The sequence below is a fragment of the Mus caroli genome, unplaced genomic scaffold (assembly GCF_978045245.1).
Source record: "Mus caroli unplaced genomic scaffold, Mus_caroli_1 scaffold_7, whole genome shotgun sequence".
Lineage (NCBI taxonomy): Eukaryota > Metazoa > Chordata > Mammalia > Rodentia > Muridae > Mus > Mus caroli.
In genome coordinates, this window is record NW_028227262.1 from 120532088 (window position 1) to 120603745 (window position 71658).

A 71658-nucleotide genomic window follows, 5' to 3' on the forward strand; every position below is an offset into this window, starting at 1 on the left:
TCAAGGTTTTGAAGTTGTTTCTCTGGCGTTAGCTTGTGGCAGGGCATGTGCTTCAGCTGTTGTAGAAACAAGAACTATGGTTTCCTCTGTTAGACTCCTAGAGCATGTGTTTCTCTGGAAGACAGTCTCGTCTCTGAATGGGGCTCCTGAGACCTGCCTTGTCACTCCATCTTGTCACTTGCATGTACATCACAAAGCATGCTTAGACACACCAGGATGGCCACAATGATGCCCAGTAACACAGTCTTTGGCACCAATGCCTTGGATGGGTCCTTCCTCGACTGAAATGTTAAGTGACACCCAGCCATATTTCCAAGCATCCTTGGATGGCTTTTGTGTTTTGTTTGTTTGCTTTTCAAGTTAGGGTTTCTCTGTGTAGCCCTGGCTGTCCTGAAACTCATTCTGTAGACCAGGCCTCAAACTCAACAGAGATCTGCCTGCCTCTGCCTTCCAAGTGCTAGGATTAAAAGTATGTGCCACCACCGCCTGGCTATTTTTGTCTTGAAAAGTTTTTCTAGCTATAATTTAGAGCCGAGAACCTCAAGGCTCCAAAGAGCTTCTTACTCATTTGGCTTTCAGTTGTCTGAGGAGGCTGATAGTCAAATGTGCCACAGTGAATACAGACACTGTTACCTTAGGAAATGCAAACCTGCAGTCTCAGCTCTTGAGCTGCCCCAGTTAGCTAGCCTTCCACTTGTGCTGATTTCAGCTCACAGTGGCGTGAGTGGTAGGCACCTGTCAGTTCTGTCACACAAGGAGCAAGTCTGCCATACAACTTGGAATGCTCCTTCACTTCTTCATAGATTGCTCTTTCATGGTTAAGACCACATTGTCATGGGACTGCAAAATGCTGAGACAGGTTGATGTTTCAGTTCTTCTAAGCACCTCTAACCGGCTTGTTAGGAGCCAGGGTGGGATTCCTCTCAGGCCATATAGAGCTTTTCAAGTTTCTCATTGATGAGTGTACACAGATTACATTGCTTTGATTCTCTCTTTTGCTGGTTCCACTTTGTTTCTAGAATCATTTGCAGAGCTTGAGATAGAGCCCTTACTAGGTCAGGTGTTACTTGGCAGTCCAGGTGTTGGGTTACCACCCAACATAGTCTACAATGACTTTGGCTTCTAATTCTGAACTGGTGATTGACTGCAGATGAATGATGCTTCCAAGCTGAAGAAGGGATATACTGGGAAGGCTGTTAGACACTTCCTGGGAACCAGTTCTGAGAAGGAAACTGCTGAGTTGCCAAAAAGACCCAAATAGAGTATCTTGATAATCAAATCTGGTATCCTTAGGCATGTCTGTGGTGTCCAGAGCTCACTACCTTTTGTTTGTTTGTTTTTGTTTTTCGAGACATAGTTTCTCTGTATAGCCCTGGCTGTCCTGGAGCTCACTTTGTAGACCAGGCTCACCTTGAACTCAGAAATCTGCCTGCCTCTGCCTCCCTCCTGAGTGCTGGGATTAAAGGCATGCACCACCACGCCCAGTGCTCACTGCCTTTAATCGGTAGTAAGCCTTCACTGCTGAAGAGCCATTCTGAAAACTCACTGGACATCTGATAGGGGCATCATTTTGTCCTTGAAAGCAAGGGTTATATTTTATGTTTTCCTGCAGACACCAACGCCCATCGTAGCATAGTAGGACCTCTATAGTGGTGGATCATACCGAGGCATACCTGGGCTTGTGAAAGATGTCAGGGTCATTTTCTCAATCGATGCAACTAGAAGAGTCTCAAATCACAAGTGAACAATAATAGTAATTGATGCTCACAGTGTGAGTGAGCCACCGATGTCCTTTCTGCTACAATTTGTCTGTAGCAAGCTACCTCTTCTCGACTCAGATACCACTCATTGTTCTAGTTCAGGCTCAAGGCCTGACTCTTCAGGGACCTCAACTATCCCAGGGCATAAAGATGAGTGGCTCTAAGTCACAGGCATACTTACTGATTGGCCTGTCACTCAACAGCACATGCTACTGTGGCTTGCTTGTCTTCTCTCTAGGTTTTGTTGTCCCATGGAAACTCACCTGGCATACAGCTGTCCTTGGTGGTATCTTATTAAGGATAGTTACTGAGGTGTGACAGTGATCTTTATACAAACATATACACATATATATGTATGCATATAACATATATATATATACACACAACATATTATAACGTTGTATCACATATGAAGTGTGTGTGTGTTCTCCTTTTATTCAGCCTTATTGCCCTTGTATTAGGTACTTAGAAAACATCATTTCCTCTTTCTTTTTCTCCTGCACTGTTGTCTGGGCCCTAGCCTACCAACAGCTCCTTCAGATGTTGCTTTATTTGTCTGAAGAGCTCATCCATTTCTATCTTCCTGGACTCCGGAGGAATGCCAGCCCTCAAGTACAGGGCTGAACATAGGCAGCTCAGCGCCAAGTGACTGTCACGTGTCCCTGCAGTCTCCCCAGCTCTTCTTTCCTCTTTTCTTCTTCCCTGAGCCAATTACACCCATAAATACTTCAGGCAGGCATGAGAGACTCAAAAGCCATGCTTTGGATGCCACCGCAGAAAACACACTGTGTTCTGGTCCAAGTGGGCAAGTTGTCATAGCACGAGAGACCACAGATGGACCGAGGTCCGAACGGTGCCCTGAGCTTTACAAAGGATGAGCTTAAGGCGTTCCCCTCGTAATAAGATGCCTGTGAAAGCACTGACCAGGGGTTTGCCTACTCCACCAAACATTGCATCTTAGCATCAGGGTTCTGGGGAACAATGGAGGCGTGGGTTCTTTCAAAGGTGGGATTAACTACCAAGACAATGAACAACTCACCAAATCAGCCAGAGGAGAAACTGTAATGGCCTGTGCCCCTGGAAGCACGTCTGGCCTTTCTCGGGACAGCAGTTGAGAGATGATGTCCCCGTGCCAGCTGCACCCCCAGGATGGCACTTCTGATTCTGAACCTACCAGTGGGAAGGAAACTCCTAATTAACTCTGAGCCATTTCCCATGTCCTCTCCTGACCAGTAGCTCACATCCACTCAACAAATGGAGTGACTGCTAAACACAGTAGTAACCAAACATTTATTGTTATCTGACTGTGTTAAGTCATGGATGAACTGCACCTGCCTGCAGGCTCCCTGCTCAAGAGGGGCAAACTACAAAAGCATTCTGTAAACATTGAGCAATTATTCAGAACTCCAATGAAAAACATTGTATATTATTCCTTGTAAATTATATGCATCATACTTTCTAAAAACTAAAATTTTATGAAACTATGTTTAAAATTATAATAAGGGTATTGCATACATTTTAATCCCAGAGATTCACTTTTTAAACATGGAAACACCAGTGCCATGAAACCATTTTATTTAGGACCTTATTATGTAGGCGAGGCTGGCCGAGAACACATGATGCTCTCCTGCACCAGCCTTCCAAATGCTGGGATTATAGGCACATGCCACCACACCAGCCTTTTGATTTCTGCGCACACTGGATCTGGCTTTGGACAGCCTACTGCTTTGGGGTCTCACACTTCCATTTTTCAGTTACCCACAGTGTTCTGCCTAACCCTCCAGGACCAGCCTTCCCTCTGGGTTCCATTGGGGTGTGGCTCAGGGTAGCAGCGCTCTGGTTTTCGAGAAGCCCTGGGCTTCCATCTGCAGCTCCTCAAAGGGGAAAAGGTGCTTTGTTCTGCTGAATTATTTGCCAGCTGTGGATTTCAGGATCAGACCCTAGCTTTCTTAGGTTAGCTCTTAACATGTGCACGATCTTTAGAGGAGATGGTTGACCCTGCCTGGTAAAAACTATGGACACTGAACCCTTTTTCCTATAGGTTCCTCATAATACACTGAATGTTTCAGGAAGTTTATGGGAGGTGCCTTCATGTCAAAAGAAACTTACAGTCAGGAGGGTTTGGAACCCCCTCTCAGATCACACCCAGGGCAGAACCTTGTAGGTGGGGCTTAGTGTAGTCTGTCATGAAAGGAACTGCCCAAGGATAAGAACCCGTGACATATGCAGAGTTGGACTGTACTTGCATTATACAAAACCTGGCTGAATAGGGCTGCCTGGCTTAGAGCACCTTGTCTTCACACCTGGTGAAAGGCCTGGGGGGGGGGTGGAGGGGGAGCCGCCACTGCCTGTGCTAGAGCACAGAGAGAAGAGGGTGGAGCTGCACCTCCCAAATGGACTAGAGCAGGCCCACTATCTCTGGAAGCTTCTTAAGGAACCTGAAACACATTCTTACTAAGTACTAAAGGTTTGGGAGTTAAAGTGGTTTCTCTTTCAAACTAGGTAGTAAGAAAAGGAAAGGCACTTCCTGGGTTTTGGTTGGTTGGTTGGTTGGTTGGTTGGTTGGTTGGTTGGTTTTGAGACCAGATCTGTCACACCCTAGGTTGGCATTGAACTAGCTACAAGACTAAGAATTACCTTGAACTTCTGGCCCTCCCATATGGGATCATATGCATACTCCAACACACCTGGCTCATTTGATGCTGGAGATGGAGCCCAGGGCCTCCTGCATGCTAAGCAAACATTACCATCTGTGCTGCAACCCTTAGCCCCAGGAGGAACATTTTCAATGTCATGCGCTTTGGATGGCAAAGCCTTTGAAACCTTCCCTTATGTAATTAATTTACATTTTTTATTATATTTCTCAACTTGAAAATTAGGCCCTTTGCTTGGCCAGCTTCTTCCCTTCCCTTTATGTCAAAAGAAACCACTTACAGCTATTTGTTTTTAATCTTTTGCCTCTCTCTCTTTTGTGTGTGTGTGTGTGTGTGTGTGTGTGTGTGTGTGTGCATATGCATGAGCATATAAGAAGTGCTTGAGCCCAGAATACATTTGTGTAAAGATTTTCTTCATGGCGGCTGGGCTCTGTATCTTGGCACACCGCAGAGTTGCTCAGACACAGCCGGTGTGGATCAGTTCCACTTGCTTTTATAACTCTCTTTCCCAGAATCCAGACTCCAAAGACATCTCCATTCCCCTGGAGGTCCGATAATGGCGGTTGTCCATAGTCATGAAAATCTCCAGGGAGAGCCATGGCAATGCGACAAGAGCTATTAAAGGGACATTAGGCTTGAAGTACCAGCATGGGGAATCACATACCTTTGAACCCTAGGACAGCTGCCAACACTGACCAATTGGGAGTCTGGCTCTCTAGCCCTGCAGCTGTGTGTGGGTGCTGCTGGCTTCCAGCCACTGGAGTAAGTCCCATGGAAGGAGACTGTTTGCTTCTGCTTTCTCACTTCTCACCAGAGGACAGCCAGTGCAGACAGCAGTCACTACCAACAGTAGCAGCCTGCTTACTGTGACTGTGCTAGGACTACCTCACTGAGTAAAATGCCCACCAACATCCTCATGCCCAGATGCCAAGAGAAGAGTACAGAGAGCAATGTCTGGAAAGGGAAGCAGGCCTTCCCCTCCCTTCTGCAGACCTGGGCAGAAACTTGCTGCAGCCCTGCCCAGGTACCTCATACATCTTCCCACACTCTGGGGAATCAGCTAATTAGCAGAGGTTAAGGACTCTCTACAGAGCCCTTTGTGGTCTCTTCTGTTCTCCCTGCAAAGAGCTTTCTGTCTTTGTCCGACTTGGGAGTATACTTGGATACAGCAGACACTTAAAAGTAATGCAGTGTTAATAGGTCTCCATGGGAGGCCCCAGAACAGGGTTCTGGGCATCTAGACATTTCAAATGGAGCATACACAGGTTGGAGTGTTGCATCTCAGGTCAGGACAGGGCCCATGTGTGTTCCCAGGAACCTGCTACAGAACGACTTGAATTTTGAGCCTCTTGGTGAAACTGGGTGTTAACTAGGATCTGTGTCCTTTCGGGGGTTGGGGGTGGGGGCTTGAGCAGATGGAGCTGCCCAGGACAGTAACAACAAGGAGAAAGATGAAGATCAGTTTCTCAGAGTGATCCTGGCCTCTCCAGGACAAGGAAAGTGTGAATTATACAACGCTGACTGGTCCTGCACGTCCTGGGACTGATACCACCTCTGTCTACCACTGTAGCCCACCGCCCCCAGGAAGCAGTGGCGGAGATACAGGTAAAGGCCAAGAGTCAGGGTGCTGGACTCCCCTCTGGGCCCCCAGTCTTTTTGTATATGAACTGGGGAGCGAGAAAGCCCAGACTGTTGTTGTTAGCAAGCTCCTGATAAAATGGCTGGTGTAAAGTCTTGGAGGTCACTGGGGATTAGGGAATGTGAGAGGCTTGGAAGAATGGGTCTCTGTTGCTCTTGCTCCCAGTGCTCTGGGTGCATTCACAGGAAAGGGGAAAGACTAACCAGCCGGGGAGAGGTCTACCTTAAGGGCTATTGACCGATAGCTCTCGGGGAGGCTCCCCGGCCCCAGTCATGTCACTGCAGGGACAGTGGATCATGCTCTCTTCATGTGTGACCTGCATAAGGCACTGTCTGTGGTGTAATATGAGCAAGTTTGGTGAGGGGTCTCAGTAACACCATTATCATGCTCTCTGTATCCCACCCAGCAAGGACTTCCTTGTTCAACCATACCAGACCCTCACATGGCGTATGAGGTGGTGCTGCCTACCTGTCTCCTGCCTGCCTGCCTGCCTGCCAATGGAGCAGCCTTCTTTGCCAGAGCAGAAGACGTCATTAACCACTGTCTTATACCCGGCTCATGCTGAGTTTGTGGACGTGGTTTCAGGGCATCTTTCATCCTCACTACAAGGTCCAGAAATGGATGCTACAAGCAAGTACACTGATCAGAAAAGTCAGGCTCAAGGCGAATTCGCCTGCATCCACTTGAGGAATGTGAGGTGACTGCTCCTAGCAACTCACCTCCAGGGCTGTGGAGAAGCAGCTCCCTTGAACCCTCAGAGGAGGTGGGGCCAAACCTAGAGGTGGAGGCCACAGCTTCCGGTGGGGAGGGACTGTACCTCCAGCTCCAGCTTCTTGGGCGAAGAAAAGGTGGTCGTTAGCTTCCCGAACTCCTCCAGGTTCTCACTGGGAAAACCTGGCTTAGAGGGAAAGCAGAGAAAGAAATGGCCTCCACACCATTTTATTTTATTTTATTTTATTTTATTTTATTTTATTTTATTTTATTTTATTTTATTTTATTTTCAGTAGAAGGGGTTTGGTTGAGGCAGTCAGGGATTTAAAATAGAGGCACCCCAAAATAGAACTTGTTTTGGGAAAATTTAAAATAAATAATTATCAATTTAAACACTGAGTTTTAAAGGGCAAATTATATTGGATAATGAAGGAGTTATTTTATGAAGATAGTGAGAAACACGGATACTTTTAAATAAGACTTGGTTCGAACGGGCCGGAAAGATGGCTTAGTAGGCAGTGGTACTGGCTGGCAAGTCTGATAACCTGGGTTTGATCTCCTAACTCCATAGATTGGAAGGAGAGAACCAAGTCCCGCTCACTGCCTGGCCTCCATATGCAGACCGTGCTGTGAGCATGCCCCCGACACATGCACACTAAATAAATCAAAGTAAAACAAAACAAAACAAAACAAACAAAAACCTAGCCTAAGCTGTAACTTTATAAGATCCAAGGATAGCATTAATTTGGTCATTAATAGCATTAATAGGGTCCTAGGAACCAAACTCAGATCCTCTGCAGGAGCAATGCAAACTTTTAACCACCGAGCCATCTCTCCAGCCTCAGAGGGCAACTTTTGTGGAGCCAGTTCCCCTGATTTTTTTTAAAATATGTATTTATCTTATTTATGTCAGTACACTGTAACTGTCTTCAGACACACCAGAAGAGGGATTCTGATTCTACTACAGATGGTTGGTTGTAAGTCACCCTGTGGTTGCTGGGAACTGAAACTTAGGACCCCTGGAAGAGCAGTCAGTGTTCTTAACTGCTGAGCCATCTCTCCAGCCCCCAGTTCCCCTAGTTTTACGTGGGCCCAGGGCACTGAACTCATGTGGCCAGGCTATGCTGGAACTCTTCACTTGTGGGCCATTTTCAGGCCCAACAGTTCTTTTCTTTTTTTTTAAAGATGACCATTCTAGACTTGACCAAGATAAGGACCATGAGTAACCTGTTTTTCAAAAGATGTAGGGCAGTCCAAACAGTCCCAAATCATCCTAAACATGTTTATATTCACATATGTACATATTTAAATTATTCATGCCAACAATAATAATTGTACCACACATAGAGTTACAAATGTAAAAGCCTTGTCTCTGCGGACAGATTCAGTTAGTTCCCCCTTGTTGTTTTAGACTCAAAATGGCACATGTAATCAAGCCCATGGTAACAGTGAGCTGGAACCAGAGTGAATTCCTTAGCAAAAGTGAAGTAGAAAACTTCCTTTTATATCTGAGATGCAACACAAACTCTCAGGAAGGGGGGGGGAAGTCAGAAGTTAAGACTTATTCTGTACTTAGGGCAATGCTTTTCCTGTTTTTATTCATGGTTTTTTGCAACAGGGTCTCACTCTGTAGCCTTGACTGGCCTGTAACTTGCTATGTAGGCCAGAACTCACAGAGATCTGCCTGCCTCTGCCCCCTGAGGACTGGAATGAAAGTTGTGTGCTTTATATCCGGACTCTGCATGCTAGGCAGATGCTCTACTCCTGAGCTACACTCCTAGCCGAAGGCTTTCTCTGTTTAAAAGTTAAGCTACAGAGAGTGAGAAACCCTTACAAGCAGGGTTTTTCCTTCCTTCCTTCCTTCCTTCCTTCCTTCCTTCCTTCCTTCCTTCCTTCCTTCCTTCCTTCCCTCCCTGCTCCCACCGTATGTATGTATGTATGTATGTATGTATGTATGTATGTATGTATGTATCATCTATCTATCTATCATCCTCTCTCTCTCCCCCACCCCCTCATTTCTTTTTTGGTAATGTCTCATTATGTCACCCTAGCTGGCCTGGATCTCATTATGTAAAGAAGGCTGCTGGCCTTCAACTCATAGAGACCCAGCTGCCTCTGCTGTACAGATGCTGATGGACTGGAGGGCTCCCTCCACTTGCAGATGAACGTGTTACATAGTCAGGGATCTCTTCCCATCTAGGCTGTATCCTAAAGCTGTCTTTTCCTTTGAAACAGAATTTTGTTCTTGGAGACAAGGAGGAAGAGGCAAAGTCAGAGAAGAGAGATGAAAGGGGGAGGGAGGGCTCAGAGAGTTAATTTTTATATTTACCCGGCAGGGAAGATACCATGATCAAGAAGGATGTTTTCCTCACCCATTACACTCCGGTTATGCTGACTCCCACAATTTCCCCAAATGCCAAAAACTCAACAGCATAATTTGTGTTAGTGGGGTATATAGGATTTGAGCTTTTTCCATAAAAAATTAATGTTCTCTGAGTTTATAGTTTGAACACAACATCTATATTTTAAAATAATTTTATATTTATTTTTTAAATTGTGTGCATGCTGTGTGTGTGTTCTCTCTCGTGTGCGCACACCATGTGAAGGTCAAAGGACAACTAATTAGAGTTGGCTGTGCTGTGCTGCCCCACCATATGGGTCCTGGGGATTGACCTAAGATATCAAGCTTGGCAGCAGGCTTACCTGCTGAACAATTTATTTATTTTACTTTTAACGTGTCTTTTTTAACACACACACACCACATATATATAGTTTCTAAAAGTCTCATTTTTTAAGTAAATTACTCATTTCATAATTTTTAGATGCTTTTAAATTCCACTCAAAGAATGCCTATTCTTGATCCTTAAATTCTATTACCTGCTGGGGGTGGTAACAGATACCTTTAAGCCCAGCATTTGAGAGGCAGAAACATGAGGATCTCAGTGAAGTTGAGGCCAGTGTGGTCTACACAATGAGTTCCTGGACAGCCAGGGACCCTGTCTCAACAAACAAACAAACAAACAACAACAAAACAAAACAAAACAAAACCCATACATTCTATTACCTAAGAATTTAGTGCAAAACCCAATTCAGGATGTCATTTGTTCCCACTGAGGCAAGTATAAAGCAGGGCTGATCTTTAGGTACATTTTCCCATTTTTCCAAATACCTGAAAATAGAAATAACATACATGTCAAACATAAAACCAGTCAGGATAAGAAATGGTAGTTCTTCTCCAAACATTCTTTCCTTGAATCTCTCTATTTTATTTCCTCCTGAAAATCTAAGCTGCTCTGTGTTACAGAGGGATCTGGGTTATGTGCTGTGGTCAGCAGCAACTTCCCCAGCTTTTATCCTGAGGTCAGCTTCTCCCTGTGTCTCAGACTTGTCCTGCACGCTTACTGGAACATGAAGGGCACAAGACACCAGGTGACCAACCCTGTGTGTCTCTTCCCAACTGGGCCAATAATGTTCTTTCCAACACAGACATAATCTATTTTGTTGGGCTTCCCTGAGTCAATTATACATGGGGTGTTTTGACATTTCCTCCCTGTTGGGTGGGAGGGGATAAATGCATCTTCAGTCTCTTTATGGTCACATGATCATAGAATTACTAAAATAAAGACAACACAAAACTATAAGATAAAGGCATAAGAGGCTATGGAGGGGGGGGGTAGCAAATTTGTGGAGCTGAAGAGATGGCCTAGTGATTAAAAGTACTAACTGTTCTTCCAGAGGACCTGAGTTCAGTTCCCAGCAGACACCCTGGACAGCTCACACTGTCTGAACTTCAGCTCAGGCGATCTGACTCCCTCTCCTGGCCTCTTTTCTCACTTGTACACACTCATACATAGAAGCATGCACATCTACATAATTTAAAAACATTTTAATGCAGAATTATATTTTGAAGGATCGGCAGAAGAAAGTTAAATGCTAGCAAAATAAAACCAAATGCTCTAAAAACAAAACAATATATCAAAATAAGACCCAAATAACCATCCAGAATAATAGCAATGGGCTATGGACTTAACCAATGAGGGCCTTACCCCCAGAGAGAACTCACCAGCAACCACTCAAAGAAGCAACGCTGAATACTTGGCCACAGCAGTGCATGTGGGTACCTAATACTAATCTAGGTGACTGCTCTGATGAAAGTGGATCTGCTTGAAGTCCCATATTGGGCGCCAAACACTCATCTCAAAGATAAATAAATAAATAAGGCATCATTTATTCTGGAGCCAAATATGAGTGGCAATGAGTGGCACATAGAAGTCAGCTACCCCAAATACTGTCTTCCAATGTGGTGGCAATCTTATGATCTTTTTCAGAATTTAAAAAAAAAATAGCTGTAAATCAATGTACTTAAAACAACATTATTTCCCATGGTTACATAACACTTGATGGCTTTGATATGTCACAATTTACTTCAGCAGCTCCACAGATGACAAAAGTTTCCTTGGTTTCTGTATCAGTCTCTTTGCCTTTGCTGTGATAAAATACTCCAACCAAAGCCGCTGGAAGAGGAATGGTTTATTTGACCCACAGTTCCAGGTTACAGTCCATCACTGAAGGAAAATCAGTGTGCAGAAAGGCGGTAGGAACTCGAACAGCATGCCACACCATATCCACAGTGAAGAGCAGACAGCCATGGATACACCATAGTGATGCTTAGCTCCCATTGCATTTCCTCGACCCCACCCATGAAACAGTACTACCGTTTGGGATGAGTCTATATACCTCAGTGGACCCAATTAAGAAAATCCCTCACTGGCGTGTGCAGAGGTCCACCTCAGCTGAGTCTACACCTTGTCTAGTTGATAGCAGGCACCATCACAGGTTCTGGCCTCTGGTGTTAGAGATTCTGTGAAGAATGACCTTGCACGTGTATCTTTATAAGGACCACATGGTTTTGTCTGTCCACTGTGCTTTGGCATCTGGTGCGCTTCCCGATCCTGGAGAGACAACCTCCCACATGGCTAGCTGAGAACCTAGAGTAGTGGCTCTCAGCCTTCCTGATGCTGAGACCCTTCAATACATTTCCCTGTGTTGTGATGACAACCCACCAACATAAAATCATTTTTGTTGCTACTTCATAGCTGTAACCTTGCCATGGTTATAAATTATAATGTAAACAAATGATGTGAAAATATATCAACCCACAGGTTGAGAACTGCTGGCCTAGGGAGACTAAACCTTGCCTGTGCATTGCTTTCACATGCAGGCATGAGCTCTGTGGTCAGCTCCTCAGCCAGTTCCTTTACCTAACTCTATACCTTAAGCCAATATTCTCCCTGCCCTAAACTACACCAAGGTACTGGACCTAGATACTGTCTACCTAGATACAGCATACCTAGTTACTGGGCATCTAGGAGCTATCCTGCTAGTTGAGAGCCTGTTAAAACTATTCCCACTAGTTATCCTGAGGCGTGTGAACCCTACTTCATTCATGGAAATTACAATTAAGGCTTTGGATCATGCCTTCTCCTATTCCATAAGCTTCCTATGTCCTGACATGGCCCTGCCTGGCCCCTTTTCTCGGCAGCTGTAAATAATATATTCTTGTTTTAAACGGCATAGTTGTGGGCCTAGAGAGATGGCTCTGCAGTTGAGAGCACACACTGATTTTTGCAGAGGACCCAGTTTGGCTTTTAGCACCCACATTGGATGACACACATTCACTTCTGACTCCAGATCCAGAGGACCCATTCTTCTTCCGGCCTCCTCAGGTGCCATCACGTGCGCGTAACCACCTAAGTGAAAAGAAAAGAAGTCTTTTTTTTTTTTTCCCCCTCAAAAGGCCAGAGTTGTCATTGTCACCTTAGCTAAGCAAAACAAATCCTGGGTAGATTTAAAACAGACATTTTGCCAGTCATGGTGAAGTGAGGCCAGTATCATTCTTCATAAACAGCCTTCACAGTGATAGAACCCTGACTAAGACATATGTTAAGCAAGTTTGTTACCAACTGAGCTACATCTCTAGCCTAATGTTCCCTTTTCTTAAACTGACTCCCATAAAAGCTAGTCTGGGACGACCTCATCTTAGTTTAACTTACTACAGTGGTAACAACCCTGCTGCAAGCAGGGCTACACATCCTGAGGTGCTGAGCAGGCTCTTCTTGCACTCTGGCATCACCCACCAATGTGTCTGCCGAGTCTCATGTCATGCTATTTTTTTCTTTTTTATAATTTCTGCTTCAGTGTATATCTAATCTGATACAGTGAACTTCCATCGTGTCTTCCTTCAACCTTTTTCTTAATTGTTCCCATATACATTTGTTCTTAAGACAAGATCTCACTACTCAGCACTGGCTGACCTGGACTTACATTTAGACCAGGATGGCCTTTAACTCGTAAAGATCTACCTGCTTCTGCCTCCTGAATGCTGGGATTGAAGGCTGCGCCCTCACCATGCCAGACTACCTAACCCAACTCTCCTTTTCTTTAACGGGAACAGGTTTGCCCTTTAGGGTGTTCCTTCTCTTTCCCCGTGTTTGAACACCACATGCTTTTCCATCTAATTACGTCATAAGATTTCAAAGCTAATAAACTTGAAGATGTGGGTTTCCTGTATCCCATCTTATTAGGTGGTTTCCTGAATGCACCCTTGTTGGGACAGCAAATCCCAGTTGTTTTTGGTTTCCTGTACCCCACCCTGTTGGGACAATTTCCTGTACCCTGCCCTGTTGGGACGGTGATTCCCAGGTGCTTTTGTTACTGTTGTTATCTCTGTCCCCCTGCCTGCTTAACGCCCATTGTGTTTTCTAATTGGTTGTTGCTAGTTGATGAGGAAGCTATTGAATTTTGCATCCAGCTACTTTATTAAATTCTCCTGTTGGTTCTAATAGCTTTTCAATTTATTCTTGTGGGCTCTCTGGAGCCTTTTCCACAAACCAATTCAAATGAATAATTAACTCTCCAGATGAATCAATGACCTTACCTAAATCCGGTCTCTTGTAAATGGAAAGAACTTGGCTGATGGAGAATGCCGTGTAAAGGCGGTGCAAACCGGGGAACCTGGAGCTTTCCCGTAGCCTTAAGTATGGCCACATTCCTCAATTCATCATTTTCACATCTTCAATCCATCCTGAAATAAGCAATCAGAGCCGAGAGTTACAGAATTTAAGTCTTAAGTTGTGCATTGCAATGTCTTGTATTTATAACAATGACAATTGCAGACAGTGTCCTGATTATTCACATTAGCACGATGGATGGGTTAAGTGTTTGCCTGGATTGAACGTCAGCTGCCTCTCTCACTTTATTGCTCCAAGGCCCATGCTTCTCCATCAAGCCTTATCTTTGAATACTCTGTTGCCTGATGGAGGAGGCCCCATCCTATTTTGAGTGCTGTCTAACCCACTGTGTGCCCCATTGGCTCAGGGCCATGGCTGAGGTCAGGCACCTGGGACACACTTAGGGCAGAGACCCACATGTGGGAAGAGGCAGTGAAAGATGCCTGGGAGCACAGCCTCGGGGAAGTTGAAGAAGCAGAAGTTTGAACTGTAACACTCCTATCAACTGTAACTGATCTAGGGGACTCCAGAACTGGTGTGGCCCTTTAGAGTTATTATAAATGGCCAGGAGTTGACATAAAGGAGGTAAGCTCTTCTCTCTCAGGAAATGTCCTCCCTTAAGAGGGAAACTATTACTAAGCAAAGATCCAGCAGTAAGCACCAACCCTCCCTCAGAAGCGAAGCGAAGCGAATGCCTCCATCCTGAGATTACAGGGAGCATTCATTGCACCTATACCTTGGGTTAAATATGGCCAAAGACTCTTTTAGTCAAAGATGGAGCCTGTCTCTCTTTTTCTTCTCTCTCTTCCCTCTTTTCTTTCTTCTGTTTCCTTTTTTCTTTCTGTCTTTCTTTTACTTTTTCTTGGTAGACTGTATCTTTAGCTGTCTCAGAGCTCACTATGTAGACCAGACTGGTCTTGAACTCACAGAGATCCACTTGCCTCTGCCTCCCAGGTGCTAGGATTGAAGGCATGGACCACCACACCTGGCCTTCCTCTTGTTGACTATGAGATCATTCCATGACGTCTTTTAACTGACAGAATATGGCAGAAGTGACTTGGTATAATTCCCGAGGATGGATCTTAGCAGGTGGAGTCTTTGACTCTTTGGTGCATGTTCTTGGAGGCCAGTCTAACAAATCAGTTTGGCTATCTTAAAACCATGTTGTGGGAGCCTGAGATAGCCATGTGGAGCAGACCATATGGGAAAGTAACAAGGTAGTAGGTATGGGAAGCAAGCCTTTTAGCCTGGCCAGCGACTGGATGCAACTGAGCAAATGAGCCCTTGGTAAGGTTCTACAGACCAAAACCCTGCCTGTTTCTCTATCTACAGAATCATGAAAAATGATTCTCTTAAATGATAGGGAAAATGATTCTCTTAAATGATAGGAAAGCACTATATGATTAAGATATATCCCCAGCTTTTTTTTTTTTTTTGACACAGAGTCTCACTATGTAGTCTATGCTGTCTTTGAACTTGTGATCTTCCTGTCTCAAGTGTTTCCCAATGTGCCACCATCCCTACCTAGAAAGTCTTTTCTTGGTGCAGTTCCAGCATTATGGTTAGGGCATATGAACTAGCTGTGAAGCCCATGCATAGAATTCTATTGAGAGGAAGCCATAACCGCTATGTAAGGTCTCCCTCTCAAAAAAGTGAATTAAAGCCTTTTTTCTTCCTGCTTTCTTCCAGCCCTGGTGCCCACCAGGCTCCGGACTTTGTAGTTCAAACTCAGACAAGAGGTCCAAGATGAGAATTCAGGGGCCTAAAACTGTTATTCTATTCACAAACATTCTTGATTTTCCATAGGCCTGGCATACGAGAGTACTAACATTACTATTGATGTCTAAGGTGTGGTGTCATTGCTACACCGTTAGTGGCTGAATGATTAAGGGGCAGTAGTATTTAGAGCATATAGCATTCCATACTTGGAATATTTAGTTTCAGGGTTGTGTAGTGATTACAATATTTATTATCAGAAGTACTGAATTTCAGTGTACTTTATTGCCTGTAATACTCAGCATTTAATTTAGGTGTTAAACAGTGCCTCTAACATTTGCTCTCTTGGTATTTAGTAGACATAATATTTAGCTTCAAGGCATTTAATGGCCATAGTACTTGGTGGCTGTCCTATTTGGAATCCATCTTCTTCAGTGGCCACATTATTCAGAGCTGTAGGACTTGGTGGCCTCTTGCAAGTTGGTGATGGAGCATGTATTCTGAGTCTCCTTTGCCACCTCTGAACAAAGCACGTTCCCAGCAGTTCTCCCGTCTGCCCTGTCAGTTCGCTGCTCCCTCAGCCAATGCCCTCTGCTCATAAGCAATTTTTCAGTCCCCTGGCACAGCTTCATTTAAAAATGTGCTTTTCTGCAGTGCACAAGAAATTTTTTTCCTTCCGATTTTCAAAGTTCAGCTGTTTCTGAATCATCTCCTCCTGCCTCTCTCCCTCCTCCCCCTGCCCTTCCTTTGCTCCCCAAATGGAGTACTTTTCACAATGGGAACTATGGAATTTTCCATGCCCCACCTCTACCTACAAAACAAGACCGGCATTTGTCTAAAAGGACCAGTGAGCACAAATACAGAGCAAGGGAGAGGCAAAGAGTGGCTTCAGCTAGGGTATGTAGTAGACCACTGGAACGTGGGGTGTCTAGGCCTTCTTTTGGCCTGCAGTGTCACCCTAGGGCCTCTCTGAGCTCCCCATGTGCTGAGTTTTGCACTGGACACAACAGAGGTAATCTAGTGGGAGTATGTTTGAGTGGTCCTGATGCTCATGAGATAACTAGAGATAGCTATAGGCATGGTTGATGCTCTGACCTACCAGCCAGGATTAGGTGGCCATGCTGGGGTCACTAAGAAGAAAAGCAGAGAGCTGTCCCCGCCCATCTTCCACCAAGAGGATGCTCCTTTGTCCATCCGGAGTTTAGGCTCTACCTCATTCCCAATGGATTAGTTGAATCCCTCCATCCTTCTTATTTCAGCTCCATTTAACTCTATAAACATTTGCTAAGCATTCCGGTCCGTAAACATTTACTAAGCACTGTGTGACAGTATGCAATCCATATTTGAGGAGGGAGGACACAGCTTCTGCACCTTGAAGGGGATGCCAGGTTCTTTCACTTCTTAGGTGCAAGTAAGCTAAGTTCTTGAGTCCATGTTTGGGTCTCCATAGGGCTCAGACTCTTCTGAGGGTTGGTCCAGCCTCTTCTCTTCTAGTTCAAACCTCCTCTGTTTAGGAAGCTTCCTCCTCCCCACTCATCTGTCTAGGAGCAACTGGAAGTTAAATGTACATGGGACAGAAAAGGAACTGCCCTCTCCCTCCCCCCCCCCCCCCACTCCGGAGTCTGGAGAAGCTTTGGGCTTGCTGAAAATCAAGAATTTTGGCACAGTTTCCAAAGTATGCTGGAATATTGTCTACACAGAGACAGTATTCCCTTTACAGAGATATAATTTCAAAGAAGAACGTTAAAATAGCTGTGGGCCATGCTGAAGGTCTTAGTATGATGGCTTTACTTTTTTCCAGATATTTTTCTAGTACTCTCTACAATATGACAATTCACATTGTTCACAGTAAAAACACTTTCAGGTCCATGCAAGACCCTGTGATTCGGGGTCTTACTTTATCAGCTGTAATCCCCTTCGGTGCACACCAGGAAGCAATGGGTGGTTTCTTTCAAAAGAAAAAAAAAAAAAAAGAACCCTTTGAGACGTGACTTCAGAAGCCACCAAAATCATAGAGATGAATACTGTAGAGACACGCATGTGTGACCATCTTTAGGGAAGCCCACCACTGCTCAGCCTAGATTGCCTCTAATTGATTCCAACTCTGCCTCTGACTGGCTCACCCTGAGATTCTTTTCTACAGTTAAGTCAATAACACTGGCTTCACCTGAATGGAGGTCTCTAAAAAGAACTCAGGTGGCTCCTGCTGGCAGCCTGGAGCTATGTCTCCAGCCCTGCCCCCACTGCCCCAACTCAGCCACTGAGGACTGGGAGCTAGGAGGGATGTCAGCGTGGCTGGTCCCCAAGAACCAAGAAGGCTCTCCTGGCCACTCTTTCATCTTTGTAGGTAACCTTTGTCCTGTAACTTGGGACATGCTCTGAAAAGTTTGATAATTTCAGACTCTTATGACAATTTAAGAATTACAAAGGCTGCAATTTAGCCTGGCCTCTAGGGTGATTTAGACTCTCAGTAAAGACCTTTAGCCTTTTTGATTAAAATAGAGACATTTAATATCACCAGCAGCCTCCCAAACTCCCTTTAGCTTTCTACATTAATTTTCCTTCCTTGCCCGGGCTAAAAACGAGTGCTTTTTCTTTTTAGTCTTTTCCTTTTCACCGTTTATCTCCTTCTAGTGTCTCTTCTACCCCACATCCTGCCTCAACCAGAAGAGGCATCAGGCTCCCTGGAAATAAACCAAGTGGATTCTGACTCCTGAATAATGTCCCCAATCCAATGTCACCCTTAGGGCTCCTCTACAACTGATCCCCTCATCTCTGTTCCTGCACATCCCCAGGGCCATGCTGGGGACTCCTAGAGATATCTCCTGACCACCACTGCTCCCATCTTACTAGCTTAACAGCAGTGATGCTCAGACTCCTTGGGGCCTCCAGCCTGTGGACACCTCCACTCTACTCTCAGTCCTCATCCTTGCTCCTCTGTGTCTCTCTCAGCTCAGGCTCCACATTCTAGCACCAAGCACTAACTGTTAATATCCTAAATGCTCCTCTTCCACATTGACCTTCCCTCGCAGCCACCTGGAAGAATGCTAGCTTCAACAAGAGCAGCTAAAATCTTTCCCTGAGGCTGAGTAGGCCTTCTACAGCAGTGTTGTACATTTGTAATCCCAGCACTTGGGAAGCAGAAACAGGAGGATCTGGAGTTTAAGATCAACCTTGGCTAATCAGGGATCTTAAGGACAGCCTGGATTCTATGAGTTCAACCCCTGCAATATCTCAGATTGTGGGATTCAAGCAGAGACACTAAGGCAGATTGTCCTTTTGGGTAACAGATTCATTTATTGTCTATTTTTTAGTTTTATTTTGGGGAGTAAGACATTTATGAGAAGAATCATTAACTCCAACAGCAGACAGCAATATGACAAGAACTGGGAGGTGAATTCAGACACACAAGGTAATGTTGGTGTCTTCTTTTGGAGGTCTGGGAGGAGACCTCCCATGGTATAGAATCTATAACAATCTATACCATGTTACAGATGAGTAGCCCATGTTCTATGCTTACACTCAGGCTGATTCTCAGGCAAAAGGAGAAGGATCAGAGGTTTGGCCCTTTAGTAAATGTATGTCAAGCATACAGATGAGACATATGTAGCCCCAATAGATTCCCTGCATAGAGTCTCTGGTACCTTGGGGTTGGTAAACTTCCTTGTGGAAGAGAGGACTACAGGTTCACAGGCAGCCTCTCAGTAGGGTACCTGCCATTTCCCTGTACCAGTCAGTGGAAGTTACAGAGTCAGCTATGAAGGGAGAGAAAGAAAGAAGTTGCTTCAGGTGACCATGGCCTAAGAAGCCCTTAGTTCAACCTCAACTCCTCCCCCAAGACTCTCCCCAAAACTTTCATAATGATGAGCAGAGCAGGCTAAGTCACCATAAAGTCCTGATCTCCTCCCAACCAGACTATGGAGAGTGTCCGACTAATCTTACTACTCCAGCTGTCCTCAAAGAGAACTCTGTGACCCCAAGGTGCACTGGCAGATGTGTAACAGCGGGCTATGAAGAAAGTATTGATTTTTAGTGTTTGCCCATTGCAATGGTGTAAATACTCCCGTTTCGGTCTGCTGTAAGCTACCAACATGGCAGTAGCCAGATTCCACAGATGTTATGACACATATCAACTCAGACAGCCTGGATAGAGTGAAACAGGAAGTTGTACGCTTTTAGTGCGAATTTTTAAAAATGCATGGACTTGTAATTGTACTGTTTAAATGTTGCAATACTCATATATTCACATATAACTGTAAGAAATAAGACAGAAGGCTGGAAAGATGGCTTAGTGGGTAAGAGCACTGGCTGCTCCTCCAGACCCAACCTGAGTCCCACTCTGGACACTCAAACACAGCTCACACCAATCTAATAACTCCAGTTCTAGAGAATCTTATACCTTCTTCTGGCTTCTGAGGGCACTGTACATACAAGATGCACAGACACACATGCAGGCAAAGCATCCATACACATAAAATATAATTGAAATTAAAAATAAAAACACAGAGAGGTCTCATGTTCTTTGGCCAGTGATGGTGCCTTATAGAACCGTATCACATCCAGGGACCTAATATTGGTGTGCTTATCCACCTGGCTCAGATTCATATCCCATCTTCTGTCGTCTGCATATGTAGGGGTGTATCCTCCTCACATGTGACTGTTCCTGTGACGCCCACTGTCAGGAAACAGAACAGCTCACCACAAGGAACCCCGCAGTAACTAGCTAGTTACTGTCCTCCACTTGCCCCACACCTTGGCTAATCTGAATATATAATCTGTTTTGCCAATGAAGTATACTACATAAATGAAATTCCATGGTACAAATCCTCACTTTGTATCTTTAATTAAACTCTGAGATAACTGCAGAGTCACATGCAGTTGTAGGATAGAATACAAAGAGCAAGGAGCGATGGCTCACACCTACAGTCCCAGAAGGTGGGCAGCTGGGGGTAGGAGGATTGCTGTGAGTTTGAAGCCAGCCTGCATAACAGAGCATGAATTGCAGGCAATCCTGGACTACAGTGTGTGTATGATGGAATGTCATCGTACATTTCCCAATGGTTAGTGATGCTGAGTATTTTCCATGCACCGTGTGCCATTTGTGTACCATTTGTTTCTTTCCTAATTGGGTTGTTTATTCACTGTTGGATTCTATGGCTTCTTTATAAACTCTGGTAAGCTCGTCCTTTGTCAGATGTATAAACTCTGGTAAACTTGTCCTTTGTCAGATGTATAATAAATATCTTCTCATTCCTCACAAAGTCTTTCCAGAACAGTGTTCAATTTTACACCATTTGCAGAAAAGGCTATGCATTCATCCAGCTATTTTGAACCATTGAGATAGGAGGTGACAGGGTCCAAAAAGCTAATAGATTCAAGGCTCTTAACCAGTTACCTATAAAAAGTGTGCTTTAAATCACCTTGGTGTAAAATACCAGATTAAATGGTCACAAGGCCAGAATGTTTACAGACAAGGGCCCTTTGCAACTAGACTAAGCTAAGACCACTGGCATTTGAGATGGCCATCTAAGTGACAGAGACAAAGGGGGAGTGTTGCTGAGGGCAAACCTTATCCTACCAAAAGCCCTTGTAAGCCCCTGAAGTCAGCTCATCTATCAGGACAAAATCATAGCATTCACTTAGTTAACTTAAAAATCACTTAAATTTCAGGTCATAGCTGAGCAATGCACAATCGGCTTCCCACGAGCCTGCCGGAGATAAAACCTCAGCTGTGTGGGTTCGGATTACAGTCGCCTTGGTTACTTCCCAGCAACTTGAAGCCTGCTTTCTCTAAAGACACTGACTCTTTGCTTCAACTTGCAGACATCTGATGAGAGACTAATGTATTATACAAGGATTGACAATCCCTGCCTTCATATTGTGTCTGTCCCCTTTGTTGTCCTAACCCATGGGGTCAGGTTCCACTGAGCTCGGCAGGCAGACATGTTGAATATTTGAGAAACGGTTTATCCAAAACCATAACAATAAAGGGTTAACTTGGCCTGTGGTCTGCTGGAGCTGGAATGCTCTTCTGCTCCACCCTATCTTGTGATTAGGTCTCCAGCAGTGGCTCTCAACCTCTTGGGGGTGGGGTGGGGTCACATATCAGACATTTACATTATGATTCATAATAGTAGCAAAGAAGTAGCAGCAAAAATAATGTTATGGTTGGGGCTCACCACAACATGAGGAACTGTATTAAAGGATTACAGCATTAGGAAGGCTGAGAAGCAATGCTTTAGAGCAAACCACAGCCTGGCCAGGACTTTAATGCAAGACAGCAGTTCCCAGCAATAGAAGCAATTCAGCAGTTATGGGGTTAAGTCACTGTCCATTAGCCCGCAAACCTCAAGGTCAGAATGTTTACCCACAAGAAGGAAAAACATCTTTTGAAACGATGCCCATGACCAAAGGACAATTACCAAACTTTAGCCTAGCCCAGAAAATCAATACGAGCTGGCTGGTCTATTGTGAAGCACGCAGCAGTCTGACCCCTCTCCATTGCTTCTAAGTTCCTTCTGCTGGAGCTTCAGTTTGCTAGCTCACGCTGAAGCCCCAGGAAAGGAGTTTTGCTCAGTTTGTCACGTGTGACTTGCTCTCATGTCTACTGTGCCCACGACTTCAGATCTGCAGCCCTGGTGCTGCCGTGCTCACAAAGGCGTTGGAGATGTTTATGCGGAGCTATTCTAATTTGATGTTCAATAACTGTGTTTAACAACTTGTTCTTCACATTCTTGGAAACAGAACAGCCGGCTCCCTGAGCAGGTTTTGACATCTGCTTTGTCAAGTCCCTTTCCCTTTGCCTGCAGCCTCAGTGTTTAATCTTGTCTCCTGACTCACTGTCAAAACAAAAGCCACATGACAAGCCCCTTTCCTCAACTCTGGGTTTATTAGCACACACACACATACACACACACGCACCCCAACCCAACATATCTCAACCCTGTCCCTTCCTTTGTTCTCCATTTACAGAGGAAGGTATCCCCATCTCAGGCCTGGGTACTTGGTACTGTGGATTCTGACCGTCTTAGGGATTTACTGCTGTGAACAGACACCATGGCCAAGGCAAGTCTTTTTTTTTTTTTTTTTTTTTTTTTGAGACAGGGTTTCTCTGTATAGCCCTGGCTGTCCTGGAACTCACTTTGTAGACCAGAGTGGCCTCGAACTCAGAAATCCACCTGTCTCTGCCTCCTGAATGCTGGGATTAAAGGCGTGTGCCACCACGCCCGGCAGCAGTCTTATAAAAAACAACATTTAATTGGGGCTGGCTTACAGGTTCAGAGGTCCATTATCATCAAGGTGGGAGCATGGCAGCATCCAGGCAGGCACGGTGCAGGCAGAGCTGAGAGTTCTATGTCTTCATCCAAAGGCTGCTAGTGGAAGAATGACTTCCAGGCAAATAGGGTGAGGATCTTAAGCCCACACCCACAGTGACACACCTATTTCAACCAGGTCACACCTATTCCAACAAGGCCACACCTCCAAATGGTGCCACTCCCTGGCCCAAGAATATACAAACCATCACACTGACTATGCCCATTTCTTTAGAAACTTCAACTCAGTGGCTGCCCCCTCTCCAGGCCTTGAGAATTCAAACAGATTTGCTGCCCTCCTGCTTTAGCCCTGCCCGCTACATCACTTCCTTCCTTCACAGACTCATCCCAAGAGTCCGTTTCTTCCACCCCCACCTGATCTCTCCTCAATCTGTCCCACCTCCCTCCAGCCCTGCATCACAAATACTACGCCCCCTCAGAGTCTCCAGAACTTGGCCTCTCCCTAAATCCTTTCCTAGGTCCCACTGATCACCCAGCTCCCTCTACCTGGCTCTTAAGCTCTTCCCTCCTGGGATCCCGTGTGCCCTTCTTTTTCTCATGGTTGGCGCCTGGCTTCTGGCCTCTTGTGTGCTTGAGCTCTCCAGGTTGCTACCTGGTTCTCTCTCTTCCGTGTTCCACATCCACTTGGGGCAACTTGCCCATTCCCAAAGCCTTGGTGATCAGAGCCCAGTGGCTCCTCCTGGATTTTCATGCAGGTGTCTCAAACTCAGGGGGCCCCTTGTGGATATAACTCAGCTTCTTCCCCCTACCCCAAGCTCCTCACCCCGATAAATGGCTCCTAGTCTCATTTCCTTATGCGCCCTCACCCCAGTTCCGTTTACCTCAGTCATCCTAGGCTCTTCACTCTTGTCGCACGTCCCTGACGCCATCACAGTTCCTGAGCTCTGGTCTTTCCTGGAACCCTGCTTCTGTTCCATCACTGCTGTCTCTGGATCTCATCTGGAGGACAGCACCAGTCTTCCCACTGGTCCCCCCTGAAATGTGTCCTCCTCGGGACATCCATGCTAGGTTCCTAGAGGGCAAGTCTGACTAAGCCACTCTCCGTATTACTACACACTGGTTTCCATTGACTCTCGGGATCAACCTATCAGAGGGCAACTTGTCCTCCCATTCCAGGTGAATATAATTCAGTGGACCTCAGAGCCACCCTTTTTCAACACTGAACTATGACCTACAACCATTCATCACTTTGTGCATGTAGTATGTGTACATGTATGTGTAAGGTACCTGTACATGTGGCGGCCATAGATGGATGTTAGGTGTCTTTCTCTATTACTCTCTTCCATATTCCTTTGAGGTATGGTTTCCCTCTGCACCTGAAGTTTACCCTTACAGCTAGGCTGGCCAACCGCAAGCTCCTGGAAATCCTCCTGTTTCTACCTCCCTAATGCTGGTGTTACAGGCACGGGTGACCATGCCTAGATTTTTAGGTGAGTGTTGGGGATTCAAGCTCCCATCCTAGGCTTGTTAGTTTATGTCAAGTTGAAATAAAGTGGAGTCACCTGAAATAGAGACCCTCAATTGAGGGATTGCTTCTATCAGGTTGGCCTGTGGGCATATCTGTGGGGCATTTTCTTGATTAATGATTAATATGGGAGGGCCCAGCCCTCTGTGAGCAGTTGCCACCCCCTGGCAAATGGCCTTCAGCTGCCAAAGTAAGCAAGCTGAGCAAGTTATGGAGAGCAAGCTAGGAGGCAGGGTTTCTCTGTCGTTGCGTTTCTGTTCCTGCCTCCAGGTTCCTGCTCAAGTTCCTGCCACCACTTCGCTCAGTGATGAACTGTTACCTAGGAGTGTAAGCCTATACAAACCCTTTCCTCTCCAGCTTGGTTTTGATTAGAGTTTTATCACAGTGAGGGAGAGGAAAACCCAGATAGGACCTCATATTTGCACATCAAGTGTTCTTATCCAGGGAGCCAACTCCTTAGCCTCAATTCACCATGCTAAAGTCTCAAAGTCATTGTTTTTGTTTGTGTGTTAGTTTTTGTTTTTATCGTGTAGACCTGCAACCACCAGGGATCGCCTGGTTCTGCAACATTGATATTATTCCTCAGAGACACCTGTGCTCATGACTGCCATTGCTCGTTCTCCTGCTGGGTACAGGCAACCTTTTCTTCTCTTTCCATAGATTCTGGATTCTGGATACAGGGAATCATATATCTGGTTTCTTCTACTTAGCATGCATGTAAGGGCCTTGCTTTTCCTGTACAAATTGCAAACCTATCATTGCCTCTGTCCACCCTATCTGCTCAGAGATTCTCAACTCTCAGATTCTTGCCCGTTTTTAAAAGAGCGTTTTGGTTTGGTTTTTGTTGTTGTTGTTTGGTTGCTTGGTTTTTGTTGTTGTTCGGTTTTTGGGCTTTTGCTTTGTTTTGTTTGACCCGGCTCTCTGTCCCCCGTGCTGGGATGGGGCCCCTGTAGGTCACAGTAGCTCTGCTTCCCCCAGCAGAGCCTCATTACATGATATCACTGTTTCTCATCCAGCTTGCTTCCCAGCCAGGCAAAAGTTTGCCATCCTATTATCTCCTGCTTCCTAGAGCCTTATCCAGACCTGGTGTAGAAAGGCCCCTCAGCAAATATATGCTATGAGAAAATACATTGATATTTATTTGGTTCATAAGATATGGCAGCACATGGCTGTCATCCTGGCACCAAGAAGGCAGAGGCAGGAGGATCAAGAGTTGGGGGTATACCTTGGGTTACACAGAGACAATTTATCTCAACAGACTATCAAACAAACAAACAAACAAACAAAAAACCCAAGTACCCCAAAACAACAAAAATTACATTAGATTACTGGCTTGTAGTCAGAGTCCTCTGGTAATTTAACACTGGTACCTTGAAGTCTTACTGTGTGGCCACTTACTCTCTCTTGTCTGTGATATTGGGTTGGGCTTAGCAATAGATAGGGAAGGGACCTGAACACAATTTTGTGTCTCAGAGAATATGTACAGAAAGACCCAGAGGGTTCCTACGGAAGGGGTTCAGGAACCATGGGCTAAGCCCTGAGTTCCTGAAGGCCTGCCAGCCTGTGTGTTCTTATCACTCCACCCCTGGCCATGGTGGAGGAAGAAGTGTCCCACATGAGCCTGGTGAAGGACTCAGTACGGACAGGTCAGCCTCAGCATTGAATTTTCATCTGGGAGCATGGAGTTCTCACTCTGCTCTGTGCTGGCAGAGTTAGGGCCTGCAGGGGGAGTTGGGGTACAAGGAGCAAAAGTGGGGCGCTATAGGCTTGTTCAAGGGCTCCCTAAGGCCCCACTGCATCAGAGGATGGGGTATCCTGAGGTTGTAGTCAATCTTCACAACTCCTAAAAGGGGAGATGCCTGCTCTTGGTTAGCAATGGCTCAGAAAGCAAAGCTGATGGTCTTCTTTCTAGAAAGTTCCACGTGTGTGGGCCTCTTAAACATTGACTGCTGTCATACAGGGCTCTCAAATGATTCCTGGGGAAATGTCTCTCATGAAGTGAAATAATTGCCTTTGAAGTTCCTGAACTAGCCATGGGGAACGACAGGAGGAGAAATGTGGGAGAGCTGTATGTTTTACCCACAATGCATTCTTGGAACAGCTTTTAAAAAGGCTTTATTTTATTATTCATGCATGTATGCCCATGTGAGCATATGCGACACTGGTAGAGGTCGCTTGATCTCCTGGAGTTGGAGTTAATGCACGTTGTAAGCTGCCCCTATCATGGGTGCTGGGAATCAAACTGAAGTACTCGGGAAGAATCCTTCATCTCTCTTGAAAGAGACAAAGTCATCCTTTGTCAGAGCTGAGATTCTAAGGCACCAGAAGGCGCCTTCGGCAAAGGGATGTGTCCGCAAATAGTCGCCAAGTGCGCCACCCAGTGGGTACACACACCAGTTGCTCTATCCAGACTTCGGGATCACTTTTCTGTGCGCAGTAAAGTGGCTGAGCCAATTGGGGACACCTCGGGTATGAATTCACTTTCTTCCCCACATTTGCTTCTCTGGGCTCACATTGTTCACTAAATGGAAGAACGAAAAGAATCCCGGGGGAAACAAAGCAACAGACAAAAATAAACAACAATAAATGTGTTTGCTGAGCCATGGAATTATTTCGGACATTACGCGGCAGTGCAAATGTGACTTGGCGATAAAGTTTGACGTGTAGGGTAGAATCAGATAGGAAGGAGGCTCCCACTTATGAGATCATGATCCCTCCAGTTCCAGGTCAGAGGTGAGGTCCTTAGAACGGACCTGAAGGTAAGGAGTTGGGAACGCAAATGCGCGGCAGTTTGGATGGTTCTGGAAAGTGAGTCTTTACCACTCCTTTCTATAGAAGATTCCTAGTTCCTTGGGAGAGGCTGGCAGGCAAGTGGGATGGTTTGGGCACGCAAACAAAGATAACATGGAAGGAATTGGTTAGCCCCTGTACCAGCACATCTTGGGATTCGTTTCCCTGATTCGCACACCGGTAACAGACCCGACTGTGCTGCTGGAGAGACCAAAAGCTTAGACAATGCCAGCCAATCAGGAACTGCAGTTTAGAAGAGATGCTTTCTTGGGACCAATGGGACACTTGCGGCAGTATTCAACTGAGCTTGCCACAGTGTTTCTCGGCTGCTCTGGAGTAGCCCAGCGCACAGGCAGCAGCTAGCTATCCACTGCAATCTAGACCCTACAGGAGAATTTTCTGAACAATGCCATTTCTACTACCAACCCCAGCTGAGACAGGCAAAGAACACAGCCCGTAAGCTGCTGAGCTGATGCTGGGATTCCAAAAATTTCTTTCTCTGTGTTCAGCTTTGAGCCATTGACTGCCGGATCACCTGCTGGAATCCACATGGCTTCAGATTCTTCAACACAGAACTGGAAAGACAAGAAATGAGGTTGTCCAAAATCTCCGCTAGTGCACAGGCTTAGATGACTTGACTGATGGGTACCCACCTGGTTCATCATTTATTCATGGGATTCTAGAATAATAGACCTAGATTAGAATTTAGCTATGTAGTGCAGGATCCAGAACCTTCAGGAAAGAAAATTGAAGCCTAGAGAAATAAACATGTTTGCCCAGGGCAACACAGCATCAAGATTAGAATCCAAATGAATGAATGTCCTTTCTGGTGGAGAGAAACATGCTGACTTTCCCAATTATTTAACTCCATGCTAGACCCTAGCTGGGGAAAAATCTTGAAGTCTTGCTATAGGCAGAGAATTCTCAGCTCAGTCTGGCAGGAGTTGCTAGCATGGTAGACAAGGCTGGGTTTCTCTCCTCCTCCTCCTCCTCCTCCTCCTCCTCCTCCTCCTCCTCTTCCTCCTCCTCTTCCTCCTCCTCCCCCTCCTCCCCCTCCTCCTCCTCCTCTTCTTCTTTCTCTTCCTCCTTTTCCTCCCCCCCCCATTTTCTTTCTTAATTTGTTGTTGTTGTGGTGGTGGTGGTGGTGGTTTTTCAAGACAGGGTTTCTCTGTGTAGCCCTGGCTGTCTTGGAACTCACTCTGTAGTTCGAACAGAACTACAGAAACTCAGAAATCCATCTGCCTCTGCCTCCCAAGTGCTGGCATTAAAGGCATACACCACCACACCACCATGTCCGGCTTAAATGTTTTTTAATTGAAATAGAATTACATCCTTTTCCCTGCCCCTCCAGCCCCTTTCACTGATCCATTTTTCTGGCTGGTTGTTTCCATTTTCTGGCTTTTATGAGCAGTGTGACAAAGAGCACTGCAGAGCAAGTATCTATGGAATAGAATGTCAAGTCTTTTGGCATGTGCCAGGGAGGGGTATAGCTGGGTCATGTGGTAAATTTAATTTTAGGCTTTTTTTCTTTTTTTTTTTTTAAGATTCCCAATACTGATTTTCAGAGTGGCTGTGCCCATTTGCATTCCCACCAACTGTGGCTGAAGACTTCTCTTGTTCCATAACTTTGCCAGTGAATGTTGTCAGTTGTCTTGTTGATCTTAAGGGCTGGCATTCTTTGCTAAGCACTGCCTGGAAGTGGAAGGTCACAGAAGCCATGAGACTCCTATGCTCCTGGAGAGAAAGGTGGGCCCCAGTTTCTGGGGAAGCCACCAGGCACTGGGCACAAATGGAGGTGCACTAAGCTTTAAGGATTTGCTACCTCATGTCACAGCCTTTCCAGTGTGGGTTCTGGGGACACATAGTTTTTGTCTGGCTAACTTTAGATGGTTGTGAATCTGCCTTTGCAGCATCTTGACCCCTTGGGGGACATAATCAAGAAATGTGTGAGCTACAAAGACTCCCCCACTACAATCCACAATGCGTGAGCGTATCTTCTGTTTAGCCTTATAGAATATTCTCTTACTGCAACGAATGTGATCAGGAACCACATGGAACTCTGCAGAAGGTACTGTTTTAGGTATGTGAGGAGGATGAGGGTGTGGTCCTGATGAGTAGGAGATGCTGCAATGGCCAGCCCCACCCCTTCTCCTTTCCCTGACTCTCCTCAGCTCTTCTGTGCCCTATTGGCACCAAAGCACCAGGCTCTACGGAGAACTGAAGAGTTCAGCGACTTGCTGTGGTTCTTTATCTCTTTGTCTCAGTACAGCAGGTATTTTATTGGATGCCTCAAATGTTGCTATGGGAAGATATAAGGGTTTTGTGAATTTTCTCATGAAACAAGAAGAAATGACTCTTTTCCAACCTTTGTTATTATTACTATTTTGTAAATTTTTATGTAACATGTATGTCTGTGCATGGGGATGTGCACGTGAGTACAGCTACCCATGGATTCTAGAGGAGGCCTGCAGATTCCTCGGAACTGGAGTTTGCAGGTGGCTGTGAGATGCCTGACATGGGTACAGGGAACTTAACCCAGATCTTCTGAAAGAGCAGTGTAATAGCTATCCCTGGTTGTCAACTTGACTACATCAGGAATGAACAACAATCCAGAATTGGAGGGCTCACCTGTGATGCAGATCTTGAGGCTGGAAGACACACGTTTCTGGCCTGAATCTTGGCATGGAGATCTTGAGGCATAGTGGCCATGAAAAGCTTAGGCCAAGGAAAGATGGTATACACCTTTATTCCCAGGAGACCGAGGCAAGGAAATCTCTGAGTTCAAGGTCAGCCTGAGACAAAACAAGTCCCAGATCCAGGCATGGTGGCACACACCTTTAATCTGGGCCACACCTTCGACTGGAGACCTACATAAGGACATTGGAAGAAGGAGGATTCCCTTTTCTTTACCTGCTTGCATTTACTTGCCAGCACATCTGTTAGAATCTACTTCTACCAGCTGAAACAAGTAGCCTCACAGGACTGAGAAACTACTGAATTCTTGGACTTCTCATTGACAGCTACCCATTGTTGGGTTAGTTGGACTAACTGTAAGTCATCATAATAAATTCCCTCAATATAGAGAGATTCCATAAATTCTGTGATGCTAGAGAACACTGACTAATACAAGTAGTATGTACTCTTAACCACTGAACCATCTCTCTATTACCAACCAGAAGTAACTCTTTATTAACCATGAATACCGTGAAAGGATTAGAGCACCTGCAGAGATAAGGGGTGTTGGGGGTGGGACAGGTTCCAGAGGCACCTGAACCCTAAAGATCACTGTGGTGTTTCCTGACACTCGGGGCCCAACCTCTTCCGTCCATACCTCTCTACCCACCAGGCCATGCCTTTGATTGGATTTTAGAATCCTTGTTGGCTCCTGAGAATGTCAATCAAGAACCTACCCCAGCTCCTTATAGACTATGATTTACCCTGCCTAGCCTGCCTGTAAGACCTCCTGGGATGGCTGCAGGGTTTTTCCTCTCCTCTCCTCTCCTCTCCTCTCCTCTCCTCTCCTCTCCTCTCCTCTCCTCTCCTCTCCTCTCCTCTCCTCTCCTCTCCTCTCCTCTCCTCTCCTCTCCTCTCCTCTCCTCTCCTCTCCTCTCCTCTCCTCTCCTCTCCTCTCCTCTCCTCTCCTCTCCTCTCCTCTTCTCTCTTCTCTTCTCTCTGTATCTTTGTTTCTCTGTGTGTGCCTATCTGTCTGCTTCTCTCTCTCTCTCTCTCTCTCTCTCTCTCTCTCTCTCTCTCTCTCTCCCTCCCTCCCTCCCTCCCTCCCTCCCAGCCTGTTGGATATGCATAGTGGCAAGGAGGCCTCAGGATTCCTCTAGAGGTAGTTTATTTTATTTTATTTTATTTTATTTTTATAATCTGGGATCAAGCAAAGGATATGGAAATTCCTTAAACATCTCATATGGATCTGTGTGAAAATACTCAACTTACCAGCTCTCTACCATGTCTATGAAAGGCATCCACCAGTCTGTCCCCTGGCCAGCCTGCATGGAACAGTCCCTCTGAACATACCTCCAGAACCTTGACTGTAACCCTTTAGGCTGCCTGTTTTTTTTGTTTTGTTTTTTTGTTTTGTTTTTTTTTTTTTGTTGTTGTTGTTGTTGTTGTTTTGCCAGGGCCTTATTCTTCTTTCAAGACCTTGAGCAGCCACAGCTGGCCCCTGAGACAGCAGCTGCTTGTCTCCCTTCTGTGTTGGGGACACATCTGCGTGTAGCAGTGCCCAGATAATTCCTGATTGCCTTCCCTGCTGACTCTACAGGAACTGAGCAATTTCCCCAGTCAGCCTCTGGGGAAAACAATTGAATGTTCCTGGAGCCAGAGTCCTAACTGGCCAAGCAGATCATGGCCGGGTCTGGTTCTAGGAAGAGTGAGGCCAGAATGTATTCTGAGGAGAGCAGGAAGCACTGAGGGATCTCGGAGCTCCCTAAGCAGGGCAAGTGGGGCGAGGCTGCGAGACAGGGTGATGCAATAGGAACAGAGATAGAAGAAAGTCAGAGAGAGGAGAGGAGGTTTCTAGAGGAGGAGGAACCTTCCTGGAGAGATTTTTGTTCATTCCTGATTCTCTTTGAAGTTAAACTTCAAGTGGTATCCAGAGGGAAAAGGCAGGAAAGAAAAAAAACATCAGAGGCATCAGGCAGTCGATGTGTGCCTCATTCCTGCAAGGCTTACTCCATGCTCAGCTTTCTGCCAGAGACTGGGTGCCAGGATCACTACACCCTGGGGGACGCAAACTCATGACTGTCAGGGCAGGGCTTTCTGGCCAACATCTTACTAAGAGACAATATTCTGCTGGTCAGGGACAGGCTCTATGGACCATTTCTGTCTGCTTTGTTTGTGTGTGGTAGGGGTATGGGGTGTGCTTCAGCACGCTTGTAGAGGTCAGGGGACATCTTGAAGCAGTTGGTTTTCTCTCCTTCTATCCTCAGGGTTATAGCGATTGAATTCAGGTTGGCTGTGAGTACTTTTGCTAGCTGAGAAATCTCTCCAGCCCTCTGTTTTGATGTTGGTTTTTTCCAGTTGATGAGATTTCACTGTATTGCTTAGGCTGCCCTCAGTTCTTGTACTCAAGCAAATCCTCCTGCCCTGGCCTCTCAAATATCTGAGACCATTTCTGTGTCTGTGGTGTCTGGTTTAGGGCCTGGTGTACACTACTTGCTCAATAAAGAATAGCTATGGACTAGTTAGTGTGTTATTCTGAGTCCTCATGCTTTCACAAGCTAGAAAATGGATTTTATTATTTCCATGCTGCAAAGGATGTTACGGTACTACTCAACATCAGAGTCTGAAGTGGCAGGGCTAGGATTCGAACCCAGGAAGGCTGATTTAAATGACTTATTCCTGTTCAGGGCTCCCTCTCTCTCACTCCCTCTCCCTCTTCCTCTCCCTCTCCCCCTCCCCCTCCCTCTCTGAGACAGGGTTTCTCTGTATAGCACTGGCTGTACTGGAACTCACTCAGTAGACCAGGCTGGCCTCAAACTCAGAAATCCGCCTGCCTCTGCCTCCTAAGTGCTGGGATTAAAAGCATGTGCCACCATTGCCTGGCAGCTCTATAAACTCTTGAAAGGAAGCAAAAAGCAACAACAACAAAACAACAAAGACAACCAAACTTGTAAGTTGCAAAATTGAAATGGCTAATGAATATCGCTCAAATCTATTCCCAGTTTTTACTAAGGTCTAGGGAGAAGACCCTTGTCACCAGCTCCGTGGCAGCCACAGGTCTGGGACTCAAGCCTCCTGAAATCCAGTCTCAGGTTCTCAGGTGCTCATCCCTCTAGTAAGCTGGGTTCAGCGGGTCTTGCTCAGAAGCACACCCCCATCCCCCCACCCCCCACCCCCATCCCCCACTACCCCCTCTCACACACACACACACACACACACACACACACACACACACACACACGCGATAACATGATAAGGCTGGCACACTTGAGTTCCTTCCCGCCGGCCGATCCCACCAGGAAGGTGTCAAGGCTGGCCTTCGCCCAGGAAGCAGGTAAACAGCATCCCTACAGGAGGCTGCTGAGGCCATCCCTCAGAAACCAGGGCTCTGCTGAGGCACCCAGGCCTCCAGGGCCCGGTAAGGAACACGCAGTGTCTTCTGTGGACTTTCTGTGCTTGGGTCATTGCCGAAATTCCCAGTTCTTTAGTAACCTGAATACTTGACATTTTCAGGGTAATTTTTTTTTCCCAAGGCATTTGTTCTGGATCACTAATGTCTGGTACATGAGATACCATTTTTTTGATTCAACATATTTAAACCTCGTTTTTCCCCTAGACAAGACAAATTGAATTTGTAGCTTCCCATATGGGGTTTTAGGAAAAGATTGGTGCGGAGAATGCCCTAACTCCCAGGCTGATGTCGTCTGATTGGCTACGACAGTCTGCTCCCACTTCAGGATGTGAGGGAGTAAATTGCAGTTATTCCAACTGGGAGAAGGTATGATTGGGCTTATCTCCTGAGGGAGGGAACACATCTTAACAGATGGATGGGTTTCTGGCATTGGTGTTTGTGTCTCCACTGCCTGGAGGGTCCTTCTGGAATAGAAGCCTCACAGCAATAGACTCTCCATTGAGCTCTTCTTGTGGGTTAGGGAGGGCAGGGCTGTGCTTTGTGCCTGGGGGGGTGGGGGGGGGGAGGGGTACTGGGAAGGTACTGCAGCTGTCCGGGTTGGATACAGAAGGTAGGCGGAGGTTCTCAAAAACCTCCTAACTGTCACCTGGGCTTTCCACTCCCAACCAGGGCTCATCCCTTCCTCCAGGGTTTACCTGGCTTGTCCCTTTCTTCTGTTGACAAAACCCTAGCCCTAGCTATGACTCCTGTCTATTCTACCCCCAGAAGAGAGGAGAGAGCAGGAGAGTTCCACAGCAGGGTAAACCACAGTGGGTGTTCTTAGTGTTTGCAGAGAGGCCTGAGCTATAGCCCAGGGGTCTGACTTTGAAGCTCATGTACCTGCTACAGCTCTGGTTGGCTCAGGGTTTGGAGTTCTATTCTTCTGAGCTATAAGAGTCAGCATACTGCAGTAAGAACTCTAGTTAGGGAGTGACCCTGACCAGGTTTGTGGCACTAAAATATAATCTTGTTAAATAAACAAAGCCATGAATAAACTTACTCCTTGTCAATATTCTCCTGCTGCCCAAGGCTACAGAGCTCTGTGACCTCTCATCAGTGGCTTAACCTCTCTGAATCTGTGCTCATAGCTATAGAAAATGAATATAATACAAGTTGCATTCCTCCACCCAGATTATTGTAGGGGATCAAAACTAATGATGTTCATTAAAGTCCTTCATAGATGACAAGGTGCTGTTCTGCTGTAAGGGAATCATTATAATCATCCTGTCTATTGTAGGGGACAAGAATTGCTATTTCTTCCTAAGACTGTGGCACTACAGGTTCTATTATGATGGATGAAGAAAAGAGCCCATTTTCCCAGTGGAAGAACGACCCCAGACAAAACAGAAAGATCAATAAATAACCCCAAACGAGAACAACATGAATGATTTAATATTAAGGCTCCCTTAGGCATAGACCATAACAAAAGCGCTCTTCAGACAGCAATATGGCTCAGTGGGTAAAGAAAGGCGCTTGCCACAAAGCCTGAAAACCCGAGTTCTATCCCCTGGACCCACATAGTAGGAAAAAAAAAAAAAAAAAACCACAACCCGACTCTCAAGTTGTCCTCTAATCTACACAAGTGCATCCACTCGCATACACAGACACATAAACAAACAAGCGTGACAAAAGTTTTAAACTGCTCCTCATTCTTACTAGAAATAATCAGTCAAGACCATTGTTCTACCCTTTCCTAATTCTGGGATCCAATATTACTTTATTTTTTGAGACAGGGTCTCCGGTAGCCCAGGTTCCTGATCTTCCTGTCCCCAACTCTCAGTAGCCGAGACTGCGTGTGTGTGTGTGTGTGTGTGTGTGTGTGTGTGTGTGTGTGTGTGTGTGTGTTGTGTGTGCTCAGCTTCAAAGATCATCTATTTGATACTGTTCATCTGGAGAGTGGGCTTTGGTGTTGGGATGAAAGTAAAGGGTCAAAGTGGGTCTCCTCTCCACCTGCTCAGGCAGGGACCACTCCCCCTCAGGCTTTAGCACAAGGCTCTTCGCTTTCCTTCTCATTCCAATTGGGATTCACCCTGGTTTGACCAACCAGAGTGCTACATTCTCCTGGGCGGGGCGATTGGTTCAACAATCGGAAGTTCAAACAAACCAATGAGAGTCAGCCGGAAAGAGCTGGCTGGCAGAGTTTAAAAAGGACAAGTCCTTCCGCTCCCTGCTCCCTGTCCCCTCTGGGAAGTTTTCTAGGTGGGCAGCGATTGCTTAGAGATGTTGGTACTCTCTTCCTAAGAGTTCAAGGCTGAGAGGTGAAGTGATTCCCATTGGTCTCAGAACTAAAGGGGACAAGTTAGGCAAGCCAGGCATCTTAGTCACTTTTCTGTTGCTGTGATAAAATATCAGAAGCAACTGAGGGAAGCAATGGTTTGTTTTGGCCCACGGTTTTTGAGGGTATAGTCTGTCATGGCAGGAGGAGCATCATGTACCTTGTCACATTGCATCCGAAGTCAGGAAGCAGGGCGTCACAAACGCTGATGCTCAGCTCACAGTCTCTATTTTATTCAGTCAGGACCCCGGCTCATGGGACAATATCACCCATGGGTAAGATGGGTCATCCTACCTCAATTAATGTAATCTAGATAATTCCTCCCTTTGGCTAACCTAAACTAGATGAGCCCTCACAAAAATGCCCAGATTGGCAATATTAATATCATATAGAATCATTAGGCTTGGGATTACAAGCTTGAGTTATTTCAGTGGACCATCCTGTACAAGAGTTATCTAGCTGGTTGTCTGATACCTGGCCCTGAGATTATAGCAGGGGACTTGCCCTGAGTATAAGAATCCCATAGAGAAGCAGACACTGGTGGCTCAGGCCTAAAATCCCACCTCCCAGAAGCAGCCTAGGTAAGGAGATTTCAAGTTCAAGAACTTCCCCAGGGTATACCTTGAGTTTAACATTAACCTTGGCAATTTAGTGAGATCCTGTCTTAAAATTAAAAAGGAGAGGGAGAGCCAGAGATGTGGCTCAGTGTTACAGAATTTGACTAGCATGTGTGAAGTCCCAGGTTCAAACCCCAGGACCAGAGCCGGATAGAGGATGTGGTTGGAGGAGTGGGTTCTGGATTGGTTGGTTTATGTGTGAGCTGTTTGCTCTCTAAGAGAGGCAAATGTTCAAGGTATCAAAGCTTCAGAAAATAAAAATCGTGATTAATGCAGCCAGGATGGCTGCTCATCCTCTTGGAGGCCAGTCTGGGCTTGTTCACCAGGATGGCGGCAGAGCTTCTCCTCAGCAAGCGGGAACAAGCCTCTGGGTACAAACATTTTGCTGGCCTCTGCTGTGTATTGTTCACCGCTGTCCTGCAGGGCAAAGCGTGCCGTGTGCCCAGACACACAGTCAGGGTAGGAGGGGGCTACACAGAGGGGATTGGAGCAGAACCAGGAAAGGTGCTCTGCCTGGAACCCATCACTGCAGCAGCCTTCCCATCAAGCCACTGGGAGGAGCAGTCCCCTGGTGCTGGCTGCAGCCTGCGGACATCCCCCACCCCAGCGAGGGACTTCCACTCCGTGACCTTCACTACGCTGCGGCAGGGAAGAATTTCAGGATGAATCAGTGTGAAGCAGAGCTGTGTTTATTAAATAATGATGAGTTTAAAAGAGAACAAAAAAAAATTAGACTTAAGAGGAGTCAGAGAGGGTGAGAGAGTGAGTGCTGGTAGTAGTGAGTCAGACAGTGTGACTCATGTCTGTGATCCCAGCACTTGTGAAACTGAGGCAGGAAAGTTGTAAATTCAAGGCCAGCCTAGGCTACATAGCAAGACCCTGTCTCTAAATAACTAATCAAACAAACAAATTTTAAGAAGGAGAGGATAATACTATACACCCAAGGAAAGGCAGAGACAAGTTCAGCTTTCTCAGGAGTGCTGATGAATGACTAACCCATGTCTCTGTGTATGACTGGAGAGGCTTGGAAGATATAAGGAAGGACAAGACTTTCAACTGGGTTTAAAGATAAGAAAAGTTTAAAAAAATAAGAGAAGGAGAAGAAGGAGAAGAGGAGAAAGAAGAGGAGGAGGAAGAGGTGCAGGAAGAGGAGGAAGAGGAAGAAGAAGACCGGAGATGTAGGTCAGTTAGTGATGTGCTTGCTTAATGTGCACGAAGCCCAGGATTTTATCCCCAGTGCCACACAAGCCAGGTGTGACATCACACAGCCCTGACCCCAGCCCTCAAAAGGCAGAGGCAGGAGGAGCTGAAAACTCAAGATCATTGTCGTTTTTTACAACAACTTTGAGGCTAGCCTGGGATATGTGAAACCCTGTCTCAAAATGTGAATCATTTCTCTCCTCTTTGAAAGCTGTCCTGTGTGTTATGAAGGGCTTGGTTCAGATTTAAGGTGAGAGAAGACTGCTGATACAGTCAAAATCAGTGCCTGCACTCACTCTGGCCTTAAGCAAGTATGGCTTTTTTATAAGAATTCTTGTTTGACATCTTTCTCAGAGGAAGGTTTTGTCTCTGTGGGCCGTCCTCTGTGATTTGTCAGCTGGGTTGACGTTCTTGATGCTCAGCCAGAGAGAAGTGTGACTGAGAGTCTGGGACAAGGGGTTCTTCTCTCTTCCCGTACCCCTTAATTTTCTCTGTCTTTTTGCCCTGCCTCATAGCCACAGCTTTCCATTGCAGGGCTGCTGCAAGCGTGAGAGGAAGCAAAGTTTGCGTCCTGCTGAATTCTCCTGTTGATAGAATTCCCATGGTCTTGTCCATGTGACAAGGCTTTGGAAGCCACATCTGCCTTGGGATCGCCTACGTGGACAGACTCCCGAATCCTGCCTCGTCCAGTGCCTTTTTCTTTGCTCCTAAACTTAATAGCCTGAATACAGAGAGGTGTATAGGAGTTTAGTTCTTGAAACCAGAGACCCATTCAACCCGCAGACACTTGTTTTGTACCTATTGTGTGCCAAGACCTGTCCTGGATACTGGGGTTACAGAGATAAAACAGCCCAAAAGGTCAACCCTGCTTGCTGGGAGTCTACATGTTCATATAGGATGATCAATTAACAAAACATGAATGTGGGGGCTACTGAAAAGGTAAGGAGGGGAACATGAGGTTTAAAGAGCTCTTCAGAGTGGCAAGATGGCTCAGCAGGGAAGGCACATCTGCTGCAATCCTGGCAACCCAGGTGGAAGGAGAGACTCCAAAGTTGTTCTTTGACTTCCACATCCATGCTGGGTTATGTGCACGCCCACCCAAACTCGCCATGGACACACAATAGTAGTAAATACAAATTGCGAAAAGTATTATTAAAGAGTTCTTCACCAGAGAGATATGAGAGAGAGTCTGAGGCCAGCCAGGCAATGAAAGGTAGCAGACCTAGGGGTGAACCTGGAGACCACAGTGCAGGCCTTCTGACCTTCTGTGGGTGTGTGTCCCAGACCTCAGTGTTAGGATGGGGATGGGGCTAGTGCATGCTCTTCCGACCAGCTGAGGCTCTGATGAGAGCAGAGGACGTGCTGAAAACCAGTGGGAATCTGGATGCGTGTTTGGGGCAGGAATGAGCTGGGTTCAGGTCAGGTATACATGGATCCATCTTGGCCTGGATATAGGACAGAGATTCAAATCCTCAGATGTGAGTTATGGGGCAAGCATTATTATCCAATAACTGGGATGAATACTAAGACACCCTGCCACGCTCTGCCAAGGGTGGCAGGGATCACAAACCCTGCCTTCCTAAAGCATGGAGGGGAGGACCCAGGCTGTCCCCATGCTCTCTAGGTCAGTCACCAGTGTGCAGACCTATTCCAAAGATTTAAAGGCATGGTCTAACTCCATAAGAGGGAGGGAGCTAGGGGGCTTGACTGTCACAAGCCCCTGTGTGGAAAGGCTAGGCTTCCTATGCACATGGCTTGTTCTCCTCAGAGAAATGTATATATATTAGACATAGAAAGGACAGACTCTGAGGGCAGAAATTCCTGTGTTGTGTGTGTGTGTGTCTGTGTGTGTGTGTGTGTGTATGTTGCATGTGTGTGTATGTGTAGCATGGTGTGTATGTGGTATGTGTATGGTGTGATGTGGTATGTGTGTGGTATATGTATATGCGTGGTATGATGTGTGTGTGGTTGTGTGTGATGTATGTATATATGTGGTATGATGTGTGTGCGTGGTGTGATATATATATATGTGTATGTGATGTGTGTAGGTGTGCTGTGATGTATGTGTGTGTTGCATATGTGTGTATGTGTGGTGTGGTGTGTGATGTGGTGTGTGTGTGTATATGTGGTATGTGTGTATGTGGTGTGATGTGTGTGTATATGGAATGTGCATGGTGTGATGTGGTACATGTGTGTGATGTGGTGTGTGTCTGTGTGTAGGCATGGTGTGATGTGTGTGTTGGCATGTATGTGAATATGTGGTGTGGTATGATGTAGTGTATATATATATGTGGTATGTGTATGTGTGGTTTGATGTGTATCTGTGTGATGTGATGTAATGTGTGTGGTATATGTGGTATATGTTTATCTGTGGTATGATGTATATGTGTGTGGTATATATGTATATGTGGTATATGCTTATCTGGGGTATGGTGTGTGTTCGTCTGTGTGTGTATGTGTGTGTGTGTGTGTGGTGAGGCACTGTGAAGAAGGGAGGTTTTCTGATTGGCAGTATTTTCTGGGGTCTTGTAACTGAGACAGTACACTAGCTTTTGTAAGGTGTATAGGAGTTTAGTTCTTGAAACCAGAGACCCATTCAACCCGCAGACACTTGTTTTGTACCTATTGTGTGCCAAGACCTGTCCTGGATACTGGGGTTACAGAGATAAAACAGCCCAAAAGGTCAACCCTGCTTGCTGGGAGTCTACATGTTCAGTACCAAGGGGAAACACAAAGATGGATACCTCATGCACCCTTTTCAAGTCCTTGCCCCACTCCACAGGCTCCTCCTGAGTTCCAGAGAATTCCATCAGGGCGCGGATGAAGGGTGGCTGAAAAGGGCTAAAGCTCACAAGATGGGGGATGAGGAGGAGCCTATTCCAGGCTTCAGCCACATCACAGTGGGTAAGGTCTAAAAAGAGCAAAGTGATCGAAGTGAGACAGGAGACAGGAATCCTTTCCCTCCACAAATGGTCTGTGGGTTTCTCTTCCTGTTTTAATACCATAGGATGGCCACCAAGTAGTCACTTCACACAGGGGGGAGTTGGCTTCCATTGGCACCCAGCACACAGTAGGCTTGAGGCAGGCCTTGAGGCCCAGCTAGCTGCTGCTCTTTTTCCCTGGGAGCTTCAGGCCTCCCCTCTGCAGCATCTCACAGCTGGCTCTCCCTGCTCTCTCCTTGTTTGATTTGCTAAATCTCTGTTTTGGTTCACTGTTTCACACCCACTCTGACAGCCTGCTGTCCCCCCTCAAGGCCCTGGGACATCTGCCAGGCAGTGAAATCAAATGTGAAGTTAAATACAGCTCAGATCCTCATCATATCCTCATTGTCTTCACCCTCCCCCGTTCGCACTATCCTTCTCTGGGATGCAGGATGCTCAGGCAGCTAGAAACCTCAGAAAATGTTTATCTGAGAGTTTTACCCGAAAGCACAGCCTTTTATACTCCATGTATCTATAACTGAGCCTTAACAGATGCCAGCACTGTGCTGATCTTGTTCATCTCAGCTCGAGTCTGTGGTTCTTTTCTGAAGTAGATAACAAAGGTAAGCCCTTGTCTTAGTCACAGTTTTATCGCTGTGACAAAGCACAATTTATGAAAAAAAGGCATTTAGTTGTGGGGCTTGCTTACAATTTCAGAGGGAGAGTCCATGGTCGTCATGGAACATAGTGGCAGACAGGCAGGCATGGCACTGGAGCAGTAGCTGAGCAGTTATATCTGATCCACAAGGTGGCGGGGGGGGGGGGTGATGGGGAGGGGAAGGGAGGGAGAGGCAGAGTGGAGAGACTGCCCACCCTGGGATTTAAAACCTCAAAGCCAAGCTTCTCAGGATCATCTAAGAGGGTGATTTCTCAGGAGGGTGACACACCTCCTTCAACAAAGCCACACCTTCTAATCCTTCCTGAACAGTCCATCACCTGGGAACCAAACATTGTTAGCCTATGGGAGCCGTTCTCACGCAAACCACTACAGCTCTAGACTTCATGCCAGTTCAGCCTAACCTGCTTCTGTCTGGATTGCTAACGTGTAAGGCAGCACTTGAAGATCTCACACCACATTCTGTCATCACCCCTAACGGATCTGGGGGGAGGGGATGTGGGGAGGGACTGGGATGAGTCGGGGGAGGACAAACTGTGGTCAGAATCTATCATATGAGAAAACAAGCTAATTTTAATTTTTAAAAAATGGAGTCCATATTCACATTTCTCATCTTGAAGTTGCCTTCTGAGGCTGACTTGGATGAGTAGCTGGGAATTCAGAGAGCTTTGTTACAGAAAGGAAGAGTAAGTAGAATCTGCAAACAGTCTTCTCAAAGGATCTCAATTCTTCAGGCTACCTATGAGGACGGGAGCTCTGGCTGCAATGGACCCGGTATCCAATCAACGGTCATGGCTTTCTAAGATGTTTGAGTGTCTACAGACATCTCCACTCTTTTCTTTCTTCCCTCATCCCCCTTCCCTTTTAAACACGGCCTTCTCCCTTCTCTGTAGACACTCTGTCTTCTCATTGATCTTTTGCTGTGTCTCAGACAGTTGCTTCTCTGATGAGGACTCCCTCCTTCTTTGGGACCCTTTTTTTCTTAAGCCCTTCCCTTAGGAGGTGGAGGTGCCTTTCCTTCAGTGCTGGGGTGAGCTCCTTATACCACTCTGCACACTCTGCTTCCCAGCTCTGTCTGCACCCATGTCTCTTGCGGTTCTCTTACTTTGGGTTAGTTCAATAACAGAGCATAAGACTGGGGGGGGGGAGAGGGAGAGGGAGAGGGAGACGGAGACGGAGTCGGAGACGGAGACGGAGACGGAGACGGAGACGGAGAGACAGAGAATGTGTGTGTGATTGTGTGTATGACAAAGAGTGGTGTGTGTGAATGTGTGAGTGAGTGCATGTGTGTAAATGAATGTATATATGTGAGAATGGGTATATATGTGTGAGTGTGTGTGTGAGTGTATGTGTGTGTGAGTGAATGTATGTTGTATGAATGTATGCATGTGTATATAAGTGAGTATATGTGTGTGAGTATATATGTGAGTGAATGTATGAGTATATGTGTATGAGTGTGTGTATGCGTGTATGTGAGTGTATATTATATGAGTATATGCATATGTATATGAGTGAGTATATGTGTGTGTATGAGTGTATGTGAGTGAGTGTTTGCATGTGTGTGTGAGTGAGTGTTTGTGTGAGTGTGTGTAGACTCCAGTATAGGAAGTGAATGGACAAGTGTCTTTGGGAGGCAGGAGTGAGAACAGGGAGAGTGAGGCCAGGAAGAGAGTGCATTATTAATGTGGGTGCTACAGTGCATGCCTCAGTTCTATGCAGGCAGTGACCCACGATACTCCAGGGACAGAAGCAAGCCAAGTGTATACCCACAGACCCCCATTTCCCACTCATGGAGACACACTCTGGATTGCAGGCTGTGTGGAGGCTGAGAGGGCTCCTCAGGGCAGAGCAGTGTCGCTGTGCTTCGGAGAACACTGAATAGAGGAGCTGCTGGCCCAGCTGCAGCGCACGGCACATCAGGGCTCTGCAGCATCTGCTGCAGCAATTTCCCTCTTCTTGCTGCTCTGACTTGCTAACGATAACAATGACTATGTAATACATTGGTTGCTTCCTATAGCCAGCCATGGACCTCATGGCTTTGCAGCACCTCACCACCTAAAGACCTGTCTCCTTGTGCAGATGACAACTGGCCTAAACACTGAGCACTTGCTGGTGACACGTGGAGGACGGAGATGAGGCAAAGGTTGCACCGGAAGCCCTGTTACTTTTCTTTGTATTTTTACTTGGTTCTACCCTCCCTCATCTAAGAGGGTGATTTCTCAGGTAAAGGAGCCTGTGGGGCTGAGAATGGTAATGTACCAGGAACCCTGGTGGATTTGTATGGGTGAGCATCAGTAGTAGACTTGGATGCAGATGTTAACAATCTAGAGTCAAGCTGAGTATAGTGCTGCATGCTTTCAATCTCAGCAGTTGATGCAGATCTCTGTGAGTTCTAAGCCAGCCTGGTTTACATAGAACTTCTAGGACAACCGGGGCTACATAGAGAAGCTCTGTCTCATGAAACCAAAGATGGATGGATGGATGGATGGATGGATGGATGGATGGATAGATAGATAGAAGCCTGAAGTGAACTGCCCTAAACTTTTTTTCAGAAGATTGTTGCTTCTATGCAGAAAACCTTTGGGATCAGATCTTCTGCTCAGTCAGTCTGGCCCCTTTTCACCAAACATGGCAAGGGCAAAGGCCTAACTCTGAAGGTTCTTTGTGGCCAGCATTCTTTGGAGTCCTTGCCACATGTTTGGCAGCTGTGAGCTATTGCCGTAGGGAAGACACATAGAATGCCCGTATTAGTTACTTTGCTATTGCTATGATAGGACCCTGCAAACGAAGGCAATTTAAGGAATATTTTGGCTGAGGGTTCCAGAGATAAGAATCCATGATGGAAGAATGGAGGCGTGACAGCAAGCAACAGACATACCAGCAAAAGTGGGAAGCTGAGGGCTTACATCTGGAACTGCCCCAACCGGAATTAGGAAGGGTTTAGGCTTTCAAATCCTATCTCCATTGACAGACATATTTTCTCCAACAAGGCTGTACTACCTAAATAGCCCCAAGCAGTGCTTCAACTGGGATTGAAAATTTCAAATGCCCAAGAGTCTGCAGGACATTTCTCATTTAAACCACAATGCTCAAGAGTGGAAAAGAATCAGAAAAGGGGACTTGAAGGATAATTTCTTCTCCCTGGGCCTGGACAGCACAAGCACAGAAGGAGGAACGATGCCTTCAGGCCTGTGCTCTGGGGACCCCTTTATTATCGACAGCTTCTCCAAGCCTTCTTGCTCAGGCCTTTTAGGCTCATGGCTGCTCAGAAACAAGATGGCCTTAATCTGTCCCAGCCATCAAGGACCCGGAACATCATCTCCAGATCCCTGTGCCGACAGGGGTCAGCAGTTCTTTTCTATGCCTCTGGGGCAAGAACTTAGCTTTGCCCCCTCAGGACATGCTACCTAAATATCATTCTGCCATTCCAGTCTCCTCCTTCTCCTGAGATGTTACCTCCAGTAATCCACAGGATGGAGAACTAGAGTCTCCAATGACCTATTATTCCAAGAAAGTTTGTGTGGTGATGGTTCTACGTCTAACTGCTGAATCTTGTCTACCAGGAATGGGTCCCGGGCTACAAAATTATAGCTGGCTGTAATAGGAACTTCCTGGCTGGGATTAAGGACTTCTTCCCCTGTCGAGGTATGCACATAATGGGATGAAACAGAGTTTGAAATGCTAAGGCAGGTATATATTTTCTGGTTTTCCGTGTGTGTGTATGTGTGTGTGTGTGTGTGTGTGTGTGTGTGTGTGTGTGTGCAAGATTGCACACATGAGTGCATGTGTGTAGTAAACCAAATTGTCTCACTTATCCACTCATCTGTTTTTCTGTGAAATAAGAAGTAGGACCTTTGCTTGCTCATTCTCAGATATGTGCACATGGAAATTCTCCTGTCCTTAGTAACAAGGGAAGAATGTGGCTCAGGCCTGGCTAAAGAGCCCTCCTTACAGTGTTCACTGGTACCACCGAATGGGAAAGGTGCCCATCTCCTGCTACGATGGACACCAAGGACCCCACAAGCCTGGAGATGTTGAAGATCATCTTTGCAAACCCTGTGTGAAAATGAGGACCCCAGAGGAAGACAGAAATGCAGGGGAAGGTGTTAAAGACAGACATGGGCTTGGGTTTCTTATCTTTGTAGGCTGAGATGCAGTGTCTCTTCCAGCAGGGCGGTTTGCCTTGGTTTTGTGACACTAGCAGATAGAGGATTTCAAATTGGCAGCCATGTCCCCGAACTCTCAAGGGACCCGAGGAGGCTGCTGAAGCTACATCTGCACCACCCCTCTGTGGCCCACCTTCACTGGGGAGCCTGGGATCCAGCCCCTCCCTTAAGTTGTAGCCAAGAACACGGACTGAGTGGCACATCTCCCCAAGTTCATACGGTGTGATCCTCATCCCCGAACTGATGCTGTTAGAAGATGAGGTCTGGGAGAAGGGGTGAGTTCACAAGATCTCTGGGAGTGGGACTAGCATTGTTACCAAAGGGACCTCCTTAGAGGGCCTTCCTTTGTGTGTATAGTGTGAGGGAACCACATTAAGATGGCAGCTGCAGTCTGTAAGATGGTCCTCCCCAGACCTGGCCATGTTGGGTCTTGGTCTTGGACATCCGGGCCCCAGAATTATGGATAGATGTCTGTTGTTCATACCTCGCAGCCATGGTCCTCTGTTGTAGCAGCTGGTGGGAAAGCTGGCACCCCTGTGCTCCCCAGCAGATGACTAACAACCAAGCCTGTTGCTAATTGTGATGTGGAGGGAGGAAGGCTTGCCTAACTTCAGATTTCGTGGGGTCCTGCTTAGCGTCTCATCTCTAGAGACACCCGTGACATTTCTGGATGAGGACATGGTCTTTTAAGTTGCCATGGAAATGACAGTCTTTGATAGTCCCACAGTCTCTCTGGACAGGAGTTGAGCATGCCAGGTCCTGCATGGGCTGAAGGGATGACTGTTCTGAGACTGCCATGAGCCAGATTTTTTTTTTTTTTTGGCTCAGCATGCCTGGCTGGTCTGCCATTAGACTGTGAGGTTTGGTTATTTGCTTGGGGTTTTGATACTCTGGCTTTAAATATAACCGGGTGCTTCTCGAGGCTGGTTTGCAGAACCGCACAGCCGCTGGTGTAGAATGTGCTTCTTGCCTGGCCCTGGGCCTTAGGGTAATCCTTTTGCCTGAATAACTGGTAGCTGGCTGTGGCCAAGCCCGGGTGAGGCTGACCCTGGTGATGGCTGGACGCCAGCCAGGCCTTGCCCTGTCACACACAAACAGCTCTCCGAAAGCCCCTCCACAACAGGAGGCAGAAGACAAAGCGCGGAGGCGTCATTAATTTATTTGAATTGACACAAAATAAAACAAAAATTTGTTGTTGCTGTTGTTACATATATATATGTATTAAAAAAAAAACCCCAAAACCAAACCAAGCATTTTTGCATATGGGAAGTTTCACAATCTGGGAACAAGGTTCTCTGAGCGAAAGGCTCAGGACATTCCAGCTTGATGAGGTGACCAAGGTGACATAGCACAGCCCCAGAGCAATCTGACACCAGCCACCATGAGCCTTCGCTCCAGACTGTGGCACGTGGGATCTTTCAGAAGCCACTTTTGTGGCCCATAAAGTCCTTTCAGCACTTCCTGTCATTCTTTCCCGGTCTCTTCAGTCTTCCCTGTCACTTCCTGTTTGGACTTTTATCCCTTCAACATACCAAGTGTCCAATAAAACATCACATCACCCCTCAGCTCCTCCAACTCCTCTCTTAGCACCACAAAACCTGACCCCGTTCACCTCCACAGGGTATGACCTGGCTGGAAGGGCACACTTCAGGGCTGAGGATCCAGTCTGGTCCTGCAGCCTGTTTGCCATTATAGTTTTAGGTATAAGCTAACCGTCTCTTATCAGAAAACCCAAGATCCAAACTGCTCCAAAACCCCAAGGTTTTTGAGTGCTGGCATGAGTAGACAGGTTCACGCTGTAAAAACGTCTTTCATGCATACAACATTATTTAAAACACTGTATAAAACTACACTTCAAGCAGTGTCTATACGGTATTATGAAATATAAATGAACTTCATGTTTATACTTGGGCCCCATCCCCAAGATATCTCATTTTATATATACTCAAATATACCTATGCCTGAAAAGACTCTAAAATCCAAAACGCTTCTAGTCCCAAGCATTTTGGATAAGGGATAGTCAACCTGTATTTTCTTATTTTCAAGACCCCAGGTATCCTGTGTCAACAGTGTGCTACCATAGCAGTGGATGCTAATGTGCCCTGAAATGCGGTATGTAAATGCAATAGACTGCAAGCAGGGTTCCCCTGGGCACTGTCACCCTCAGCTCAGGTTCTTTCACACCTGTTGAAGACAGCACTGTACTTCCAGCTGTGCGGGGCTGCTGTTGTGGAGTACACCACAGCGAGTAGGGTCTAACCACAGGGACATGAGCCTCTGATTTTTATATGTATTTGGTGAGCTTCTCTAGCCCACAGCACCAGATAGGGCTGAGCACGGAACTGTGCTCAGTCTTAAAGTGTATTGCTTTCCATCAAGTGTCCTCTCACTGATCTGCCCCCCAGTTTGATGGTGACATAGGGTGCAGGGGTGATGGAAAAACCCAAGCCCCTTTGTTCATCCTCCAGCCCGAAGGGCAATTCTGGCAGCCTGGCCTGGGGCCCTGGCACTTCCTCAGCAGTGCTGGCCCAGGGCTCAGGACCATCTGCTAAGTGATTTCTCATTCCCACTGGAACAAAACTCCCCACAGAATGGGTGGAAGACAGGGTTCTACTTTGGATGAACCAATCAGATGAGAACCACATATTGGCATGCAAACGTCTACCTGCTTAAGAAACGCATTGTGAGATCAACCCTGGACAACTTTGGAGACCTACACCAGGGACCCTTTTCTTGGGGCTCACTGTCTCAAACGTGGGGCCCTCACTCCCTGAGCTCAGCAATATGCCAACAAAAGGCCTGTAGCTTTAGCCCCCTCCAAGGGTACCTGGTACACTCCAAATGTCCCGGAAAGAGTCAACTCCTTTGTCCTTTTCACAAAGCCACACTATGTGGCCACAGAGGTAAGAAAATGCCTCACCCTTTCAGAAAAGCCTACCACACACATGTAATTCAGAGAACACTTCCGGATCCTTCACCCTCCCTCTAACACATCCTCTACCCTCAGGTGCACATAGATACATATTACACTTGACAAAATTCATCTGCTTTGGATAATAACCTAGCCTATGCTCTAGGCAATGCCGCTGCAAACGTGTTTGCATAGAGCCAGTCACAATAGAAACAAAACCAGTCACCAGAGGACAAGCCTGAGAGCTACCTGCAGAGACTCTTGTTTGGAAGATCCCAACCTTCCTTCCAGTCACTCAAAAATTAGGTTTGCCTCGGGCAGACCCATCAATAGGATTGAAAGCAGCACCCCAGGAGCCTTCCTCATCCTGGCTGACCCCCAAAGCCTGAAAAAGCTGATGCCTTGCTTCAGATCCATTCGAAATAGAATGCAGAATAAATAAATAAGTGCTTCCATCGTGTGCTGCTTGGGAGTTTCCAGCTGTGTGTGGATGCAGCCTTCACGGTGCTCCCAAAGACTCTGAGACAGTCCAAAGGCTCTACCCATCCCTACCTCACATCCCCTGGGCCGCAGCAAAGCATGTACCCACGGAGGAACATGTACCCAGAGCAGGTGGGACATGGAGGGGATGGGATGGTTCTTATCTCTACTTGCTGAAGAACTAGGTGAGAATCCCCTCTGCAGGCTGGCCCCTCTTGTGCTCATGAAGTTGTGTGGATAACTTGAGTCAAGCGTTGTGGAGTCATGCCTTTGGATGGGTGGTCTACAGGAGGGAGAGAAATGAATGATGGATGTGTGCACACGGCTCTCTTCTCCTGAAGACCCCTGGAAGCCAAGGTTTCTTCCCGCTACATGATCCTTGGGAGCCTGGTGGCCTTTGAAACCTCAGCATTCAGGGCTAACATCCAACTGTTGAAGAATGTCCTGCAGAGAGCCCTGCAGCCTGCTCAAAGCCACCACCTCTGTGGAGTAAAGTGAGGCTTCCAGGACGCCATCCAGGCTCTCTGGCTTCTGCAGGCCACTGGTCTGAGGCAGTGAACAGCTCTTGGAGAAGGCCAGCAGATGGAGGAGGTCTCGGAGATTCTCCAGGTCATTGGCTATCTGCAGCACATTTTGGGAAGGCAGGCTGGTGAGGACCTGTTGATAGACTGCCAGAGTCTGGTCCATCTTGGACAAACTCAGAATGGGGTGAAGCCCAGGAATGAAGTCCAAGCCAGTGACCCTCTGCTTGGCGGATACCGACTGCTATGCAGGAGGAAGAGGAACAAGAGTTGCTTTAGCAAGTGGCAGGGAGATCGGTCTCCAGAGCCCTTCATTACATCTGTGAACCTGGGCTACCTCCTTCCTTCTCACCTTCCTGGTCCAGGCCCCTACTTCCTGTCATCAGCTGACTGGGAGCCACGGAGCTGGTCTCCCAGACTTTCTGTTCATTCCAAGCCACTCCACCCTTCACTTCTGATTAATCTTGAGTAATCCCTTTCTCCAAATGATATCCATGAAGAACCAGCCATAGCTCTTTATTCCTTATATTCTCTCTAGCCTCCTGCCCTTATCAGATCTCTCCCTCCTAGTCATATTCTTCTGTGGTTCTCCCTCATTAGGGTCAAAGCCGTGCCCCCCCCCCCCCCCCCACTCTGAGGAGTCTGGTTACCAGGAAGGGCTTTCCCCACTGACTTCCTCTCATTTCCACCCACATTTGGGTAGTTGGGTCTCTCCGTGTGCAGCCCTGATGACTCTTTTTGAAAGATGAAGTGTATAAGTCTCTTATATATTAAGCTGTCCTTGATTCTGAATATCTGACTTCTCCTAGCTGCCAAGGCCACACTGTGAGACACGCACACTGGCCAGGAGACATGGTAGTCTCCAGATGGCTCCACAAGAAAGTCTTTCACTATATCCCATTTAAGCCTTAGAACAACTTGGTGATGTGATATGATGTCACCTTTATCAAGATGGTAAAACCACCGAAGAACTGGCCTAAGATCTTGCAGATGGGAAGCAGATGTGGTGATATGCACATAGCTTAGATACCTCTGAGGAAATGGCTGAAGATGTAGGCTGCTGGGCCTCGGAGGAAGACCGTGGTGGGCACTGACCACTATCAGCAGCTACACAAGGACTGGTTGTAAAGGAGGGAAAGGTTGTTTTCTGTGTGACTTTGAAAAGAGGGTGAGCAGTGGGCAGAAGCTGTAGCTAAAAACCATTAGAAAGCTACTGCTCCTCCTGCCCAGTAGAGACACTGCTGGGAAGCTGGTCACGTGTCAGTGGGGCACCGTGACCTTTAGGGATTCTTATGCCCTGGGTACTAAATTCAAGGGAGTAGTTTCATGGATGAAAGAGAATGTGCGAGGCAGAAACAGGGGGCTAAGGAAGGGGAGAGGGTGGTCTGTGGAAGCAGGGAGGAACCCAGGTTCTCCCAGGCCTGATGGATGTGTGCCTTACATGCTCAGCTAGCCACCGAGGGCTGGGTTTCCTGGGCAGAGGGAAAATGAGCATGACCTTATGATATCAAAGAACCTTATGGTTTCTTTTTTGGTTTTTCGAGACAGGGTTTCTCTGTGTAGCCCTGGCTGTCCTGGAACTCATTTTGTAGACCAGGCTGGCCTTGAACTCAGAAATCCGCCTGCCTCTGCCTCCCGAGTGCTGGGATTAAAGGCATGCACCACCACGCCCTGCACCTTATGGTTTCTTAATGGGAGTATAAGAGAAAGTTAAATTCCCTAAGGTGGTTTAGGATTAGAATCATGTGATACAGGCAGTACAACTGAGCAGTCTAGGTGCTGGGTTTAGAATTGGTACCACTCAGCCCTGTATTCCAGCAGGCAGCAGTGACAAGAGCCATGACCAGAAAGAATGGACACTCTAGGCTTATAAACTCTCAGCTTCTAGGAGGTGCAGGACTTGTTTCTCAGACTCTGGTTCTAGTCCTACATCTTTGTCCCCCCACGAGACTCCTACCGTGTGTGAAATGTCATTGATCCTGGTGACAATGGTCTTGATGAGGGTTTTGGTGTCATCCTGGACTTTCTGGATAGGCACTGCTTGAACATAGGACAGATAGGACCAAAGCCACAGGAACCAACACAGGGGTCTCCAGCACATTTTCCTCCCTGGGATCGTCTTCTTCTTGGACCTACAGACAGAATGAATGACACTTTTCAAGAGCCCAATATGAATCCATCCAATGGTCCTGCTATAGGATGTGGGTGGATAAAATTTGCTTTCTTCCCTAACTTGCTACTATCTTGCCAAAGTCAAAGACAATTCATTATGGAGCCTAGATTAGTGAAATGTGTACCCTTGGGAAGAGTATTGACAGTCCAATAAAACCACAGTGATGAGTCCTATAGATCATGGAGCCAGACTTGTCAGATGGATTTGATGGTGACTTTGATGGGGCTTTGTTGCGTACTTCAAGGGAAAGAGAACCAACTCCTATGGTCCAGGTTGAATGTAGACATTTACTCGCTGCCTAACTGCAGGTATGCCACATAACCACTCAAAACTCTACCTTCCTCCCTGTAGTCTACCCATCCCCAAACTTTTATGAAGATCAAATTAGCTAATGCATGTGGAAGATCATTAGGGACCCAGGGTTGCCTCGCCCTTCCCATTAGTCTCATAGCAGCAGCCTCTTGCTATGTCTGTTGAGGTCTTCATTACTGATTTATAACTTCCTTCCTCTCCCCATGGGAATCTGAATCCAAACAGCATTTATCCACCTGTCAGATTCAGTACACCAAGGAGGAGGGAAGATACTTCCTGACCTCCAGAGGCCCAGGGTAACAGGAGAGACAGACAAGCAAGTAGGCTTTGTCAATGCAGGAAGATGGCGCTTCACAAGGGGACAAGTGTAAGATATCACAGAAGTCCAGAAGGGGTTTGCCTTGGCTGTTGTTGAAGACTGAGACCAGGTTGGGAATGTAGAGTTACCAGGAGTGACCAAGAGCCCAGAAGTGCAAAGGTGTGGAGGTAGGAGACAGCACAGCACATTTACTCAGAGCGCTGGGATTTCCAGTCATGGAGCCCCAAGTTTTTAAATTAACATTGTGCAGATTCTTGATTAAGAAACACAGGTCTAATGAGATGCATGAGGCAGAAAGATAATAAAGTTAAATGTATGCAAGCCTGGAGCCTGTGATCCATGCTCAGGGTGTGCTATGAGCTTGAATAATAAAGACATTCATAAATATTAGGATGAAGAGGATGGAGATGGCAGAAAAGCTAACTTCTCTTTTTTCTGTTCTTCCTCATCTGGGCCTTGGTGGGAACAGGTAATACAGCTGTCCTCCATCGGTGGTAATATTAGTATAACTCACCCGCTGACAGTACGGAAAAAAAAGAGCAGTCTATTTATATATTATTTATAGTGCTTGCTTAAAGGTACACTCTTTTTAATCTGAATTTTACAGAAGAGAAAACAAATGAGGCTCAGAAAGATGAGCCAACTTTTCCAAAGTCACAAAAGGTAAGTGTCAGGCTGAGATGTGCGCAGGACAGATTGAAGTACAGCCACCCCCACACCCCATCGTCAGCTTCACTCTCCAAGGCTTTAGTTACCCACGGTCATCTGTGATCCAAAAAATACCAAATGGAAAATTCCAGAAATGGATAATTCACAAGCTCTCAACTGTGCCACGCTAAGTGTGATTATGAAGTCTCATCCTGCCCCTTCTGGGGTGTGACTCATCCCTCATCCAGGGTGGTCTATACTATGCATCACTCGCCTGTGAGCCACACAGGACAACTGTCTTGGAATCACAGTGTTGGTTTTCTGTTAACCTTTATTTCAGTTACTAACGGTCCTAAAAGCAAGAAGTGTACCATCAAAGGAGGCATAAACATCCAAGGAGAGATGAGGTGGAGTGCTATGGGTCCACGCATGGGTCCCTCTAAGGAATACATGAATGTATATGGCTTAGTATTCTCACAAGTTTTCAGGGATCCACCAGAAATCATGGAACATATTCTCCACAGATCAGTGGGGCTGCTAACTGATATCCCCCATTGAGTTCCCTGAAACCCCAACCAAGGAAGCAAGTATAACAGTTAGGCCCCGGGCTTTAGCCGCAGGCTCTGTATTTTGCTGTTGTTTGTTTTCTATGTGTCTCTGGGAAGGAGAGCTAACTTCATCTGGTCCCATCAGAGAAATGGAGCTAACACAAGCAGTGGCATCACAGGGTAAACGAGAGGAATTTTTTATATCTCTGCCTATCTTGGCTTGTGTCTGGCTCAGGGTTGAGTGAGTAAATGCCAGCTACTTAAAAATTATTGGAATTACTGGGCAGAGCTTGAAATGCTCAGGGCAATAGCACCTGCAGCTGACTCTGAGTCAAGCCCTTGGCCCACTGCCTCCCAGGGGCATCCCAAATGGGTACCTGGTGCTTGTGGGTTTCCCCCTGCAGCACAAGAATGTGTGGCATTCATTTCTAAGATTTATGTGTTGATGGCTCCCTCCTTCCCAACCGAATTTACTAGCACATTAACGACGGTCGTAGCGTAGCTATTTTCACACAATGGCCGCCCTGTACTATCAGAACAGACAAGCAGGTTTACAAGGCCTCTCTGTCGACATGGATAATATGCCTCAGTGGATGCTGGCAATAAATCACAGTGCTCTGGAAACATGGGATTGAGATGCTGTCGCTGAGGAAGTATGCTGAAGATAATAGGCCAGGCTTCTGGGACACGCATCGGGGGTTGCAGAGAGAAGTGGTCACAGATCCATCTGAGATCAAAGTCATGTTAAGAACCGATGCCCCGACAGGACATAACATGCTTATGTAACATGAACACACACATACACAAACACATCAGGATACATAGCCATGCTGTGGAGACTGCTAGTTTCTCCCCGTGTCTTATTTTTCTTTCTGTCCCAGTTGAACACATTCCAAGTCCTATGGGAGGCGTGTGGCTGTGGAGAATAACTGCCGGGCTTGCTTCTACCATTAGGTACAGTTATGCAGCCAAATACTGATGGATTAAATAAAAGCAGGAGGGCCATGTGGCAGTTCCCAACATTGTTTATGGTGGCCCATGCATACCTGTCATTTTAGCATTTATGAGGCTAAGGCAGGGCAGTTTCTTGTCAATTCCAGGCCAGCCTGAGCTATAGAGCAAGACCTTGTCTCAGAAAAGGCAAACAAAACAAAACAAAACAAAACAAAACAAAACAAAACAAAACAAAAAAACCTCAAAATAAATAAATAGTGTTCATAGGATTAAAGAACAAAATAGTATCCTTTTGTTATAAGAATGTATGTCATTAACTGCAATGGAAGGAGGAACATTTAAATTGATCCAATGCCATGGTTAACTCTGAGGATGGTAGAACACTTTCTAGTTGCCAGCTAGAATTGGGGGGGGGGTTGGTTGGAGCTCAAGAGAAAGGGGCCATGGCTGTGATTCCAGGGAGTGAGGAAGTGGGTGGCAAGGAGAAAGGCTACTGGCAGCTACCTGGCCACAAAAAAAACCTTTCTAGAAGTTCCTGAAGTGAGTTTAACCACTTACGAGTTGTTATAGCCTTGGAGCTGGCAGAGGAATCGCTAAAATACTGACGCGGAACACTGTGTTCCTCATGTCTGGGGACTATTGCAGCAGAGCCTGGAAAGAAAAGGGACCATCGGGGAGGACAGGGTGGGCACTGGGCGGCAACCTCCCTGCCCTCTACTTCTGTTTTATGTTCAGGTTGTCTCACTAGAAAGCTCCTCTCTGGCTGCCTTCCCCTGTCATCTACCCATGTGCCTCACCTTCTCCATTGTGACTCCCTGCCAGGGCACACTAGAGAGGTTAAAAGAACAGAGAGGAGAGACCCTGAGGCAGCTCCAGGCAGTAACACATCTTCAGAAAAAGGCTCAAGACTGGTGCAAGAGGCTTGTAGGGTGGCACCAGAACAGCCCCCCCTTTCTGATCTCATCTGGATCCTGGACAGAGCCTCCCCTACCCCCTAATTAGGTGATCCTTCACCTACATCCCCAGAGAGCAGGTCTATGCTACCACATTCCCTGCAGACAAGATCACACCCTAATTCCCCCAAGACACTGGTCATGTCAGGTGTGAGCACCCTCAGCTTCCTTCCATTCAGGGGACAGGGCAGACCCTTCAGGGAATGGGTGGGGATGGACACAACTGTCTGCTTCTTCAGATCCAAATTGGAAGACAGCAGAGCCTGGGTCAGGCCTGCCATTACCTGCATGCAGCAATGGGGGAAGCACTGGGTGACAGAGGCATCTGCTGGCCAAGGCTGCCATCCTTGGGCTTAGCCTCGTTTCCCCTGGTTGGCCATACCAGAGGTTTAGCAAGAGACCCAAGGCACACACTCTCTCTTCTTTCTTCTCTTCTCCAGCCATCAGATTTTTATAGGTTTTTTTTTTCCAGATAGTCTTTGGTATGCTACTATGAATTAAATTCAGATAATTTTTGCCTACGGAGCACATGAAAATATCTGAGAAATGCAAATCAAAACCACAGTGAGATATCATCTCACCTCTGAATGGCTTTTGTCAAAAAGACAAAAGATAGCAGATGCTGGAGACCGGGTGTGGGGAAAGCGAATGCTCATACATTGCTAATGAGACTGTAAATGAATATGGCCCCTATGGAAAACAGTGTGGAGATGTTTCTGAAAACTAAAAATAGAACTACCTTATGATCCAGCAATCCAGTTCCTAGGCATACACCCAGAGAGAAGAAGCCAGTATGTCAAAGAGATATTTTGCTTCCATGTTTATAGCTAAGATATGGAATCAAATCTAAGTTCCCATTGAAGTATGAATGAATAAATAAAATGTGGTACATATCCACAATGAAATAGTATTCACCATAAAATGAATGAAATATTGCCGTCAATGTAATATGAATGAAATTGGAGGACATTATGCTGATCCCAAAGCATAGAGAAGAGAATAACAATTCTCAGAACTTCAGAGGGGCTGTGGGGAAGGAGAAGAGAGAGGCTACTGCCGAGTACAGGGAATGTTAGATAGCAGGTGTGACTTCTTTTAAAATGTCTTTATCAAGGGCAAAGAGATGGCACAGTAGTTCCAAGAGCACACCACTTGCTCTTCCAGAGGATCCGAGTTCAGTTCTCAGCGTCTATGTCAAGTTGCTCACAGCTGCCAGGAACTGTAGATCCAAGGAGATCACAGGTTTCTACTCTGAGGGCATCTAACTCATGCTCTCTGTGTCTGTGTCTGTGTCTGTGTCTGTGTCTGTGTCTGTGTCTGTGTCTGTGTCTGTGTCTGTGTCTGTGTCTGTGTCTGTGTCTGTGTCTGTGTCTGTGTGTGTGTCTGTGTCTGTGTCTGTGTCTGTGTCTATGTCTGTGTCTGTCTTTCTGTCTCTTTCTCTGTGTCTGTCTGTCTTTATGCCTACTTTTCCCTTCTCTTAAAAATAACAAAAATTATTTTATTCCATTTATTAAATGTAATACAATATGTTTATGTGTGTGTGTATACTAGCACACACTTTACCCACTGACACATCTCTTCTGCCTTCTCAATAATGATTTTATATGAGCTATTTTGAATTGTCCAGTTAATTGTGGTCCATAGCTATCTAACTGAACTAGAGTGTTAGAAAGTATTTCTCTTGGGCTGGCAAGGTAGCCCAGTGGATAAAGACAGTTATTAGCAAGCCTGAATTCTATTCTTGGGGCCTACAGGCTGGACCCCACAACTTGTCTTCTGACCTTCACATGCACTCTGTTGCTCATGTATGCCTCCCCTCCCCCTCACACACACACACTAAATAGACAAACGAATGGACAAATAGATAAGAGCTGGTGCGATGTCTCTGAGAGTAAAGGCACTTTCTCCCGAGCCTGATGACCTGAGATCAATTCCCACACCCATACGGTAGAAGGAACCAGTTGATTCCTGAAAGTTGTCTTCTGACTTCCACCCATGTGCTATGGCTCTCTTGAACACACACACACACACACACACACACACACACACACACACACACACACACACACACACAGTGTTTTAAAAACTTTCCTTCTTTCTTTCTTTCTTTCTTTCTTTCTTTCTTTCTTTCTTTCTTTCTTTCTTTCTTTTTCTTTAAGGCTTTGCCCTTGCTGCAGGTGATCTCTAAGGGATTTCAGCTCATTCTTCAAGTGCTGGCCACAGTATACAATTTGAAAATCACTGATCTTAGCAGGAGCAATTTTCTCTTCTCTGCAACCAAAGGCCTTGCTTGAGAAATCATGCTGACATTCTTAGCTGGTAGGCACAGTGTGGGTGAGGGGGTTATATTCTTTTCATTCCCATTAGGGAAAGCAAATAGATTTCAACTCCTGCATCAACTCTGATCAATTTTCAGTGGCTCCCTGGAGCACTGTCCGAAGGGGATCTGGCGCTCCTGCCATGCACTCAGAGAGGAGGGGCACCACACTCTATTAGAGACGCCTGCACTTGGTTCAGCATCTACCAAGGGCCTGACACAGAGCAGGTGTTTATTCAATTTTTGTTGAATGAATAAGTAAAGTATTCCCCATCCTTCATCGCTGACCAGGCTAACCTGTTCCTAAGGTGGCTTCCCTCTGAAAAATCATCTTTCTTTGTTTTGAGATGCCCTCACATAGACCGGACTGGCCTTGAACTCTTTCTTCTCCTGCCTCTGTCTTCCTTGTGCTGAGATTACAGGCATGGCCTGCCATTTTAGAATTTACTTTTGCCCCACAGAAATACCCAAGAAGCTGTCTTAAAGTGCTTCAGTGCCTGTCTTTCTCTCCCTCCAAAGCCTCCACATCTCTTCTGTATCCCCTGCCTATCTAGTTCTGATTCCTTTCAGTCTTACCTCCACTGTGTGCACTGTTATTCCCAGTGACTCCACCAACCCGTCTATGTGCCTGTCCATTTCCAGCACTCTAGGTGCCCTGTCTTTGCCAAGGAACCCAATACTGAGCTTCCCATGCCTATTGTGTGGCTTCCCTGTAGAACTCTGTGGTACTCCTGAGGGCAAAGACAATGCACACACACACATGGAGTCTTAGTCATTGGTTTAGGTGAAATGTCAGCACAGACATGATTGTAGATCCAGAGAGCTCACAGACAGCAAGAGAGATGGGATCAGCAGTATTCTGTAGAGCATGGCATGGGAAGCAAGCGCTGAGCTGCCTGGTGTATCTGAGTGCCTTGTCTTTCCTTATCACCTAACCTCTGCATTTCTGGGAGGCAAATGTATGGAGAGAGAATTCCAAGGCTGTGTCCATGGGCCAGAATGCTCAGTGATATACACCCCACAAGAATTCCATGTTCCTGGAGACCCTGCTCTATCTCCCTGCCTCCTATGTGCCTCTAGAGGGATACAGGGTATGGGGTGCAACAATGACTGGTGCTCTGTAAAGGGAATCGTCTCCAGAAGCCATCTCTGCATCCCACATGGGTCACTCAGACATGCGAGGCATCTGCCCGGGGCTGATGGACAAGAATTTATTACAGCATCCCTGGCTCTGTCCTTGGCTCTTTGAGCTTTTTCCTGGAACACAGGGGGAGGAAAATATTCCCCCCAGATACCAAGAAAAGCTTGTTACTTGGGTTTGAGATCTACCAAATATGAGAAGGATGCTTCTTTAGCCAACATGGGCATGTTCCCCTCAGCCCAGTATCTTGAGTGCTTGAGAAAGGAAAGAACCAAAAAAAGAAGTTTGCGGGGGGAGAGAGAGGTGCTTCTCTCGTGCCTCAATGAAATACATGATCAGTGTGGTCCTTATAGTCACCAGGAGAGTGACTGGGAGAAATGCCTCTTTTCAAGTTTGGTTCCATGCACCGTACAGATCAGGAAAAGGTCAGAGATGCTCTCCCCCAGCCCCAGCTGACCACTGCCCATCACAAACTCTACAAAAAATATGACTCGCACTACTGGGAATCCATTCCCACCTTGCAAAGAGTGCCCAGAGAACCTATGCTCCCAGGATGGTGCCACCAAGTCCCTGCCCTCTGCCTACCTCTCCTGAGTCCCATGCTCCCAATAGAAATGACTGGCTTGCTTTGTCCTCTCCCAAGCAGCAATGCATACAGGGCATCGTGGCATATCTAATGCACCCAGTAAGACATAGAGTAGTGTAAGGGCACCATACCCACAATGCAGTATAATTAATCCCAGCGAGAAAGAAAGCTGAAGGAGGGGCATGCTGGGACCTCAGGCTGGCAACGTGTATTTAACCATCTTGGGTAGAAATGCCTACCAGCAAAAACTGTGCAGGTTACAAGCCTTCTCCACGATCTGCTGTTCTGTTCCCCAAAGAAGAGAATTTGAATGGCTTTGGGACAGATGTGGAGAGAGCCCTAGCTTTTTTATTGTTGATGATGGTTTGTTTGGTTGTGTGTATATGTGTGTGTGTGTGTGTGTGTGTGTGTGTGTGTGTGTGTGCACGCTCAAGTTGGGGGTGAAGGTGGGAGGGGACTGGATTCTTCCTGACAGTTTTTCTACCCACCTGTATTCAACAGTAGTTTTAGTACTAGGTAGGCCCTCACTGGAAAATGAACTCTCAACAGCAAAGCAAGCTGTATCTGGCCTTCAGGAAGGCGGAAAGCTGTGGCTGCCTCACTACACATTCAGCCTTGCTTTTTCCATCTGAACGCTGTGGGAAACCTAACCATCTCAAGTCTGCAGACCAAAGACAGGTTTGGAGCCCTGGCTGGCTTTGCAAGAACAGGTTGGTGCCCTGTGGGCACAGGCCGGCCCAGCCAGGAATTTAATGCCTTTCAGCTCCCAACAGCCTTCCCTCTGTCTGCAGAGTCCTTCACTGCAAAACTACTGAGTTCAACACCAAGCTGTCCACACGACCTCCTTCTTGCCTCAGTTTCTCTAATTTCCAGAGCTGGATGGGGTGCTATCAGAAAGACTGGCGGAGGAGAAAGTAGCGCGCCCCGGGCCTTACCTTGCAGCTGCTGGAGCAGGGATCCCTCCGGGGCTCCATGCCTGCCTGCCCCTCTTATAGCTGCCCCAGTGCCACTTGCGCAACTGCCCGGCCAGCCCCAGTCCCTGCGAACGCCAACTCCCGCCCCACCCAGCAGGCCAGCGACAGTGGCAGCAGCAACCTAGTGCTCCATTCTAGGCGCCTCGAGGGAGGACTTCAGCCGCCCCCTCGAGTGCAAGTTTGGGGGCGCTTGGTATGAGCCGGTAATCCTCGAGGTCTGGCCAGCAGCTACTGAGCAGCGGTAGTTTAAGGACGGGTCCCTTGGGATGGTGCTTCCAGCACCGCGGGGAGCAAGAGGCTACAGAAGGCTGGCTTGGGGACAGGGAGGCCAGTGAGCCAGGACTCTTCCGACAGCTGTTTGCATACCTAACCTGGCTGCTCAGAGGAGAAACTGGTCCCAAGCTCAGGGCAGCTTGTCTTCCTTTGGTACCCGAAGGACAGTCGTCTCATTTCGTCCTGTGACATCACAGAATGCACCTGCTTCGAAGGTCGCAAGTGTGTTTAGGGATGCTCTGGACCAGTCCCAGGGGCCCTGATCAAACAATGTTTGTTTGGTTTGTTGTTGTTGTTGTTGTTTTCGGTTGTTGTTTTTGTTTTTGTTTTTTTTTGTTTTTCATTAGGGCAAGAATATCATTGGGTTCCTAATGGGAGGAAACAGATACAGAACAGTTCAGCTTTCTGTCTTAAAACCTCAGCTAGTTAAGGATTAGAGATAGTCAGGGATCCAGGTGTGAAACAACTGGATCAGGTCTATTGAGTTCACCCCAACTGAAAATAGCTTTGAAAACAAACCATCATCCTCGGAACCAGCCAGCCAGTTACTTTGAGTAGAAAGACCCTGACTACCCCCTAAATCCTGACTGCCTGGTTTGGTACTATCCGGTATCAAAATAGAAATAGCATGATTTTTTTAAATAAGACATTATTAAATGGCTGGGAAACAAACAAGAACAATAGTTCTGACATGAGAAGTTTAAGAAATTAAAACTTTAGCATCCTCAAATAAAGTTCTGAATTTGGTCAACCAAAAATTGTCTTGTTTTCTCTTGTATAAGTACCCACGGGATAACCTTCATTTCCCTCTTGGCCTGCCAAGCGAGAATTGTTTGCTAACCTGCAAACTATGAAACCTATACACACACACACACACACACACACACACACACACACACACACCTGCGCTGGCTGCTCCTGGCTCCCAGTCCTGCCAGCCTCTTATGGGCGTGCCTGAAGTCAGGTCCATCCCTTCTGCCACAGAACCCCCCTGTTTTGCATAGGCTCTGCTCTCCATCACTGGCAGGCTTCCTTGACTATGGACAGAGAACAGGAACCTCTGCCATTTACTCTTGAAGTCCTGGTGCCTTCACAGCACCAACAGGAGAGATTTGCAGAGGTGACTTCCGGATTACCATGTACTACCCGGCTGTGCACATCACTATGAATATTCTTCTAGATTTGAGGCACTGGAAAAGAGGGGGTACTTCTTTTAAACTTGAGGAAATAGATTCGTGTTAATGATGTGAAAGAAACCAGGAAAACCAGGTTTAAGGCGGGGCCTGGGCAACCATCATAGTGTACTTGGGACTTTCTAGCGGACGCATGTTCCTCAAAGACAACCCACCCTGTGAGGCTATAGGGTTTTTTTGCTCATCGCTGTATCCAAGTTAAGAGCTCAGTGCCTACCTAAGCACAGAGCTAGACTGTCTTTTATTTATTTGTTCACAATGCCAAACATGTAAACAATGTAGATTGATCATATATACTCCAACTCCTCTCCATCCCCAAGACACTCCCAACGGCACCATCCCCTACCCCCTTTCACACCCTGGAACTCCATGTTGGAAAGTTGACTGATCATGCTGGCTTGATCTTGTATAGGTTTGCAGAGGTAACCATGCCTGCAGTAAACGGTCGCATCATGCCCAGAAGATGATGGTATTTCATACTGCTCTTCCTTATCCTCCCGCTCTGACATTCTTTACCCTCGTCTGTAATGTTGCCTAGGTCTGGGGAGGGGATGTTGACATAGGTAACCCATTCTCACTCATTCTCATCACTTTAGCCTGTTGTGAGCTTTTGCGTTAACTGCCGGCCGCTTCAGAGACAGGCTTCTCTGGCTGAGGTTGAGGGCAGCATTCATCCATGAGTATAAACGCAAATGTTCAGCAGGCAACTCAACAACACGTCTGTTCAGCAAAACCCTACTAGAAGGTTCCCCACTAAGGCCCATAACGTCTCTAAGCTAGGCTTTTGGCCAGATGTATATTATCCTAATACTATATCAGTTCTGTTCTGTGAAGTAGGCCTCAAGTGCAATCCAGAATCAACTGGTTACGCCCATAATCGTAGTGCTGCTTTTACATTCATGGTTACATCGTGCCCAGCAAGGTAGTATTGAGCGTGCCGGGCTCACAGGTGGGAAATACCATGGCTCCTCCTTGGGGGTGGGAAGCAGTGGGAAGCGGATCTCTGCGAGCCCAAGGCCAGCATGATCTACGCAGTTCCAGGAGAGCTGAGCCAGCATAGTACTACAACCTTGACTCAAAACATTTACAAAATGGCATGCGTTTCCAGTTCACACATAAGCAGGTATGCACGCTTACATGGAGATATAATGTACTGCTGGCTCGTCCCTCCTGGCCACCTGCATAGATAGTGCCTGCTAGCTCTGTGTAAACTAGACAGCAAGGAAGATGTCCCCAGGTCAGTCCAGCTTGACGTGTTCTATGTCCTGGAGGACGGCTGAGGGCTGAGTTGTTTCGGAGATCTCCACGGCCAATAACTTGGAAGGAGTTATCCCAAGCCTGGCTCTATGATTCTCATTTAATAACCCATGTCTTCTGGGTTTTACACACATTTTTAAAATGAAAATTTCAAACACAATAGTGAAAAATAATATAGTGAGTTATGCTTATTACCCATATGTAATAATTGCTATTTCCCATAGTTTAGCCTCAGGTTTTCAAAATTATTTTAAAGCAAATTGCAGACACTATGACATTGTCATACCCCTAAATATTTGAGTATTTTATGAAAAATAAGGTTTTTTTTAATTTAACCATAAGATCACTAACAATAGCAATTCTTTAAGATCATGAAAGTATACATCATATTTCCCCCAAATGTCTCAGTGTTATCTTATATAATCACTTTGTTAGAATCTGGTTGTTTTACTCCTGATAAGCATTTATTTCTTGGTACTAAGTACGTGCTCCACTACTGAACTACACTGCTATTCCCTACAGGTATTTATTGAAGGAAATAAAGGAGTAAGGCAGAAAAGAAAAAATTAAGATATGTAATTGTAGAAACTAGAAAGGGTTAGCATTAGTGTTAGCAGTGGCTTAGAAATTGATTGCCACCAAGAAAGGGAAATAGTGCTGAATGTTCAGCCCAGGGAATTAGTAACATTACTGACAAGCAGTGCTAGTGCAGTGTACAGACATTTTAAAGCCACGTTGTGAAATAATATTCATGATGCAGCAACATGATATATTGTAAATGACAATGGATAAGATTACAAAACGGGCGAAACAAGGTGCCACATGCCTTCAGCCCAGCCCTTGGGGGTGGGAAGCAGTGGGAAGCGGATCTCTGCGAGCCCAAGGCCAGCATGATCTACGCAGTTCCAGGAGAGCTGAGCCAGCATAGTACTACAACCTTGACTCATTTACAAAAAATATTTACAAAATGGCATGCGTTTCCAGATCACGCATGAACAGGTACGCACGCTGACATGGAGATATAATGTACTGCTGGGAGTGTAATTAGGAAGGATTCTGACCTTTTACCTCATTTCCATGCTTGGATGATTTAAAAAATAACCATAAAGACCATTTGAGAAAGAGGGAAGAGAGGACAGTGGGACACACTAGACTATGATTAAAATATGTTCACCTATGAACATGCCACAAGGAACATGCTACTCTTCACAATTAATGTATGCTAAGGAAAAAGAAAATGTCCACATGGGCAACCCACCTCCTCAGGATTGGACAAGGAGTTGGACCCAGGGCCTTGAGCAGGATACGTGAGTGTTCTACCCTTGAGCAAGCTCCAATCCAGGACTTGCTTCTTAAAGAGAGAGCTTTTTATCCTATGGGAAGGAATTAATTTTATGCTTCGTCTATATGCTTTAGCATTCATAAGTAATCAAGATTCCTTGTCCCCAACATCTTTGTGACTTTGCTCTAGGAAAAGGCTTAACTTGTTTGTAGGGCGTGACAGCTTCCGGCTAAGCCACCCCAATGCCACCTTCTTAGAGGACACTAGGGGAACTGCTGACCCTGCCTGAACTGAGCAATGCTGACAAAGAGTAAGTTAGCTGAGCGTGCAGGCACACACCTGTAATCACGGCCTTCAGAGGTGAAGGCAAGAGGAACAGAGAGGTCACCCAGGCTACTACATAAGAGCCAATCATAAAAAAAAAATAAAATAAAGAAGAAAGAAAGAAATGACATCTAACACTAAAAACCTAGATGAAAGTTACTTTTTTCAATATTCTGTCTGTCTGTCTGTCCCCCAACAACTAGAACAGGATGTATCCCTAAAACTGTCTGTGAAATATGTTTTTCTGGGCTGCCTTGTCTGGCTTCAGTGGGAGAGGATGTGCCTAGCCCCGCAGAAACTTGATGTGCCAGGATGGAGAGATAAGGGGAGGGGGCTCCACCCTCTCAGAGGGGAAAGGGGGGCTGAAGAGCAGTGATCAGGATGTAAAGTGAATAAATAAATTAAGCAAACAAGCAACAACAACACCACATCAATACTAATTCATGCTACTACTCAATTCTTGCCTTTAATTTTTTTTATATTTTGGAAAAATTTAAATCTCCACTATACATTTACCCCAAAAAAGGCATTAAAATATCTTCACATTCCTATCATCTATTCTCAACCATTACTAATCTCCCTTCCTTCCCTTAATATATCTAGAATATAATTTCTTTCTGTTGTACATGGGCCTGAGTCTCTCTTTTTACAGTCAGTGTGTAGTCCATTTTACAGATGTACCATAATCTACCTAACCACATTGTTACATAGGTAATGTTGTAACTAATATATTTAAATACACTTCTTTGATCCCTGTGCGGGTCTATCTGCGGGAGAAATTCTGATAAGTAGAATTATCATTCAAAGGGTATGTGCATTCAAAATAGAAATATATTGCCAAGTTACACTCCTTAGAGATTGTACCAATTTGCATATGCAATTGACTGCAAGTAACCGTGGTTTAAGCACTAAGGATACTGAGTTATCTCTCCTCCCCAGGAGCCCCAAGGAAGGCAGGTGCAGTTTCACGCAGTAGCTTCATTGTGAATTCTCTCCTTTTGATGTTGTTTTCTTGTGTCCTTGTGCTTATGGCCCCGAGGTTGCAAAATGGATGGTACCTTGCAAGCATCTGGTCCTCACACTAGTAGGTGATATTTAAAGTCTGGGCAGGGATGTCAGATTGCTAGCCTCCAGGGAACTGGACACTCAGAGGTCACTCCTGGCTCCAGGTCTCACCCGTTTCTCTCTAGTTCTGCCTGATGTCTTTGCTCATTCACAGATGAGACATGAATTTCTTTCGTTCTCTCTAAAACCAATTTCCACTTCATCGTGTTCTGCTTGGATGATTTGAGCTTTGAACAGACCTTCTTAGTGCAAAGGCACCACTGATGCCAACCAAGCCTTGTCCTACTCACCCTTGCCCTTACCTGGGGAGGGTCTGCTCTTCTCACGAGAGAGTTCGCCAGTGAGGCTTAGCTTGTGAAACCCCAGAGCTGCTAAGCATGCTAACTCTACTGTCCCCTCATCACTCGGAGTGGACCTCAGGGCTAGCCAAGGTGGTCAGGGGTGGTCCATCTCTCAGCTGTCTCTCAATGTCCCAGACATTGATTGAATGCTAGATCTAGTCACTGGGTGCTGGAATGACGACAAAGGTAGAGCTTCATGTCTAGTACACAGGCGTATCTGGGCCATGCCATGGTCCTGGCTGGCCTTGTGAGAGAGAATGTGTACCTGTTTAATGAATAACAAGAAGTGAGGGTGGAAGGTGGTCCGTTGGACAAATGGTTGCACCTTTTTCTAGCAGGCCACTGTAGGCATTTTAGCCTGGGCTGCTCTCCCACCTAGACTCTGAGAGATGCTCCCCAGGAAATACCCCAAGTTGCTCATGAAGCATTGAGCTTGCTTTCTTCTCCTTCCCTCTGGTCTTTCCCTTGTGACCTTCCCCTCTCCTCTCTTCCTCTTCCACTGAGGAATTTCTTTTTTTAAATGATGAGCAGTCAATGAAACGTTTTAGTGATTTTTAAAAAACAGTTACAGTGTCTCACTAATGCTAACTCCATGAGTTCAGCCCATTACTAGTGAGTATTTTTACACCTGTTGGCCTGCCTATAGCTAAACTGGGGGCTTTTTAAATATAACCCCCTTGCTGTCTCTTCCTGCAGCAAGCACACGATCTTAGAGTCATGAGTAACACCACAAACTGGCCCCAAGGCTTGAAACAACAGCCAAGTTTCCAGATCATGGTTCAGTGGATCAATGGCATGGCCTTATTCCTGAGTGGCAACTGACTGCCAGCTGCAATCAAGATAGTAACTGGACCACCCTCGTTTGTTTCCATAGTGACGGAACAGCAAACGAGAGTGGAGCCTCAGAGGCAACCACTTTCCCAGTGTCGCCTATCAATCACACGTCTGATGCTTCTTATTGAAGGCCAAGGTTGCTAGGGAAGGAGACTGCTCAGTTGTAGCCATGCAGGGAGTTGTGAAGAGATTGGGGTTCTTCCTGTAATCATGCCATCACAGGAAGGAATGCCTAATATGCTGGAAGGGCCAGCATTGGACGCCAGGGAGTCAGCCAGTGGGAACATCTGAAAACAAAAGAGTGGATCCCTGTGCTCAAACCACCATTCTGGAAGAGTCAACTGGCAGAGAGATATGGGGGACTACCGTTGGGATGAGACCCTAAAATCAAGATGATTAATTATGAAAAATGATCTGTTTTGTTTCGTTTCTCCATTCCTGGATCCAAGGGCTTTCATTGAGGGTGTGCCCTGCCCTGAGTTCTAGGCTAGACAAAGCTGCAAACGCAAGCGAGCGACATACAGGCAGTGCTTCAGCAGAGCTCAGGCGAATAAGGGAAGACATTGGAGACGAAGAAAAGAGATTTACTATGGCTGACCAGCCCCACCAAACCTTCTGTTGAAACCAAACTCCCATTATGAGATACCAAGAGAGACACACCAGGCAGGGCATGTAAGAGGTGAGTTATGAACTGATTAATGTGTGAATATTGTATCTGAAAAAGTTTCAGAATGGTGAGCTGAATGATTTTTTATTCTTTATAAATTACTCAGATCGCTTGATATTAAGGCATTTAAAGAGTACCGTTTGACAAATAGATACAGCAAATAAAAACAATGCTACATTAGAAGAAAATGAAAACCATTCAAGACATGCCCAAAAGACATTTCGAAGGTAAGAACGCCTGCCCTGATAGCGGAATGCCCCACCTGGAAAGAAAAAACCAGAACTCAGTGCTACAGGAGTGTGGAGGTGAATGTGAAGGGGCGGGGCAGGGCGGGGCGGGGCTAAGATGCATCTGGTGCTCAGGACTTCAGGCTGTATATGTTAAACAGTCAATGGGGCTGAAGTCCAAGTGAGGAACCAAGGAGGGAGCTGTGGATCCAGGCACCATTAAGAAGGTGTGAGCAACTTCTCCTGAAGATAGAATTGTGAGAAACAGCAAACTACTCTACAGTGGAAGGTATTAAATAAGGAAGTCCGGATGAGACATCAGACAGGAGTCTGAGGAAGTCACAGGATGCTGCCAGTTTACACAAGGTTGGGAGAAGAGCTCCACCCCACCCCCTCCACTGCGTGCCCGCCCAGGGACAAAGTAAGAACAATCACTTTTTCTCACTTTCTTTAATTTACCCCAAAACCTTCATGTCTGTTTCAGAGAGTTAGAAAAAGCAGGGAAGCAAGTCACCAGCAAAATCACCCAAAGTCCCGTCATGCTGAGGTGGCCCGGCTTTGTGTGTCTCCTTCAATAAGCCCTGGCTTGGTAGCAGCCTTCAAGTATCAAGGAAGATGTACACACCAAGAAGGGAGCTGCAGCTGCCTCCTGTCTGAGCCATATACTGTAACTGGTGAGCCTTGCTGTCAGAGTGTTCTGGGCCATGAACAAATGCAGAGATGGCTCCAAGAACCCAGGGCTGAGCAGTCATTGGGGGAAGATGTTCTAGAGATGCTGCAAGAAGCCTTAAGCCCTCTTGGAAGTTGAGAAAACACATCTGGGGCATCCTCCAGTCTCATAGTCACCCAGAAAGGAGCTGCCAGCCACTAGAATTGTCTATTGAAGTGGTAGGGAAGGGAAGACAGGCTGCAAGTCCCCAGGGTGCAAGTCCCTGGGAATGTACGTACAGTGTGCCCACCACTACAGTGGGTTCTATTTGGTCCCATAAACATGAAGGATGTAGTTCATATCCTGAAGGGATTCAGCATCCTAGGGGGGAAAATCACCATGGAAACAATACCAGAAAGAGCTTATTAGCCACGCTGCTGAGGGCAGACCTGGAGCCACATTGCCTGGGTTGAGTCTTGTCTTCTCCATCTATTGGTGCATGGCTTGGGGTAAGCTGCCATACTCTCTCTGTCTTTTTTCCTCCTCTGTAATGGGACATTGCAGGAACACCTATGGTGCTATGAGCATCATTTGTGTTATTACAAGCGAAGCACTCTGCGAGAGTTAATTATTCATCAGAGCAGGAGAGTTAGAAGCAAAGCACAGCTAGCTACTCGTGTGCTGGGTAACCAGCAGGGCAGGGATGTGCCTGCTCAGCAGAGTGGAACTCAGCAGCCAAAAAAGTCCATCCTACCTACTTTTACGCAACCATCAGTTCTGGTTTGTCCCATTATGGTCTGTTATGGAGCTGAGGAGTCAGAAGATCTGTCTGCCCAGGGCTGAGGCTGCCAAGTGCATTTCTTCTGCAGCTTGGTTACATAAGCAGTGGGGTTGCTGCATGACCCTGGGTGGCAGGGGAAGGGGGAGCTCTGGCTGAGCAGCTGGTCCAGCAGTTAGGAGCTGCTCTCTCCTGCAGAAGGTGTGGCTCCCCAGTACCTAAGACACTGCTTTGTGTACATCATTGTTCTGTATGTGCCCAGGAGATACTGAATTCAAAAGTAAGGTGCCTGTTACTCTGATATGCATGTAATGAACATCCAGAGAATTCATATTTCTGATAATTGCACTACCCTGAAATCACAAATATTTTATATTCTTTTTTAAATATTTTATGTTCTTGATTCATAACTTCTCTCTCATCTTGTGTCTCTCTATGTATCTCTTCTCCATCAGAATAGGATCACATAGTACATAATATTTGCAGTTGTCTCGGGCTTCTTACTATGACTTTAAGTATCTTTCCGTAGTGTAATTTATGACGCCTGCATTGTACCAATGTGTCGTAAATTATTTAACCAATCCCTTTGGTTGAAGCTTGAGAAGATTTTCAATGGTCTTCTTTCTTCCCATAAACAAGGCTCTCGTGCATAATCTCGCAGATAAATCTCTGCAGGTATTTGTGCTTATTTCTTTAGGATCATTTCTAAAAGCCATCCAACAGGCACACACTGTTTTGAGGCTTTGGATGCTTACTGCTAGAGCTCCCTGGATGAAGCTCCCAGGAACGGTTTTCCTACCCAAGGTCCTGCAAAGGCCCAGCAAAGCCACATGTGGAATGCTGGGAGGGGGGTCACCAAGCTTAGAAATCCCTCCATTGCTGTGCTGGCTAGTTTTATGTCAGCTTGACACAGCTAAAGTCATATGGGAGAAGAGAACCTCAACCAAGAAAATGCCTCCTTATGATTGAGTTGTAGGTAAGTCTTTGGGTGTGTTTTTCAATTAGTGATTAATGAAGAAGACCCACCCTATTGTGGATGGGACCACCGGATTCTGTAAGAAAGCAGGCTGAGCAAGCCAGTAAGCAGCATTCTTTCCTGGCCTCTGCATCAGCTCCTGTCTCCAGGTTCCTGCTCAGTGACTTCCTGTATTGACTCCCCTCGATGGAGTCGGGATATGGAAGCCAAATAAACCCTTTCCTTCTCAAGTTGCTTCTGGCCATGGTGTTTCTTCACCACAATCCTGACTAAGACAATGGCTGGGAAGAGAAGAAACTGGAACAAAGAAAATGGCCGAATGTGGTTGGTTCATGAGCAACTAGACATTTAGCTGCCTCTTGAAAGAGTCAGGGATGTCCCTGTCCCCAAAGACCAAGTAGAATGGTATGAGTCATCCGATGGGGGTGAACAGCTCACAGAGGGGAACTAGAAAGGACAGACAGACACCTGCTATAGCTTTCAGGGAGCCCTGGTTTTCCCTATCTATTAGACTGTGGGCTGCCTCTTTCAGCTGGCTGAGCTCCAGAAGGCAGCACTGTGTGCTCTCGTGTCTACACACCCACTCCAGCCCAAGGGGAGAAGTGGAGCAGAGTAAATGTTTACTGAGCTGATGGGACAAATGATCTACTCCAGCTCCTGTTTTCTGATTAAGACAGTGACGTTGTACTGCCTGGCCAAGGGTACATTGAGCATCCTTTCTGGAGGACTGTGAACAACATGTGCCCAATGCTCAAAAGAAGCATACCTCTTGACCAAAGACCTCACTTGTACATATAATCTTTGAGGGCTGTAGAGATGGCTTAGCGGTTAGGAGCACTGACTGTTCTTCCAGAGGTCCTGAGTTCAAATCCCAACAACCACATGGTGGCTCACATCCATCTGTAATGGGATCTGATGACCTCTTCTGGTGTGTCTGAAAAGAGCAATGGTGTACTCATACACATAAAATGATAAATAAATAAATAAATAAATAAATCTTTTTTTTGAAGAATAAGAATAAAAATAAGAATTATTTACTCTGAAAGTAACCCAAGGTCTCTAGGAACCAACTCTTGCCTTCTCACACCCTGAGCCGTTCGGCATCAGAGGACGTTTCCTGCCCCTGTTACCCATCCCTGCTCTTCCTAACACAGTTATCATACTAGCGTCTGTAGCCTGCCTTCCCTGAGCCCCAGTAGGGTATCTTCTGCAGTGCATGTTGGAGTCAGTTACACACGTAAGTTATCTAAACATCCCGACCGACCAGTGAGCAGGCAGGCAGAATCTACATCCATTTTGTTACCTTTCTCCGCACCTGTCAGAGGACAGAGTGCTGCGTCAAGAGCAGGTGCAGAAAGTGTGATAGATAGCACTCTGGGGAAAGGAGCGTCTTTAAATGATTCAGGCACATCCCCCGGTGCCATGAATCTGCATCCCCCTGCACCTGAGACTGGTGGCAAGTGTGAGCTATGAAATTGCATGCTTTGGAGAGGTAATAGCAGCATTTCCAAGCACACCTTTCAAAATAGCATCGAGCTCGCAGAGTTGGAAAGTGAAAGGGGCAGGGCCAAAAGCACATTGTGGGTCTAGAATACAAAGTATCAACTCTGAGGCTCAGTTCTTTTGTTAATAAACGGCTTCCTGTTTACACTATGATACAAATGTGATTGTGTGTAACAGAAAAGACTCGTTTGTTTGTAATAGGCTCTTGCATCCAAGACTTTTTTTTCGTTTCAGGGTCTCCTGTTGCTCAGATTGATCTCAAACTCACTAAGTAGTAGAGGATGACCTTGAACTCTTGGTCCTCCTGCTTCTACCTCCCAAGTGCTGGGTTTGTACGTGTGTGCCATCACGCCTGACAGGACTCTCAGTATATGCTATGAGTTCCCCTAGTGAG

At 46.4% G+C, this 71658-nt stretch overlaps 1 protein-coding gene and 1 long non-coding RNA gene across 3 annotated transcripts; both read right to left on the reverse strand.

The window, feature by feature from the left end:
- Positions 1–9800: 9800 nt before the first annotated feature.
- LOC110296824 (uncharacterized) lies at positions 9801–22879 on the reverse strand. 2 transcript variants are annotated; one of them, XR_003836884.2, is made up of 4 exons: positions 22764–22879; positions 13702–13848; positions 12424–12514; positions 9801–9933 (listed from the first exon to the last, which is right to left on the reverse strand). It is a non-coding gene; the product is annotated as an uncharacterized LOC110296824 (long non-coding RNA). The 2 variants fall into 2 exon arrangements; XR_002378216.3 differs by lacking the exon at positions 9801–9933 and having other exon boundaries at positions 10664–12514.
- Positions 22880–47678: 24799 nt separating this feature from the next.
- On the reverse strand, positions 47679–51085 carry Lep (leptin). Its single transcript, XM_021165722.2, has 2 exons — positions 50928–51085; positions 47679–49214 (listed from the first exon to the last, which is right to left on the reverse strand). Exons 1-2 carry the CDS (start codon positions 51069–51071, stop codon positions 48855–48857), a joined length of 504 nt encoding a protein of 167 aa, XP_021021381.1. The 5' UTR covers positions 51072–51085; the 3' UTR covers positions 47679–48854.
- Positions 51086–71658: the final 20573 nt, after the last annotated feature.

What these genes read in the sequence shown, in the direction of transcription:
- Lep (XM_021165722.2), bottom strand. Translation starts at nt 51,071, where the DNA reads ATGTGCTGGAGACCCCTGTGTTGGTTCCTGTGGCTTTGGTCCTATCTG. An exon ending in TCAATGACATTTCACACACG is followed by an intron (nt 49,215 to 50,927) that starts GTAGGAGTCTCG and finishes CCTCCTGCATAG; the next exon opens with CAGTCGGTATCCGCCAAGCA.